The 72,089-nt window shown below is 37.5% G+C and overlaps 1 long non-coding RNA gene across 2 annotated transcripts; it reads left to right on the top strand.

Annotated features, from left to right (window-relative positions):
- The first annotated feature begins 20,044 nt into the window (after window positions 1-20,044).
- LOC146397807 (uncharacterized) lies at window positions 20,045-45,165 on the top strand. 2 transcript variants are annotated; one of them, XR_014823717.1, is made up of 4 exons: window positions 26,075-26,230; window positions 27,408-27,618; window positions 41,195-41,265; window positions 42,805-45,165. It is a non-coding gene; the product is annotated as an uncharacterized LOC146397807 (long non-coding RNA). The 2 variants fall into 2 exon arrangements; XR_014823716.1 differs by lacking the exons at window positions 41,195-41,265; window positions 42,805-45,165 and adding an exon at window positions 20,045-20,099 and having other exon boundaries at window positions 27,408-29,738.
- Window positions 45,166-72,089: the final 26,924 nt, after the last annotated feature.

The raw sequence follows: 72,089 nt of genomic DNA, 5'->3' as shown, positions 1-72,089 counted from the left end.
ATTCTTAAAAAAAAAAGTCTGGATTTTCTTACTTTCCTTCCCCACATTTTATCATTTTTATGTCCTTTTTTACATTTTCATGGTTATCCTTTTGCTCTTCCTTGTGTTTATCATTACTTTTACAATCTTTTTTTTCCATTTTAGATTTTTATACTGCCTTATTTAAGTGATTACTTTCCCATTGTGAGTTCTTACATCCTGTATCTTCTTACTTCTTTCCTATTTAGAGGAGACCTTTTAATATTTCTTTTAGAATGGTTTTAGTATTGCTGTATTATTTTAGTTTTTGTTTGTTGGAGACATTCTTTATTTCTCCTATTTTAAATTATATTCTTGATGGGTAGATTATTCTAGGTGGCAAATTTTTCTCTTTTAAAAATTTGAGTATATTTTGCCATTCTCTTCCAGCCTGTAGTTGAGTATATTTTGCCATTCTCTTCCAGCCTGTAGTGTTTCTGTAGAGAAAACAGTTGAGAGCCTTATGGAGGTTCCCTTATAATTAACTCTTTATTTCTCTCTTGCTTCCATTAGAATCCTCTCCTTATCTTTAACTTTGCCATTTTTATTATATTTTGGTGTAGATCTGTTTGATTTCAACATTTGTGTTGCCTTCTTTGCTTCCTGTATCTTAATATATTTATTCTTTATATTTGGAAAGTTTTCAGCTGTAATTTATTTAAACATATTTTCAATCACCTTTTATTTTCCTTCTCCTGGAATCCCTATTATGCCTAGATTGGCCCACTCTACTTTATCCCATAGATCTCTTATATTGCTTTCATGTTTTTCATTTGGTTTTTTGACTGCTGTTCTGACTGGGTGATTTCCATTATTCTCTCTTCCAAGTCACATATTCTCACATCTGCATTATTCATTCTGCTCTTCAGTGCATTAAACTCAGTGTATGTCTCTGCAATTGAATTTTCTTTCTTTCTTTCTTTCTTTCTTTGTTTCTTTCTTTCTTTGTTTCTTTCTTTGTTTCTTTCTTTCTTTCTTTCTTTCTTTCTTTCTTTGTTTCTTTCTTTGTTTCTTTCTTTGTTTCTTTCTTTGTTTCTTTCTTTCTTTCTTTCTTTCTTTCTTTCTTTCTTTCTTTCTTTCTTTCTTTCTTTCTTTCTTTCTTTCTTTCTTTCTTTCTTTCTTTCATTCTTTGTCTTTTTGTCTTTTCTAGGGCCGCTCCTGCAGCATATGGAGGTTCCCAGGCTAGGGGTCAAATTGGAGCTGTAGCTGCTGGCCTACACCAGAGCCACAGCAACATGGGATCTGAGCCGCATCTGCAACCTACACCACAGCTCATGGCAACGTTGGGTCCTCAACCCACTGAGCAAGGCCAGGGAGTGAACCCACAACTTCATGGTTCCTAGTCAGATTTGTTAACCACTGCGCCATGACAGGAACTCCTTGAATTTTCTTATTTCTTTCGGCTCCTCCTTATATTTTCTAGTTCTTTCCAAAGTGATCTGCATTACTGTTCATATTGGCTATTAATTCCTTCATATTCACTCTTAATTCCTTCAGTGTTTTCACTATCTCCTTTTTGAACTCCATCTTTTAGACTGCAGAGGTCTCTTTCATTGTTTGCTCCTTCAGGGGAATTCTCCTGTTCTTTTAACTGGGAATGGTTCCTGAGCTTCTTCACTTTACTTATATTTTTCTTATTCTGTGAGTTTAGTGAAAACAACTACTGTAGTCTTGGAGGGATATTTATATGCAAGAGCATCCCTGGGTATGTTGTGAGGGCTTCCTTTCTTTTCTTTTTTTTTGGGGTGGTGCTTGCTATCTCTTTACTCAGCATATTCAGGCTATTATCCCCTTGATAGAGAGTGTGCTGTTGTACTGGCCTGCATGTATTTCCAGGGAGACGAAGGCAATGGGCAGGGATAGTAGCCAGCGCCTGATTGCTGGGCCCTAGACAGTGGTGAAGACTTGTGGGAAGGTGGTGCCAGTTGCTCATGGTTTCAGGGCCCTGGGAAGTGGCAGTGACCCTCAGGGAGGTGTAGGCAGTACCCAGAGTGTTTGGCACTGGTAGCAGCAGGGCATGTGCATTCCCAGGGGAGCAAGGGCAATGGGTGGCACTTGGTTACAGTGCCCTCCTCTATAGCAACCCCTGAGGTGACTGGGGTTGCAAGTGGTGCCTATTAATGGACCCCTAGTGGTGGCAGGCTCTGGCCTCCTATGGAGTCTAAGATGGCTTCAACAGCTTGCCTCCACAACCTGTAGCCTGCACAAGAGGGAGCCCACCATGCATAGCCTGTGCAAGAGGTGCCCCACTGCCTGAGAGGCCATACATGTGCAAGAAAGATAGTCTGGTGGTGGTCGCCCCCTCTTCCTCTCACCATCCCCCAAAATGGCACCTTGCTTTTACTGTGGGCCCAGGCCTCCTCCTTGCCTCCCTCATCCTTGGCACTCCATTTATGAGTCCATGGTGTACTGTTCCCTAGCCCCACAGGCAGTCTCCACACAGCCACCCCTAGGCCTCTCTCTGGAACTGACCTCCAGAACCTGATTCTCAGTGCCCAACCTCTGCCTGAGCATCTCATGCTTTGGTGTTCAGGTGTGGTTTGGTACTACTGATGGTTTGTGTGGTTCTCTATGTTTTGCCCTCCTCAGTCTGGCTGCTGTGCCTTTCTCCAATCTTTGAGGTCCCTACATATCAGCTGATCTCTGCATCAGTTAGGTGGCTTCCCAGGGTACAGTTTCCTTTCCTCTTTCACAGCTCCTTCTCAGGAGTGTTGGTCCCATCCTGATTCCTTTTTTTTTTTTCCTCTTCTCTCTCTCTTTTTAAAATTTTGTTCTACCCAGTTATATGGAGGGTTTCTTGCCTTTTTGGAAGTTTAAGTTCTTCTGCCGGAGTCCAGTAGATGTTCTGTATGAAATGTTCTACATGTAGATTTTTTTTATATGCATTTGTGGGAGAAGGTGTGTATCATGTTTCACTCTGCCATCTTGATTCCCCATATCTTCTTTATCTAATCCTCTGTTGATGGATATTTCGATTGCTTCCATGTCTTGGCTATTTCAAATAGTGCTGTGATGAACATTGGGATGGATGTATCTTTTAGAATTATGGAATTCTCCAGTTATATACCCATGAGTGGGGTTGCTGAATCTTACTGTACTTCTATATTCAGTTTTTTTAAGAACCTCACTACTGTTCTTCATAGTGGCTGCAACATCATACATTCCCACCAACAGCTTAGGAGGATTCCCTTTTCTCCACACCCTCTCCAGTATTTATTGTTTGTAGGTTTTTTGATGATGGCCATTCTGACTAATGTGAGGTGGTATCTTTTTGTAGTTTTTATTTGCATTTCCCTGATAATTAGTGATGTTGAGTATCTTTTCATGTTCTTTTTGGCCATCTGTCTGAGGTGTTTTTTGGGGAAATGTCTGTTTAGGGTTTTTGACCATTTTTAATTGGATTGTTTGGTTTTTTGGTGGAAAGCTGTATGCAATGCTTGTATATTTTGGAGATTAGGCCCTTGTCTCTTTCTTTCTTTGCAGAGATTATTTCCCCATTCTTTAGCTAGTCTTTTAGGTTTGTTTATGGTTTTCTTTGCAGTGCAAGCTGTGCTGATAAGCTTAGTTAGGTCCCATTTGTTATTTTTATTTTTATTTTCATTACCCTAGGAGGTGGGTCAAAAAGATTTTGTTGTGATTTATGTCAAAGAGAGTTCTGCCTATGTTTTCATCTAAGAGTTTTAATGTATCCAGTCTTATGTTTAGGTCTTTAATCCATTTTGAGATTATTTTCATGTGTGGTCTTAGAGAGTGTCTTAATTTCATTCTTTACATGTGGCTGTCCAGTTTCCAAGCACCACTTAATAAGGAGACTGTATTTTCTCCATTGTATATTCATGCCTCCTTTGTTGTAGATTAATTGAGTACAAGTGAGTGGGTTTTTTCCCTGGGCTTTTTATGCTGTTCTGCTGATCTATAGTTCTGCTTTTGTGCCCATATCATACTGTGTTTTTTTTTGTTTTGTTTTTTGTTTTTTTTGCCATTTCTTGGGCCACTCTTGAAGCATAGGGAGGTTTCCAGGCTAGGGATCTATTGGAGCCATAGCTGCTGGCCTATGCCAGAGACACAGCAACACGAGATCTGAGCCACGTCTACAACCTACACCACAGCTCATGGCAATGCTGTATCCTTAACCCACTTAGTGAGGCCAGGGATCGAACCCGCAACCTCATGGTTCCTAGTCGGATTTGTTAACCACTGAGCCATGACGGGAACTCCCATATCATACTGTTTTGATGACTACAACTTTATAGTAATGTCTGAAATTGGCAAGCCTGATTCTTCTAGCTCTATTTTTCTTTCTCAAGATTGCTTTGTGTATTCAGCATCTTCTGTGTTTCCAAACAAATATAAAAATTTTTTGTTCTACTTCTTTGAAAAATGCTATTGGTAGTTTGATGGAATAGTGCTGAATCTATAGATTGTTTTGGATAGTGTAGTCATTTTGACAATATTGATTGTTCCAATCCAAGCTCATGGTATATCTTCCCATCTGATTGTGTCATCTTTTATTTCCTTCATCAATGTCTTACAGTTTTCATAGTACATGTTTTTTACCTCTTTAGGTAGGTTTATTCTTAGGTATTTTTTTTCTCTTGGATGAGATGGTAAATGTGATTTTTTTCCCTTAATTTCTCTTTCTGATATTTCATTTTAGTGTATGGGAATATGAGAGATTTCTGTGTATTAATTTTAAATCCTGCAACTTTACCAAATTCTTTGATGAGCTCTGGTAGTATCTTTAGGATGTTCTATGTATATTATCATTTTGTCTGCAAACATGACAGTTTTACTTCTTTTACAATATAGATCATTTTATTTCTTTTCCTTCTCTGATTGCCTTGGCTAGAATTTCCAAAACTCTGCTGAATACAAGTGGTGAGAGTGGACATCTTTGTCTTTTTCTGCTCTTATTGAGAAATTTTTCAACTTTTCACCATTGAGAATGATGTTAGCTTTGGGCTTGTCATATACAGCCTTTATTATGTTGACGCAGGTTCCCTTATGCCCACTTTCTGAAGTATTTTTATCAGAAATGGGTGTTGGATTTTGTCAAAGGCTTTTTCTGTATCTCATGAGAAGATCATATGGTTTTTATTCTTTAGTTTGTTAATATGGTTTATGAAAATGATTTATTTGCATATGTTTAAGAATACTTACATCTCTGGGATATATCCCACTTGATCATGGTGTATGATCCTTTTAATGTATTGTTGGGTTTGATTTACTAATATTTTGTTGAGGATTTTTGCATCTATACTCATCAATTATATTGGTCTCTAATTTTTTTTTTTTTGTGGTGTCTTTGTCTAGCTTTGGTATCAGGGCATATATATATGGGTAGACGGCATATATATATGGGTCCTATTTTTATATCTATTCAACCAGCCTGTGTCTTTTGGTTGGAGCATTTAATCCATTTATATTCAAGGTAGCTATCGATATATATGTACTTATTGCTGTTTTTTTTTAATTGCTTTGGATTTATTATTGTTGGGCTTTTTCCTTCCCTCTCTCTTTTGTTCTCTTGTGATTTGATGACTATCTTTAGTGTTGTATTTGAACTGCTTTTTCTTTTTTTAATGAATGTGTCTGTGGTAGTTTTAGTTTGTTGTTCCCATGAGTTTTTGATATAGCATTCTATGTATATACAAAATTGTTTTAAGTTGTTGGTCTCATAATTTAAAATGTGTATTCAATAGTCTGTATTCATCCTCTTTCCATTATTCTTCTGTCGATATATATTTTGCTGGATGATTTCCTACTTTTATTTTATGTTTTCCTTTACTCATTTGTAATTTCTTGTTTCTAGTTTTGCCCTCCCCCCCCCCCCCCCGCACCCTGACCCCAATCTACAGAAGTTCCTTTAGCATTTGTTGAAGAGCTGGCTTTGTAGTGCTGAATTCTTTCAGCTGTTGCTTGTCTTTAAAATTTTTGATTTTCCCTTTTAATCTGAATGAGAACCTTGCTGGGTAGAGTATTCTTGGTTGAAGTTTTTTTCCTTTCACACCCTTAAATATATCTTGCTACTCCCTTCTGACTTGTAAAGATTCTGTTGAAAAATCAGCTGATAATCTTAAGGGGATTCCCTTGTATGTTATGTGTTGCTTTTCCCTTGTGACTTTTAATATTTTTTCTTTGTATTTAACTTTTGTCAGTTTAATTAATATGTGTCTTCATGTGTTTCTCCTTGAGTTTATCCTGTATGATACTCTTTGTCCTTCCTCTACTTGATCTTGTGTTTCCTTTCCTGTATTAGAGAAGCTTTCAGCTATAATCTCTTCAAATATTTTCTCAGGCCCTTTCTCTCTCTTCTCTTTCTAGAATCCTTAAGATTCAAATGTTGGTATGTTTGAGGTCTCTGAGACTTTCCTCATTTCTTTTTATTCTTTTTTCTTTATTCTTTTTCATGGCAGTGATTTCCACTATTCTGTCTTCCACATCACTAATTTATTGTTCTGCTTCAGTTATTATGCTTTTGATTCCTTCTATTGTATTTTCAATTTCAGATATTGTGTTATTCATCTTTGTTTTGTTTGCTTTTTAAATCTTCCAGCTCTTTGTTAAACATTTCTTGTAACTTCTCCATCTATGTATACATTCTTTTATTCTGAGATCTTGGTTCATCCTTACTATTATTACTCTGAATTCTTTTTCAGGTAGATTGGCTAGCTACTCTACATTTGGTGGTTTTTGTGTGTTTTTATCTTGCTCCTTTTTCCAAAACATATTTCTATGTTATTTCATTTTGTCTTTCTATTTTTGTGATCTCCTTTCTGCAGGCTGCACTATTTTAGTTCTCTTTGTTTCTGGTGTCTGCTCTCTGCTGGGTGATGTTGGTTTAGAGATTTGTGCACACTTCCTGGTTGGAGTGACAGGTGTCTTCCCACTGGTGGCTGTAGCTGGGTCTTGTCTCTCTGGTGGCCAGGGCCATGTCAAAGGATGTGTTTACAGGTGGCTGTCAGCTCAGTATGACTTTAGGCAGCATATCCGAGATTAATATTTTTTTGTGCAAGGGCTATTTTTTAGTTTGGATGCCTTCCACCTCTTTTCTCAGTGTATGCTAGAAGTTATTCCTTATAGGAGATGTGCTGATGCTATGGTGATCAGTGCCTGCAATGGATATTGAGTAGGGCCTCCTATTTTCTCTGTGGTTGTCACAGTCCTGTAAGGTGCAGGGTTTCTTCATAGTTGTTGTAGGAGAAGCCCCCAAATCTGTTTCTGAGCTGTTTCTGATCTGTGGTGTTAGGTAGTAGAGATTGCAGCACTCCCACTGCGAGAGGATCCACTGAATATTCTTCCACTGGATCTGTCTACCTCTGAGCGTGCCCTGTTGTGTCACTTTTCATTCACTGTTGGGGCTCACAAAGTACACTGTTGTTTGTACTGCTCATCTTAACCATTGGTATGTTTATTGTTTGTACTGCCCATCTTAACCATTGGTATGTTTGTTATTGGCAGCAGTGTCTCTCAGATGTTGTTTTCACTTGGTTACCAGTCTTGATCCACTAAAGTCAGGACACAGGGCTGCAATACTCATGCTCCTGGGCCCACTGTGGGAGCTATGGAGTAATCTCAGACTCTAGTCTAGTCCATATCTTGTGTGTACCCACCCACAAAGCCCACAGATACTACAGCCAGGCCCCTTTCAGCTACAGGAACACTTGTCATTCAGATATTTCACCAGCACTGACTTTATATAAGTTCAGCGATGGAGGTGTAAATCTGTGGTTTTCATAGCTCAGAGAAGAGCTTTCAGCTCTTCCTCCTTAGTGGCAGGATCTCTGGCACTCAGCTGTGGCTTCAGCTCCACCTCTATGTGTGAACAGCCCACCAGTGATTGCTCCCAAGGCAGCAAATGCACATGGGCCAGGTTGCCTGTGACTGCTTTGGAGGTAGCAGGAGGACAGGGGTTGGAGTGGTGATGGATGTGTGTAGGGAGATTGGGCAGTGTTGAGATCAAGGTATACAAGGTCCTGCTCCTGGCAGGAGAGGGGTGGGGCTGTGATGGGGAGCAGAGTCTAGCTCAGGCAGGGGCCTGTGTGGGAAAGTAGTTTGTAATGGTGGCCCTGTCCCTTGTAGACCACATAACAACATGTTTAGCCTCCATGGTGGCCAGGCAACATCTCCAAATATTCCCAGTTATGGTGATCTGCCCTCTCCTGCACCCCAGTCCAGGCTGTCTCACACAGCCAACAGCCATCCTAACCCTGGTATTATTCTCTAACTCTCACGCTCTAGCACTCAGCTCCCACTCTTATCTACAGACTCATGTCTTAGCTTGGAGACACAAAGCAGTTGCACAAACCCTCTGTGTATGTCCTATTTTGTCCTTCCTATCACAGACTGGCTGTTGTGCTTTCCTCAGAGCATCTGAATCTTTTTTCCTGACACAGCTGGTCTCCCCACTGGTGAGGGGACTCCTCCAGGTGCAACAGTTTCTCCTTTCCTTAAGCTCACTCCCCTCTTATCCATTTCCTCCTTTTTTTTTTCCCTCTTAAGTCCTACTCAGTTACATGGAGATCCCTCTTGTCCTTTCTAATGTTTGAGTTTTTTCTGCTATTGTTTAGTAGATGTCCTGTGAGGATTGTTCCATTTATAGATGTATTTGTGGGAAGATGTGAACCCCATGTCCTCCTATTCCACCATCTTGCTTCTCCCCTGTTTATTCCTTGTTCCTTTCTTATTCTTTTTGTGGTTTGATGATTTCCTTTTATTTTATATTTGTGTTCTCTTCTTTTTGGTTTTTAAGAATCTATTGTATGTTTTTGATTTGTTGTTACCCTATTTTTCAAGTATGTTAACCCCTTCCTATATCTGCTTGATTTAGACTGATAGTCATATTGGCTCAAAAACATTCCGAAAAAAAAAATCTACATTTTATTAATCTCCTTCCCCAAATTTTATGATTTTGATGATCTTTTTTACATCTTCGTGTTTATCCTTTTGCTGTTCCCTGTGTTTATGATTGTTTTCACAAATAGTTTTTGTTTTTCCCTTGATCTATTATATACTGGATAATTTACGTGATTTACGTTTCAACTATTATTTCCTTCGTTCTATAACTTGTTGGTTCTTTTCTATTTAAAGAAGAACTTTCAATATTTCTTTCAGGATAGGTTTAGTATTCCTGTCTTCTTTTATTTTACTTCTCTTCCTATTCTAAGTGCTAGTACTTCTGGGCTATTCTAGGTTGCAGATTTTTCCTTTTAGGACTTTGAATATATTTTGCCATTTCCATCTGGCGTGTAGCCTTTCTGTAGAGAAATCATCTGGTAGTTCCATGAGGATTTCCTTGTAATTGACTCTTTGTTTTTCTTTTACTGCCTTTTGAATCCTCTCTTTAACTTTTGCCAATTTTATTATAATATGTCTTAGTGTAGGTCTGTTTGGGTTCATCTGGTTTGGGACAGTATGTGCTTCCTGTATTTGGATATCTGTTTCCTTCTTTAGCTTTTGGAAATTTCCAGCCATAATGTCTTTCTTTCTTTCTTTCTTTCTTTCTTTCTTTCTTTCTTTCTTTCTTTCTTTCTTTCTTTCTTTCTTTCTTTCTTTCTTTCTTCCTTCCTTCCTTCCTTCCTTCCTTCCTTCCTTTCTTTCTTTCTTCCTTCCTTCCTTCCTTCCTTCCTTCCTTCCTTCCTTCCTTCCTTTTAAATTTATTAGGATTTAATAGAAAGTATGATTTTTTTTTTTGTCTTTTTAGGGCTGTACCTGTGGTATATGGATGTTCCCACACTAGGGGTCAAATTGGAGCTACAGCTGCTGGCCTATGCCAACAGCCATAGCAACTCCATATCTGAGCTATGTCTGTGATCTACACCACAGCTCACAGCAAAGCCAGATCCTTCACCCACTGAGCAAGGCCAGGGATTGAATCCAAGTCATCATGGATACTAGTCAGAGTCATTACCACTGAGCTACAATGAGAGCTCCTAGAAAGTCTGAATTTAAGTTCTAAAACTCAATAGTATAAATTTAAAATGGGGTTTTGTTTTCTTCTCTGTTTACAAAAGAAGCCTAAGTGCAGCCAAAAAAAGATTAAGCAAATAATCTTTATGCAGCAGATCTGAATGTCTGTCACCTAACTCAGATTGCAAGAAATGTCTATTTATGTTCTATGTCTCAGTTTAACTCCTAACTTGGAGACCTCAATCCACCAAACAGGCAGAGAAGTTAATTTCATTCTTTCTTAAAGATTCTTTACCACACCAGGAAGGTTTAGGAACTTTATCCAGTGTTGAGACATGGAGAATAGGGTGACCTCACCTGTCCCCTCTCAATTAACAGCAGAGCCTTCATTGACCCATCAGGGCCATCAGGGTTTTTTCTAAGGTAGGGAACTCTCTGTCTGAGCTCTCCTTGTTTTCCACCTCCCTGGCTTTGCTGCCAGGAAGCAACAGATGACCCCCACTACTCAGGAACCCATAGGCCTCTTTCTCCTGCTCCCTCCCTCTCTCTATCCTTTTTAGTCTCAGGAAATCCTAACCCAAGAGGCACTTTCTTTTTTCTCCTTAGAAAATCTCCTTGGCCCTTACATTACCTTTATAAACATTCTAAGTTCTACTGTGGGCTTAAGCTTTGAGAAACAAAATCCAGAAGTCGACATACATTGCTTCTACTTTCTACCTTAATATATACCTCCCCTGAGGCATGAGGGGAGTACAAGCTATTTGCTTGAATTGGAGTAAAGAACCTGGGAAAATAAAAAAATAAACAAATTAATAGTTTGAAATATGCAGCCATAAAGATAATGGGACACTATTACATGGCATTAAGAGAAACTATATGGACCAGCCATACTTTCTTCAAATACATTTTCAATCCCCTTTTGTCTTTCTTCTCCTTCTGGAATCCCTATTATGCATATATTTGCATGCTCTATAATATCCCATAGGTCTACTATATTGTTTTAATTTGGTTTTCTGTCTGCTGTTTTGATTGGGCAATTTATATTATTCCATCTTTCAGATCACTTATACTTTCTTCTTCAATATTCATTCTGTTATTGCATGCTTTTAGCTCAACTTTTGTCTGGACAGATGCATTTTCCAATTTTTCTTGATTTCTCCTTATAGTTTCTAGTTTCTTTTACAGTATAATCTACATTTCTGTTGATAGCCTTTCTTAATTCCTTCAGTATTTTCATTATCTCCTTTTTGAACTTGGTGTTTATTAGACTGAAGAGGTCTGTTTCATTGTTCCTTCAGGGTACTTCTCTTCATCTCTTAACTGGGAGTGGTTCCTCTGCTTCTTCATTTTGCTTGTATTTCTCCTACTCTGTGAGTTTAGAAGTAATTGTCTATTGCAGTGTTAGAGGGCTATTTATATGGGAAAGAATCACTGCATCGCTTGTGTGGATTTTACATATATATATATATTTTTGGCTTGAGAGCTGCTTTTGGTTTGGATGTTTGCTGTCTCTTTCCTTAGTGTGTCCTGGCCATTATCCCCTTGATAGGGGCTGTGAAGGTGTGAGACCACATGTGTTTGTGGAAAGAGGGAGAGAGAGTTTGGTGCCTGGTCATGGGACTCTCAGCAGTGGCTGCTAGTGGCCATGTGTACCCCAGGAATGTGGACGTAGCAGTTGGCACCTGGCCATGTGGTTGTGGATCTCTTGGTGGTGGCAGTGGTGGACTGCCTTTGCTTCCAGGGAGGCAAGTTGCCCAACTCACTAGCAGTGGCATTGGGCAGGGAGGTGGGGATGGAGGTTGTTGCCTGGTCACGGGATCCTCAGTGGTGGTGGTGTCAGTGGAAGTGGGTCATGTGTGCTCCCAGGGAGGTGAGGGCAATGACTGTTGCCTGTTCATGAGACGCTAGTAGAGGCAGTTGTTTGGGCCACCTCTAAAGACTCAGATGGCAATGGTAGCTCTCACTGACCCTGGAGTTCAAGCAAGTAGGGCCCACCACCTGACAACCTGCACATGGAGAAAGAACTTCCTATGGCAGTCCCACTCCTCCCCTCTCACATCCCCCCAATAATGGCTCCCAATATCTTTGGCAGGCCCAGGCTTCTTCCTACACTCCCGTGGTTGTGGTACACCACACCCCACTCCCCTCAGGTTGTTTCCATGCAGCAAACCTCAGTCCTTTCCCCAGATCTGACCTCCAAAGCCTGAGCCTCAGTACACAGCTCTCACCCACTCCAGTAGACAGGTGTCTTAGGCTGGGGCATGCCAGGCAGGCAGCACCAACCTTCTGTACAGGTCTTTCTTTAATTTGCCCTCTTCAAACCAGTTGCTGTACTCTCCTTCAGGGCTCTGAAGTTCCCTCTCTGTCCTGGCTGGTCTCTTTGCCAATGAAGGGCCTTCCAGTTTGCAGAAACCTTTCCTCTTTCATAACTCCCTCCCAGGGGTGCTAGTCCTATCTGGGTCTGGATTTCTTTCCTTCCTTCCTTCCTTCCTTCCTTCCTTCCTTCCTTCCCTCCCTCTTTCTTTCTTTCTTTCTTTCTTTCTTTCTTTCTTTCTTTCTTTCTTTCTTTCTTTCTTTCTTTCTTTCTTTCTTTCTTTCTTCTCTCTCTTTCTTTCTCTCTTTCTTTCTCTCTCTCTTTCTCTCTTTCTTTCTTTCTTCTTTCTTTTGTCTTACCCAGTTACATGGAGATTTTCTTGCACTTTTGAAAGTCTGAGGTCTTCTGCCAGCTTTCAGTAGATATTTCCATTACAGTCGTTTCACATGTAAATGTATTTTTGATGTATTTGTGAAAGAGGGGAGCTCATGTCCTCCTCTTCTGCCATCTTGCCAGACCCCCCTAAACTGTTTATATATTGTTTAGATGGTGACTTCGTTAAGGCTATAGGACCAATTAATTGGTTGGGTAATGAATGAATGTATCCCTTACTCATTCTTTCTTTTGTGATAGACCTAGAAAGCAGTTGAGCATGAGACTAAATCAGGTGAACTGCATAAATTCTTCAAAGTATTTGTGTGTGTATGTGAAGACAATGAGAAGAAAATTTGAAGAATTTTATGTTTTCCACCTTTTCCAGTTGTAGCTCCTTCCCTTTTGTAACTGTACGTGCGCTGTTAGAAAACTGATTGTTATTAAAATGAAGAATACCGAGTTCTACCAATGAATATTCTAATTTTGTAACATGGGTTGGGCCTGAAAATGCACATTTTTTAACATTTATTTTTATTTTTAAAATTTGTATTTTTTAAAAAATGTTGGGTCATTTTTAATAGATGATGTACTAGAGGCATCTAGATCAGAAAATCAACTAGGTAGTTGTATATATAATTCTTCATGGAGGTAAAATCTGGGTTTATAAGCACAGAGTTATTCATTAAAGCCTTGGAAATGGATTAGATTGCCCAGAGGTTATTATTATTAATATAATAATTTTTTAAAAACATAGAGATAAAAGAAACAAGCTCACAGTTAAGCTATGATGTACTTTAAATTTTAACATCCAAGCAGATGAGACTATGTTGGCAAATGGTGATGTAGAGGGTTGGAGGGGTAGCCACAGAGAGAAGGAAAACAAGGAGAAGATCCTAGTGTCACAAGCCCAGAAGAAGAGGGTCTTCAGAAATAAGACCCTCCCCCTGCCCCTCCACCCATGCCCACCTACCAGACAGGCAGTGGCATCCCCACCCTTCAACCTCCAGGCCCAACTTGGGCTCAGGGTGGACGGTAGATCATTGGGCCCCTGACTGTGCAAGCCTGGGCTCCCAAAGCCTTTGGCTTCTTCCTGCATAGCAGGAACCCCTGGCACTTCACATGTGTACCCCAAGTCCAAACCCTGGTGGCCAGGCCCATGACCCACATTTAAAATAAGCATTTTCTGAGAATTGTCACACTTTTTCTATTAAGGACTCTATAGTAAATATTTTAGGCTTTTCATTTTAGAAGGTCTATATTATCATTTCTCAACTGCAAAAGTAGCTATAGACAGTAAATAAAATAGGTGTGGTATTATTGGTATTATGCCAATTAAACTTTTTTTTTTTTAACAAAACTAAGTGGCAGAGTGAATTTGGCCCATGGGCATGAGTTTTTTTCTATCGAGAGTCTTTTTAAATGGGTTTAGAAGACATTTTGAGGACATGCACATTTATATACAATATTTTAATTTAATGCAACTCTCACAATTGTTTTGAAAAATTCAGGGCAGGAGTTCCTGTCATGGCTTGGTGGTTAATGAATTTGACTAGGAACCATGAGGTTGTGGGTTCAATCCCTGGCCTCAGTGGGTTAAAGATCTGGTGTTGCCATGAACTGTGGTGTAGGTGTCAGACGCGACTCATATTCCGCGTTGCTGTGGCTCTGGTGTAGGCCGGTGGCTACAGTTTCGATTTGACCCCTAGCCTGGGAACCTCCATATGCTGTGGGCGCAGCCCTACAAAAAGATAAAAAAGACCGAAAAAAAAAAAAAAAAAAAAAAAACTCAGGGCAGAGAGATGTAAAAGGTGCTTTCCCTCCATTAACAAGGATAGCTTTACATCAGGAACTGGAAAGCTTAATTGTATGTGTAAGAACATAATTAAGGGGTTTAGTATACTAACTGTCAACACTGAGCTATTACCACTATAGCCTATGGTTTCGATGAAATGTCAGTGGTGGAGTACTGAATGACGAAACGTCCCTGGTAACGTTGATGACAAAATGTCAGTGATAAGATGCTGCATGGAGAGATGTTCCTACAATGAAATGTTGCCTAACAAGATGTCCTTATGATGAAATGGTCAACAAAATGTCACCATGACAAAGGAATACACACACACACATAGCACACTAAGAATGACATGGTAACTTGGCTGCATAATTATTTTCAAACTAATTTAAATTGTTAGAAATCCTTTTTACTTTTTAAATCAGAGACTTCTAGCACATTTAAACACCAAAAAGTTTTTTTTCCTGGTTTTTTTTTTCCCCCTGGGACATGGCAGGTGGTCCCTTTCATCTCTGTGCTTCTTACTCTGCAGAATGTTGCTGAGCAGGTGATCCTGGCATCTCTGAGTCAAGAGAGCTAGTTCAATCGCCTGCTTTGCGTTACCCACCTCCCCCACCTCCTTCCCAGTTGGAACAGTAAGTTCTCTGTGAAAGCTTCTGCAAATGATGACAAGAAGGAGAGTTCTCAGGGAAAGCAACAGAGCTTTAATGTGAGTAAAACTGTTCCAAATGTAAAACACATTTGAAAATCTAAATGTGTGCCCCCGAAACCACATCAATAGAACCTTTAATGATCTTCAGAACCAGGCTTTTCTCTTCCAGTCAGTGGGAAGATTGTTTCAAATCTGTTTGTGCCTGAAGCACTTTTGATTGTGACAGTCTTCTCATTCATGGGCTAAACATGGCGTCCCACTGGAAGTGCCATCCAGGTTCACAGCAATACAGTATGATATGAAAGTATAAACAGAAGTCGGAACTGCATTTCTCCTCTGAGATAACAAGTGCAACTAGATTTTCAGACCACCTATTATGCCATAAAAAAATAAAAGGGAAAGGAAAATAAGACTAACTTTATGTCAGCTGCCTGTTTGTGGGAATGAAACTTATCAGGTTAATATGGAGCCCTTTAAATGGCATCTATAGACAGTATCTTGATCCTTACTTTTGGCCAATTGTTAAAATTTTTCATAAGATAAAAGCAGAGATAGTAACACCAATCTAAATGTTCCACTTTTTGTGGGTTGGGTAATCACAATTGATTAAAAAATGAATTGTTTCACAACTTGCCTTACTTTTTCCCTTTTGCTTCGAGTCCCAGACTAAAAATAAAGGCTCAGCCATACCTCATGTTTGGGCTTCCCAACATACAGATTAAGATTTAAGATTCTTGTAACGCTGTTTTTCACAGTAACGAGCTGACTGGATAAAATAACACTGGATTTCTGTATAGATAGATATACTCTACCCTCATTATAGAACTATTTCAAAAGCCAAGGATATTGAAAGTTATAACAGTAATGTCAGCCCTCATGATTAAATCATGAGGCACATGAGTTTTTCGTTTAAATTTGATGTTCTCATGATCTCAATATTTTTCATGCAAATCTTGTTATTTCTGCATCCTTTCACACTCCAGCTTAAATTGCTTGTCAATCGCCGTGCTTTTCTTGAGTGCAGCACTTCTGAGCTTCTCCAATACGATTTTATACATCTATTTATATCTACTTCTTTAGTATATTTTCCCTTAAAGAAGACATTGGTATAGCATTCCGAATCACATTTAATGAAGTCTTTTGAATTGGGAGCAGTGATTTTTGGAGGCCAAAAGAGATGAGGCAAGAGGATTGGTTTGGCTAGGGAATGGGGAGGGGGAGGAGGAACTCTAGGTTAAGAGAGGAAGAAGCCTTTTTATATTTCAACATTTATAACATTTTTAAACATCATAACTAGAGTGCTTACACTAGGGATTGATTAGAGCAAGGGCAAAACTGCAGCCTAACAAAGAGAAAACTATTAATTGGAAAAAGTTAGGTAACAAAAAAGGACACTTGAAAAAGCCCCCATAAATTAACCCTTGAAATCACAAATCTTTCAAGGGAACCCACTTTTTCAGAACTTGTAAGCCCTCAAGTTTTAATTTTTGAGTCAAATTTTTCGTGAATATTACTTCTGATTTCCATAATACTTCCTGGTATCATCATTCCCTTTGACCTTAGAAATCTAAGGGCCAGAGAAAAATATGTTTCTACCAGGTCAGTGCTCTTTCTCTTTCCAAATTTATAAGACTTACACTGTAGATACCTACAATTGCATAGACAAGTTTCAGTCCCCTGTTACCAACCCCTCTAGTGTTCCATCTTATTTTTTCATACAGATGAACCCATTGCCATGTATCTTGTAAAATCAGCTAATGTGCTTGCACAGAGCTGGAATGTCACTGGTATAACAAGACACAATAATGTTCACTCATGTAGTCGAGGACACTTCTAATTGATTATACATTTATTTGCCATACCACTATTTTCCTTGGAATATTGCTTAAGAAAAAAAAAGTTTGAATAATCTCATACTGTTTTAGGGCTTCCCAATGTTTATTAATGAACACAATACAGAGCTTTATATTTCAAATGTGTTCTCAAATGTGTAACCTACTTATTACTTTTCCCATGCATTTTTATATTCCAGAGGATTGTCCAGTGACAGAACATTTTCAATCATTACTTCTCTTTGGTGGAATCAATTACCTCCTGATAGATTCCCTTTCCAAGTTTAAAATTGCATTTAAAAACTCATCTCTTTTCTGAATTCTAATTGGATGTACTTTGAACTCTAGATTCTTTTAGTGAATATTGTTTATAAAGCTTTCTAAGACTTAAAAGTCTTGTTAACACATTTATGGGCTGAGTGTAATAATCAACATATAATATGTGATTCTTTTGGGAATTTAAATTTATTAAACAAAGGTTTTATTTACTCACAAGGAAAAGACCTAAAACATAATACTGACAAATAAAAATTGAGAGGTAATGTTATATTTTAAACATATTTTGTTCTGCCTACGTGATTTGTTTAAGGGCATATTTAAAGATATTGAAAATAGAATTGCCTATAAGTGTCTCCCTCATGCACACGGAATCATACATAGTGGCATATTTATATGCCTTTTATTACAAAGCAACCCATCAACTTTTCAGTAATTATTTTGCAAACATACAATCTGCAGTATAACCAAGAGGTAAGAAAGTAAGTAAAACACACCTTTAAATAAATATCCTACAGTGTATGAATTTTCATTGACAGCTGTCATGTACAAAGCATTTTATTTATTTGTATTACAATATTTGTTTTTTACAATAACCTGATGAAATGAGTTTTAGGCCTATTTTTCAGATTAGGACTATAGGAATGGAGCTAAAATTACCTGTTGGAATTTACGTAATTAGTTAGCAGCAAAGTTGGGATCTGAACCTAGATATAACTCACTCCAAAGCTATGCACATTGGTTTTAATATGGCAACCTATCTCTCAAAGTAGACGGCAGAAGATTCTTGATTTAAAATGTGCTTAATTTTATCTATAGAAAAATTATTTGGGCTTTCCTTAGAGCTACTTTTTTGCTATTTTTTTTTTAAATCAAAAAACAAATTTTACTGCTTAACCTTTTTTGGGGGGGTCTCTAATATGATATACTGTATAAAATGTGGATAGAGAAGACATTAATAGTGCAGATCTGGCAACCTCTCTAATCTTGAGATTACTTGGAAGACACAAGGGACATGCAATGGAAATAACGCAAATCTTTTTTGCAACCTTAGCACTCTAGAGGATTTAGCATTATTCCGATAGTGGCAAAATTCAACCGCAGAAGTCAAACATTAGAAAATCTATCTTAGCTCCTTCTGACTTGAGGTGAGTGTAAGACTAGTCTTTTAGGTCAATGTCACAAAGCTTCAGCCCTTGTTCTTTTTTTTTTCTTTATTTGTCTGACTAGTGTCTTTAAAAATATAAATTTGAATGCCTTCAAATTTTCAAATATTTGCTTTAAATTACAGGCCCTTATCACACACTACCCTCCTACCCCAGACCTACTTGAGTTACTTATATCAGCATTTTGACCACAAAGATATTTGAGTTTGCAACTCTTAACCTGAGTGTCAGGTAAAGATAAGCTTCTTTTTCTACTTTAATTTTACCCATGGTTCTTCTGAAGTACCCAGAAGGGTTGGGATTAGACTGAGATGATTTAACCTTGGGCAGAACATTTTAGATGGCACCAAAAACCTCAGCAATAAGATAAAGAAAGTTTTAATAAAATCTTTTAAAAAATAAAAATTAACTCCCCAAAATTATGAAAATCAGAATAAAGGCATCCCCTTATCCTCATTCTGGTATCCAAACTTCCTCTAGAGACTATTATGTTTTTATACTAATAGCCTCAATTCCAAGGCCCTCATTCTTGGTTAGGCTCTGCTTCTTCTGCCTCATCTCCTAGTCTGAAAATAAGCAGAGTAGCAACCAATCCTGATTAGATGAAAACTCAAACAGCAAACACTTACGGCTCTATCCAGAATAGGAGACCACACACAGTATGCTTTGAAGAAATCCTCTGTATATTTAATAATTTTAAAACAACAATAGCTAAGAGTTATTGAGCACTTCTGTGGAAGCCCTGAGCTAGACACTTTATTTGAATTATTTTAATAACTTCTGACAACTATCGTTATGTGATAGACATTGCTGTTATCCCCAATTTTCATATGAGTCTCAGTCATTTGCCAAATTAATACGTGGTAGTGTAAGAGATTAAAGTAGGATATCATGATCATAGAATATACATTTTTAAGGAAATAACTAAAACTGACTCTGAGTCATAAAAATAAGGCTAAATGATTTTATCTTAAAAAGCAGGAAGGTACTATACTAAGAGAGCTTGTTATTTAAAACTGGTTGTTATCATGGGATAATTGGAGATTTTTTGCAGATTTCCTTTCTTTCTTACATCATCATCATCATCATCATCATCACAATCATCATTTTTTTAATAATTACATTTCAGATCTTCACTGGAACACAATATATATATGTGATTAAAAGCAGGAATTTTTATTTCCAAAAGCTTGGCTTAAAATATCAAGAGCCACAGTATAGAGCACTCAGATCTGGCTGAAGCATAAATTAGAGTGAGGAGAACTCCAGGATGAGGTAAGAGTTCTCAAGGAGTTTACGACCTTGATCACCAGGATTGAGAAAGAAATTTGGAGAAGATGTGATTGGAGTTAGGAGTGCTGAATTTCTGTATGTAGGAAAATAGCAAGCATTGTGAAAAACCCCACACTCAACATGCTGCCTGAGAGGTAAAGCAGTGAGAGTAGAGCCACATGGTTTGGTGTTATGCCTCTGCAGTGCACAGGGGAAACAACCATGACTACTGAAGTGAATGTATTTGGAATGAAAAGATGCAGAGTGAGTGTATCTCAAAAGTGGAGGCCATGGCAGGACCTCAGATATCCTCAGTGGATAAATAGGGATGAGGCCCACTAGCAGAGGCCATAGAGGATGCAGAGGACCACAAACTTATTGCTGCAATCCTCCATTTCTTCCTCTTGCCCTTACTCTGCCTCTGTTCTGTGCTGTTAGGTCAACCTTCCCGGGAGCCAGAGCCATCCAAGGAGAAGGGAAGGTGAAGAGAGAGGTAGGAAATACTGTATTGATTGCGTAGTGGTCTCAAAGAGATTGAGATTTAAATAGGAATTGTGTCTACGCTTCAATTTGCAAGAATGAAAATTTCTCTATCTTCAGAAATGGGTAACAGTGAAAATAAGGTTACTCACAGAGGAAAAACGGGAAGATATTGCATATCTGTGTTGTAATTGTCAATTTATAGCTCCTACAGGAAAATAAATTTAACAATATTATGGTACATCATTTATCTAGAAAATTAACCTTTGTGGAATGTACTCTCTCACTATGATAGAAAGTCAGAGCATCATTTTATGTGCAAAATATCAATTAAATTTTGTTATCCATCCAACAAAAGAATCAGAAATACACATTTTAAAATTCTAAAGATTTTAATATAATAATCATGTGTATTTTATGACTGCCTACAGATATCAGATTCTACCAAAATCCATTTAAAAAAAAGAGTAGGATTTTTTTTTGTGATTAGACATCAGCATTGATCTGCCATTTTCTCCAGTACTTCTCAGTTTATCAAATTAGGTTTGATGATTTTTGCTCATAAGTTCAGATTCATCTTCTATATTAAAAAAAAATATTGTGGTGCACGTTTAAGGGGTTTAATATATTTCTCATTGTAATATCAGTCCATATTGAAACTGTTAGTAGAACAATGCAAATCAGCAGAGGGAAAATGGAGAAATCGAAGTAAAGAGGGTTTGGTAGAAAAAAGTCACCCTTACTGGTTTTTCTTCCAAACCTTAAACAATTATGAAAGTTACAACCCCAGACTCTCAGCTGCTTTGCTATAAACTTCTTTTAGCTGCTTGCTCAGAGTGAGGAAGAGTTTCATTTGTACAAGTGTATGTGCTTCTAAGAGTCATGAAATCCACTAGAAAAATATCACATTCTGATAAATCACAGAAAGAAATGTGAAAATTTCAAGAAGCCCTAAAAATTGAAATTTAAGGAAAAGGCTAAGAGATTTGGCAAAGAGATTTCAGATATTAAGACTAAATTTTTGTCTATTGGGATCATTTTTTTTCTCCACTATGTTGAAGGAAAGTGAAGTCTAGTGATACTATAAGCAAATAGCAAATATTAGGAATCAGGAAAAACTTTCTCTTTTCTGAAATTAAGGTAAGCTACTTTAGCATACTTTAGGTACCTTAAAGTAAAGATCCTCCTAACTCACATATTTCTTTTAGTAATTATTTGATAATTTAAAAAAGTTAAATTATATAATTTCTTACTTTGAATTAACCAATGTATAATTTCAACTCAGAGTAATAAAAGGAAAACATCCCTCCTCTACTATACATTTGGAAACATCACCTGTTATCTGATAGAATAATTATTGTTATTTTGGTTTCTAGATTAAAAGCAAACGGCAGATAGAATGCAAGTAGGATTGCTGGGAAGAAGGCCAGAGGAAATTAGAGTCAGAAATGTAAAATGTGTGCAAGAGTTTGTCTAAGGAAAAGCAAAGTCACTCTGTTTGGAAAAGGTTGAAATCTCATTATTTTGCAAGAGGTACATTAACAACTGCAAAAGCTTCAGGAATTCCAGGTAATCAAGAGTCTTAGAAGCTCACTGAGCCAGCATGCTTCTTCCCACGAATGCTGCCTCTATAAAGCAGATTTTTCATTTTAACATTAATAGCATGGTTGAGAAGCTCTTGATAGAGTAGCTTCTGGGGGAATGGAATTTTTCTGAAGAAGAAATAAGCCTGGAAAAGCCAGAGCAGCCATAACTAAAGGCTGAAATTTACTTCCCGACTAGGCCTTCTTTTTGGGGTAGGTCGGGGGAAACTGTTTCTGAAATCAAGCTATGTTTCTGACAATGTAGGATTCCTAAAATTATTGGCAATCAGAAAGAAAAAGATCTTTAAACACCTCTTGTGAGGAGGTTTTATTTCTTTAATTAAATAAAATATTTAAAGAGACAGAAAAAAGATGCCTGATGTCTCCCTGGATTTCACTGAGCAGTTGTATTCAGGATAAATCTGTAGTGCCTTTCCTCCCTGTCTTCTATTACTCAGTTGCTGACTGTAGCCCGAGGTAAAGTGATCGCTGTTCCCTGTCTCTTCATTTCCACCTCCTAACTGTGCTCCTTGATCACCGCTCTCCTACCTTCGCACATTTTCTCCCTGATGTCCTCATTTCTTCATAGCACCATTTCAAGTGTAGATTTCCCTGGTGGAGAAATATAGCATGGTCTGAAAACAAAACAGAACAGAATTCTATATTGATGTAGATAGCTCAGACAATGCAGTGAGATTTTTTTTTTTAAATGAAAAACCAAAACCCAAAAAGGAAAACAGAAAAAGCAAGTAAATAGGAAAGAAAGCAAAGGCCTCGAATCAAGGTCAGACTTACAACTCATTATAGCTCGGAACAATTTACTCCATAAATACGAAAAGGAAGGTTTGTATTTAGAGGAATGTTTTGTTTTACAGGGCTAAGACATTTCCCTGGAGTACTGGGAAATGCTCAGTTTGATTATGTGCCTTTCCTTACCTCATTTGATACACTGTGTTGAGGTAAGAACAAAAAGTCACCTCTGGCTTTAGAGCTCCCAATACTAAAGCTTTAATATATTATTTAAATTTTATAATATTTGCATAAACAAAATACTGTATATACTATTTTGTAGTTTTCTTATTTTTAAGAATTTAAAGTAATGCATTTACTTTAATACCAGTTAAACAGAAATGCTGTTAAAATCTTATTTCTAACAAAATGAATTTCTCTGCTTTGCCCTTCCGTATTTTCTGCCTAGCTCTCTACTAGAGTCATTCTCAACTTTTTAAAAAAACATTTTCTCCTGTGTATTTGTGTTCATATTCTAAATAATATAATAATACTGCTAATTCTTGATTTGTATAGTTAAGGTCTCCTATGCTGACCTCCTACCTGGCAGATGAGGAGTTAGCCCTCTGGCTCTCTCTCTGTTTCTCCTCCATTATTCCAATATCGTCTTGTCTCAATTTGAGGTTAAAGTTATATTTAGTTTTTATCTTAATTCTGAATAAACACCTTTCACTGTAGAGCCAAGGAGCATATTGTTTCCTTTCCTGCCTCATTTTTTCTTTTTTTCTTAGAGTCAATAATTTCCTAAATATTCTCCAACAACCTTCAGTACAGTTTTCTGCATGATCAAATATATCAGATTAGTTTTCCTCTACATTTTTTTTCCCTCCAACAGATTCCCCCCAGAACAGTCTTATCTTACTGCTCCAGTGTTGACTCCTAATTTTCTAGGCCTGCAATGAAGCTGTGGTCCTAGAAATTCCCCTCACTTGACATCTGTTGCTGGAACTCTATTTCTTGATTTCATGTCTTCTTTATCGGTTACCTTTGCATGTTAAAAAAAAATGCCAACTGAATGAGAATTTTATTCATTTGTTTTCAGATGAATTTATTGAAAATGTTGATGGTATTATTCTACTGCATTGTGTTTTCGAAACAAGACTATCTTAATGCTATAGGTACACAGAATAATAACTGACCCTTGAGTTTCCTCTAGTGTTATTAACCTAGTCAGGTGCTTTCATAAGGTGCTCAATAAAGAAAATAATAATCTGGAAATGTAAATATATTGTATTTCTATAACACTCTTTATATTAGTGGGAAAACATATGGTTGGATATACCTGATATGAGAAATAAAAGCATTAAAGCATTAAATTTTACAAATAAACTTGAAGATTTTTTATGAGGATGCCACTGATAGGAAGTTACACTACATATATGTGGTTTTCCAGTGACTAAGTGTAAGACCAATTATCAGTCAAAAGTGATGAGTGATTTTTGATGATATCTTGGACATGTGTACTATACTGTGAAACGCAAGGTCATACTTAAATCTTATGTTTGAGCAGTGATACAATGCCAGTGGGAAAGAGGGGTGAGGGCACTAGGCCACCTCATTTTTTGCCAAGTGGGAGTACATCCTAGGTACTCCTCTGCTGGCATCGAAAGGGGAGTGCCTGCTTATTGCTGGATGGGGCTAAGGACAGGCTTCCTGGTAGGCCTATGCTGATCCCACCAGGGCTGAGAAGGGGAGGGTCTCCTTATTACTACTCCCCAGGTAGCCTGCATGAACACCATAGGGTGGTGGGAGAGACCTGTTACTTTCTGGAAAATGAGGAAAATCTAGGCTTCTTAAGAGGTCTCCTCTGATAGCACTTTGGTAGGAAAAAGGAGGGATCACCTCATTACTGCTGGTTGGGAATGAGAGTCCTTGACCACCCGAGTTCTCCACTGGCCCCCCAAAAAGTGAAGAGGCTTTTTATGGCCAGTCTGGCATGTACATTTAGCTCCAACACCACTGTGGCAGTGATGGGCACGGAATCGCTACCAGGTGAAGATCTAAGTTTAAGCTCTCCATTTGGCCTTTTTTGATCATTGGGAGTGGGCCACGGTTTTTTCTTTTCTTTTCTTTTTTTCAGTTTTGGTGAGATATAATTGACACAATAATATTACATAAGTTTAAGGTGTACAATGTGATGATTTGATATATGTATATGTTGTGAAATGATTAACATAATGAGGTGAATTAACATATCCATCACCTCAAATCATTACCATTGTGTGTGTGTGTTTGTGCGGGTGTGTGTGTGATAAGAACATTTAAGACTTACTCTCTTAGCAAATTTCAAGCATACAGTATGGCATTGTTAGTCATAGTCACAATACTCGACGTTAGATGCCCAGAACTTATTTATCTTATAGCACAAACTTTGTACCCTTGGTCAACATCACCCCATTTCCTTCACCTCCCTGCGTTTTTTTCCATGATGTTTGACTGGGGTAGAGTAATTATTATTTAAAAGTTTTCTTGTTATGCTGCCCTTGACTAGCCCTTTGTCAAGAGAGAGTAGGCTTTTGTTGGGACTTTTTAGTCTGCACCCACGGGCATTTCTAGGTTTGCTGCTTTCCCACCATCCAGTCTGGAATATATGATGCCAAAAGAAAACCCAGTGAACCCTCTGCTATGTTTTTCCTCAAGTCCCAAGATCCCCAGCTGGTCTGGGCCTTTTTCTCTCTTCCTCTTACAGTCTTAAGTTCATTTTACATAAAATGTCCAGAGGTGTATTATTTCTGAATAGGAACAACAGAGAGAAATGCATCTACCCCATATCAGATGAGATATCTAGAACTGGAAGTCCTGACCTGACTTTCAAGTCCTATGCTTTTCATTGAATTCAATAATGAAACTGGGACATTTTGCTCAGAGAATTGTATGAAAACATGAACATGGAATCTGTTCTTAGATATATACTGTTACTTCTGAACCTCATACAGTACATTTCATTTCTTTGTGAACCTAAGTGTGGGAGAAAATGGGGAATAGAATGTTTAGAGGGATGAGACTGTTGAGCTGTGGTGTGGTCCCTTGATAAGTAGCATTAACTCACCTGGAGATGTGTTAGGACTGCAAATATCCATCTTCACCTAAGTAATTAAAGAGCTTTGGGAGTGGGGGATGCAGCAATCTGTTTTTAAACAAGCTATCAGGTGATTTGGATGTGAGTTAAAACTTGAAGAACTGCTGAACCATAGGAATACCTAAGATGCCTGCAATTTAGTAAGGTCTACTGGTGGAAGAGTGAGTACTCCAGAGCCCAGACATTAATATACTGTGCTTTACTTGTGTGGCTTTGTCCTGGAGGCTTCTTCTGCACCATTTTCTTCCTCTTTCTTAATTGTGAGTAAACAAGGGAAAAGAAAGTAGGAATACTCAATGCTGAAGCTACAATTTGCCTATGTGGTCTTGGAGTGGATGGATAGCCATATCTACTTATCTCCACATAAGAAAGAACAATATATTAAGAGCCTGGCTTACATTTAACTCTCAGAAAAAGAGAATGTTAAGAGATCCATGTGTAAAACATAAACTTCCACTTCTGAAATTATTTGAAGAAATTGGTATCTTCCAAAAGGAAGACATAATATATAAGGCTGTCTTGTCTTTTGTAACAAAGGAGAAATAAATGGAAAACTAATAGACTCTAAGCCTCTGTTTGACGGAGATCAAGTATGTGCCAAGAGGCCATAATGAGCGGAGATGCTGATGCGGACTTTAGTGGGTGTGTGCCACAACAAACTTGGCTACCCTGAGAGTTGATGGAGGACTGGCGGTAAGTGGGATCATTGTATTGCGATGCCCTGGATGCCTGTCTATAATGGTTGATTCTGGCTGAGTTGGTTATTTTCATCCTTTATTACTCACAGCGCTTATGGAATTTAGCAAAAATTCTGTGACTTAGTAAGCAGAGGAGCATCTAGCCATGAAGTAAGACTGTTTTTTTCTGTGTTAAGGCTAAGTTTAAACAGTGCATGGGAAGGGACATTCTCTAACTCAGTAAGCATTATCTTTATCATTACTGTTACTTCTTGAGGATCTCCTAATTCCAGGTTGTCTTGCAACATTGTAGTTCATCATCATCTGCCTTAAGGATTCTGTAATATTTAAAATCTCTTGACCCACTGGGGCAGATAGAATCACATTTCACTTGCTCCCCTAAAAGGCACAAAATCAAATTACACCAAAAGGCTCCTTAGAGTACAGCTCTTTGCCAATTACTTGAATTATTTTCAGCCACTTTGGCACATTTCCCCTCCAGATGAAATGAAAACCTTTTCGTCTGCACCAGTGAAGGATTTCATATTTCTTAGTGCTTCCACATATACAGTATAATGAGAATAAAAGCTTCTCTGCCTCACAGATCTTTCCTACAGTGCCATAATGCAGGAAAAATAACATCCATTTCTAACACATGAAGCCCACATATTTTCTAAAGATGAAGAGAAAGACATTAACATTACACAGGAAAACTATTTGCTCTTTGCTTTAAATTTCCAAATTTGAGCACACCAGAGATTCCAGACTTCAAAACTACATACATCTGTGCTGAGATGTGGACCCTCTAAGGTGCTTCATTATTGGCACTGAAAGCTGGTTTCAGGAAACACCTGTTCTGAGTAAGCAATGTGATCAGAGAGTGTCAGCAGGGCAGACAGATTTTAAGTGAAAGATTGTTACTTACCCAAAAGCCATTTGGAAGCTAAAAACTGCAATATCAGCAAACTGGCAACAATAACTTAAATATCCCCAAGTACATTATTAACACTTAAATCCTCTAAAAATCAGGTGACTTCTTTTTAAAAGTTTTTTTGTCTCAAGATAGCAAATTGTTTCTCCACATTTATCATTTTATAAAACCATTTTTTTGCATTGATAGCCTTACTTATCTTTTATTATTCCCAGTGGCCCTTTATTTTTCTTTCTGATTTGTGTTATTTCTTTTCCACCAGTGCCTACAGCAGCACTCACTGAAATCACTACCCATTGCTCAGTATTCTTCCCTGCTCTCAATAGCACAGCCTTTAGGATTGAATCCCTTGCCTAGAGCATTAAGAACTGAGGAGAAAAAATCGCTACTCATTGCTTTGCTTGCAGTTCTCATTTGGACTAGTGCTTGCAGAAATTGAACTGAACTTTCTTCACTGTTACTGCATCTGTAAGGTAATTGCCTAAACTTGTTGAGCCAATCGGAATTGCTGTTCTTGAGTTTTGCAAACGTGAAGAATCCGATGAAGCAATTTGTAAGCCATATGTGGTACATCCCTCTTTTCCCACTCAAAGTCATATTGCTCTCTATAGGATTGTGTATGACCCTTCTGAAAAATTACACTCCAGAATTCTATTTAAAAGCTTCGAACATCAGTGTTTAGAAAGATCATTCCTATTTATGGGATCATTTTTGTTGCACAATTTTTATATTAAATGAAAGGGGCTTGAAACTCTTTAGCACTTTCTCTAGTGTTTTGGGTAACTCAAAGAAATAGCATTTAATAAGAGAGAGAACACACACACAAATGGTCCTGTAAAATAAAAGAAGGGATAATATGTCACGTGCTTATGACATCATTTTATCCTCTACAAAATTTGTGTTCAAGACAGAGACATTTCAAAATGCCTCAGTACTTGTGCTTCTTGAATTGGGAAAATAGAATATTTTATATATGTGTATATATGTATGTATATGTGTGTATATATATATATATATATATATATACATACAATATCTTTAGAGAGAATCTTTAAATGGAATGTTTTATCTATCAATCTAGAGAGAAAAAGAGAAAGCAATAGTTTAGTGTTTTTAGAAAAAGCTCAGGAAATTTAAGAGCTTATCTATTTGTAGTTTAGAGGCAGAGTGAATAAATAAGTTATGTATTTCTGGAACCATGTTCCTATCCCTACCGGTAAAATTTAAAATACTTCCCTTCATAAGGAAAGTATTTTTTCTGACCCAATTGAATCCTTAATTAATGCCAAACTAGTTAAATTATCCTCTTCAATTTGATGTCATGCAGGTCATCATCTCTTAAAAGGGAGAATTACTGAAAACTAGTCCAATTTTTAAAAATTTTAAAACATTTTTCTCTCTTGTAGACCAGTCATTGAAAAGATAGAATAATCACTTAAAGTAGCCATAATTCTGCAGATCTTATTATGCATATTTACCCTAGAGTCTCATTCTTTTTCTTAAAAGATCATGTTATTCACAAATCTTAGATTAATGTACTGACTTGGCTGAGAGAAGCACTGTGGTGAGACACGAGGCAAAGGTTTAAGAAATTTTGGTTAACTTAAGACAGTGTAAAAGATTACATTTTCAAGCAGTACAGGGTATGTTGTTATGAAAAGGCTATACATTTAAGAAACTTGAGAGGTCACATGAATGAAAGAAGGGTGGTGGATGGATGGAGGTTATTTCAGTGCTATCCACAGGAAGCAGTTGAACCATTTCAGTGCAATATGGCAATTATAATGATTATTATTAAATTCATAAATGGTAGTGGAATACTGTATTTATGTGGATGCGCTACATAATAATGACTGATAGGACAATATTCCTGAGCCATCTGAAGGGAGTCAAAATTGGGATTTCTATAGGAGCTGTGCACTTGGCAGGAGGATATAAAGATTGTATATAAAATAGGGGGAGTTAACCATGGAAATTCATGAGCTTAAATTAATTGTTATGATCATTAATACCTACTTCAGATGTGGCATTTTTCTGGGTTCTAAGATGATTGACACAATACCAGTATTATATAATATAGCCTTATATAATGAACATCAGACCATAATAAAGTTATAGTCCATTTATCAACTATTTACTGATGAAAAATATCTGTATACATATGTTAAATATAATTAATTAAAATACTTTGAGGCACATAAGCAGACATGCTGGTGAAATGGGTACCATTGGAATATGAAACTGAGTAAGAATTCAGTGAAAGTTTTCAGTAAGCGATAAAAAATTGTTTCCAAATATGATAGACAGGACAGGGGCTACTTTGAGAATATAGAACATTTTGAGAAAAATCTTAGAAGACTCAACAGAGAAAATTGGATGAGGAACTCATATAAGAACTGAGTTGTTTTATGGAGGGTAGAAGAATTTGATAAAGGATTTGAAAATCTGGCCAGAAATTCTGATGTCAAAATTCAAAAAATTGAAAGCTTTTCAGACATTTGAAGAAAAAGGTATGCAAGCATGGTGACAGAGGATAAAGCTGCCAATCAGAATGCCCTGAATATGAATGCCAAAATTCAAAAAGTAAATAAAAGTTTTAAAAAATTGATATAGATTTCTTGTACAAAATCACTTAATCTATAGTTGGAATATTCTCAGTCTTAGATAACTAAAGAGATTTTAACACTAATTAGATTGTTGCAGTGACAAGATCTTATTTTTTCACATAAACATACTTTCTCCTTCATTGCCTACAAAAATATTTTCCTTTCACTTTATCACAGTAGCTTATTTTGATTACGCTCAGACCTCAGTGCATCACCTACACCTACCCAGCTAATCTGAGTAATTAAAGAAAAATGATGCATGATGCATTTATAGTTAAGTGAAATGAGTATAAATCTCACACAACAGCTGGATTCCTATACTTGGCAACACGGTACAGTTTGAGGAAAGCAATCATCTTCCTTTCCTGTTGGCAAAACACTTCACTGGTCTCTCCAATTTGAGTCCTCTTCAGTATTTAGTGTCTGCTCACTTTGTAATGCACAGAATGCTACTTCCAGATGGACAGGCTTGTCATATGCTATTTTTATGCTGCACTTTATAATTTTAAAGTGGGAGCAGTTATTCACCAAACATGGAATGTATCACTTATTGTATACATTGGAACAGCTTTTCAAGTCAGCATGCTCAACCAGCTGCTAATAAGCTTAATACACTCAGATGAATGAAAGCATATGTCAGTCAGTCAGCATACATTTAAAAGTTCTTATCTTGTGTGGCGCTGATAGGGATTGAGGACAACTCCTAAGAAGGGAAGGCAAGATTCCTACCCTTGAAGAGTTTCCAATCGTGCATGGAGGCTAAAACCAAATATACGCAATTGACAAGAATTTGAAGGCAGAAAACATCCTGGAAAATATAATATGAATATATAGGTGAGAAAGAAACAGAGAAAAACAGTAATATCAACATTGGATTAATATACAGCAGAAGGCCTCCTGAAGCAGATAAGATTTAACCAACTATTGAAGGAGAGTGTATATCTAAATTTCTTTTTTTTAAATTTACTCATGCATTTATTTATTTATTTTTTTCCCACTGTACAGCAAGGGGATCAAGTTATCCTTACATGTATACATTACAATTACTTTTTTTTCCCCCACCCTTTGTTCTGTTGCAATATGAGTATCTAGACAAAGTTCTCAATTTTACTCAGCAGGATCTCCTTGTAAATCTATTCTAAGTTGTGTCTGATAAGCCCAAGCTCCCGATCCCTCCCACTCCCTCCCTCTCCCATCAGGCAGCCACAAGTCTCTTCTCCAAGTCCATGATTTTCTTTTCTGAGGAGATGAGATGTTCATTGGTGCTGGATATTAGATTCCAGTTATAAGTGATATCATATGGTATTTGTCTTTGTCTTTCTGGCTCATTTCACTCAGTATGAGATTCTCTAGTTCCATCCATGTTGCTGCAAATGGCATTATGTCATTCTTTTTTATGGCTGAGTAGTATTCCAACGTGTATATATACCACATCTTCCGAATCCAATCATCTGTCGATGGACATTTGGGTTGTTTCCATGTCCTGGCTATTGTGAATATTGCTGCAATGAGCATGCGGGTGCATGTGTCTCTTTTAAGTAGAGTTTTGTCCGGATAGATGCCCAAGAGTGGGATTGCGGGGTCATATGGAAGTTCTTTGTATAGATTTCTAAGGTATTTCCAAACTGTTCTCCATAGTGGCTGTACCAGTTTACATTCCCACCAACAGGGCAGGAGGGTTCCCTTTTCTCCCAGCCCCTCCAGCACTTGTTATTTGTGGATTTATTAATGATGGCCATTCTGACTGGTGTGAGGTGATATCTCATGGTAGTTTTGATTTGCATTTCTCTTACAATCAGCGATGTTGAGCATTTTTTCATGTGTTTGTTGGCCATCTGTATATCTTCCTTGGAGAAATGTCTATTCAGGTCTTTTGCCCATTTTTCCATTGATTGATTGGTTTTTTTGCTGTTGGGTTGTATAAGTTGTTTATATATTCTAGAGATTAAGCGCTTGTCGGTTGCATCATTTGAAACTGTTTTCTCCCATTCTGTAAGTTGTCTTTTTGTTTTCTTTTGGGTTTTCTTTGCTGTGCAAAAGCTTTTCAGTTTGATGAGGTCCCATGGGTTTATTTTTGCTCTAATTTCTATTGCTTTGGGAGACTGACCTGAGAAAACATTCATGATGTTGATATAAGAGAGTGATTTGCCTATGTTTTCTTCTAGGATTTTGATGGTGTCCTGCCGTATATTTAAGTCTTTCAGCCATTTGGAGTTTATTTTGGTGCATGGTGTGAGGGTGTGTTCTAGTTCATTGCTTTGCATGCTGCTGTCCAGGTTTCCCAGCAATGCTTGCTGAATAGACTTTCTTTTTCCCATTTGATGTTCTTGCCCCCCCTTGTCAAAGATTAATTGACCATAGGTGTCAGGGTTTATTTCCGGGTTTTCTCTTCTGTTCCATTGGTCTGTCTGTCTGTTTTGACACCAGTACCACACTGTTTTGATGACTGTGGCTTTGTAGTATTTCTTGAAGTCTGGGAGAGTGATGCCTCCTGCTTGGTTTTTGTTTCTCAGGATTGCTTTGGCGATTCTGGGTCTTTTGTTGTTCCATATAAATGTTTGGATTATTTGTTCTAGTTCTGTGAAAAATGTCATGGGTAATTTGATAGGGATTGCATTGAATCTGTAGATTGCTTTGGGTAGTATGGCCATTTTTACAATATTGATTTTCCCAATCCTGGAACATGGAATATCTTTCCATTTCTTTCCATCTTCTTTGATTTCTTTGATTAAAGTTTTATAGTTCTCGGCATATAAGTCCTTTACCTCCTTGGTCAGGTGTATTTCGAGGTATTTGATTTTGTGAGGTGCAATTTTAAAAGGTATCATATTTTTGTATTCCTTTTCTAATGTTTCATTGCTGGTATACAGAAATGCAACTGACTTCTGAATGTTAATCTTATATCCTGCCACTTTGCTGAATTTATGAATCAGTTCAAGTAGTTTTGGGGTTGAGTCCTTAGGGTTTTCTATGTATAGTATCATGTCATCTGCATACAGTGACAGTTTTATCTCTTCTCTTCCCATATGGATGCCTTTTATTTCTTTTGTTTGTCTAATTGCTGTGGCTAGGACTTCCAAAACGATGTTGAAGAGCAGTGGTGAGAGTGGGCATCCCTGTCGTGTTCCAGATTTGAGTGAGAAGGCTTTCAGTTTTTCCCCATTGAGGATTATATTTGCTGTGGGTTTATCATAAATGGCTTTGATTATGTTCAGGAATGTTCCCTCTATACCCACTTTGGTGAGGGTCTTGATCATGAATGGATGTTGGACTTTGTCAAATGCTTTTTCTGCGTCTATTGAGATGATCATATGATTTTTGACTTTTTTTTTTGTTAATGCGGTATATGATGTTGATTGATTTGCATATATTGAACCATCCTTGTGAACCTGGGATGAACTCAACCTGGTCATGGTGTATAATTTTTTTGGTATGTTGTTGGATTCGGTTGGCTAAGATTTTGTTGAGAATTTTTGCATCTATATTCATCAATGATATTGGGCGATAGTTTTCTTTTTTGGTGGTATCTCTGGTATTGGAATGATGGTGATGGTGGCCTCATAGAATGTCTTTGGGAGTATTCCTTCTTCTTCAACCTTTTGAAAGAGTTTAAGGAGGATGGGCACCAATTCCTCTTTATGTGTTTGATAGAATTCGCCTGCGAAGCCATCTGGTCCTGGACTTTTATTTGTAGGGAGTGTTTTTATGACATCTTTAATTTCATTTCTAGTGATGGGTCTGTTCAGTTGGTCTGTTTCTTCTTGATTCAGTTTTGACAGGCTGTAAGATTCTAGAAAATTGTCCATTTCTTCCAGATTGTCAAACTTGTTGCCGTATTTTTGTTCATAGTATTCTCTTATGGTTTTTTTGTATTTCTGCAGTATCTGTTGTGATTTCTCCTTTTTCATTTATAATTTTGGTTATTTGGGTTCTTTCTCTCCTCTTTTTAGTGAGTCTGGCCATGGGTTTGTCAATTTTGTTTACCTTTTCAAAGAACCAGCTCTTGGTTTTATTAATTTTCTCTATTGTTTTTTGAGTCTCTATTTTATTGATTTCTTCTTTGATCTTTATAATTTCCTTCCTTCTGCTAACTTTAGGACTTTTTTGTTCTTCTTTTTCTAATTCGTTTAGGTGGAGGGTTAAGTTGTCAATTTGGGATCTTTCTTCTTTTTTGAGAAAGGCCTGGATTGCTATAAATTTCCCTCTGAGCACTGCTTTCGCAGCATCCCATAGATTTTGAGAGGTTGTGTCTTCATTATCATTTGTTTCAAGGTATTTTTTTTATTTCCTTCTTGATTTCCTCATTGACCCATTGGTTTTTTAGTAGCATGTTGTTTAGTCTCCATGGTTGATTTCTAATTTCATGGCATTGTGGTCAGAGAAGATACTTGAGATAATTTCTATGCTCCTAAATTTATTGAGGTTAGCTTTGTGTCCCAATATGTGGTCGATTCTTGAGAATGTTCCATGAGCATTAGAGCAGAATGTGTATTCTGCTTTTTTTGGATGTAGTGTCCTGAAGATATCAATTAAGTCTAACTTTTCTATTGTTTCCTTTAGGATCTCTGTTGTTTTATTGGTTTTCTGTCTAGAGGATCTGTCCATTGATGTGAGGGGGGTATTAAGGTCTCCTACTATGATTGTATTCTCATCAATATCTCCCTTTATGTCTGTTAATATTTGTTGTATGTATCTGGGTGCTCCTATATTTGGGGCATATATGTTGATGATAGTAACATCCTCTCCTTGGATGGATCCCTTAATCATTAAGTAGTGTCCTTCTTTGTCTTTCTTTATATCTTTTGTTTTAAAGTCGATTTTGTCTGATATGAGTGTTGCAACCCCTGCTTTTCTGTTATGTCTATTGGCATGAAATATTTTTCCCCACCCTTTCACTTTCAATCTATATGTATCCTTTGTCCTAAGGTGAGTTTCTTGTAGGCAGCATATTGAAGGTTTTTGCCTTTTTATCCACTCAGCCACTCTGTGTCTTTTGATTGGGGCATTCAGTCCATTGACATTTAAGGTGATAATTGATAGATGATTATTTATTGCCATTTTGAACCTCGTGTTCCAGTTGATTCTATGGTGGTTCTCCATTCTTCCTTTCTTTTTTTTTTTTTAGTTGGATGGTTTCCTGTTATTATCTGCTTGAGTGTTTTTTTTTTTTTTTCATTTTTTGCAAATGCAATATTTGGTTTTGGCTTGTGGTTGCCCTGTTTTTTAAGTATGCGAACCCCTTCCTATAATTGTGTGTTTTAGCCTGATGGTCCTGTAGGTTCAAACACTTCATTACTATATTAAAATTCAGAAGAGAAATATACAAACAAACAAACAAAAAGGGTTATTTATTTCCTAACGTCCCTTGCCCACATTTTATGATTTTGATGACTCTTTTTTATTTTTTTCTTTTTAATTTTATTTTGTATGAAGAATGTTCATGATTAAATCTGTATGCTGGCTTATTTGAGTGACTGCTCTCTGATTGCAGTTTCCTCAGTCCTAGTTCTTCCTCTTCTTTTTTTTTTTCTTTTCTTTTTTCTTCCCTTTCCTTCCTTTCTTTTTGGTTTAGAGAAGCCCTTTCAGTATTTCTTTTAGCCTGGGTTTTGTGTTGCTGTATTCTTTTAGTTTTTGTTTGTTGGAAAAAAATTTTATTTCCCCTTCTATTTTAAATGATATTCTTGCTGGATAGTGTATTCTAGGTTGCATATTTTTTCCTTTTAGCACTTTAAATATCTCTTTCCATTCCCTCCTGGCCTGTAGTGTTTCTGTAGAGAAATCAGCTGATATTCTTATGGGGGTTCCCTTGTAGGTAACATTCTGCTTTTCTCTTGCTGCCTTTAGGGTCCTCTCTTTATCACTAACTTTTGCCATTTTTATTATGATGTGTCTTGGTGTGGGTGTATTTGGGTTCAATTTGTTTGGGGCCCTCTGTGCTTCCTGTATCTTGAACCCAGTATCCTTTAGATTTGGGAAGTTTCCAGTAATAATGTCTTCAAATATATTTTCCATTCCCTTATCTTTTTCTACTCCTTCTGGAATTCCTATTATGTGTAGATTGGCTCACTTTATATTATTCCATAGGTCTCTTATATTGCTTTCCTGTTTTTTGATTTGGTTTTCTGTCTGCTGACCTGATTAGGTGATTCCCATTATTCCATCTTCCATATCACTGATTTGTTCTTTTGCATTATTCATTTTGGTTTTTACTGCCCTTAGTTCAATTTGTATCTCTGCAAATGAATGTTCTAGTTTTTCTTGGCTCCTCCTTATATTTTCTAGTTCCTTTCTGAGGGTATCTGCATGACTGTTCATGTCTTCTCTTAATTCCTTCAGTATTTTCACTATTTCTCTTTTGAACTCCAGGTCTGTCAGACTGCAGAGATCTGTTTCATTGTTGACTGTTTTAGGTGAGTTCTCCTATTGGCTTGACTAGGGGTGGTTTCTCAGCTTCTTCATCTTGCTTGTTGTTTTCTTTTTCCTGAGGGAGTTGTACTCTACGTGACTGGGCTGTGTTTGCCTTGTCACTGCCGTGGAATGTTTCTTGAGGGCTGGCATTGTTGGTCAGTCTTTTTTGAGGCAGTGTGGCTTTTCTGGAGTGTTGATGGGGCTAACAGTGTTTCTTTGAAGCAAAGGAGGACTTCCTGAGGGCAGACAGGACTGGGAGGTCCACACCATGATGGTAGCAGATTTCACTCGGTCAGGCAGCTTGCTCTGGTGTTTTTAGGCTGTGGGGTTCTTGCAGGGGGTTGGCAGTGTTGGGCAGCTGTTCCTCAGAGTGTAGCACCCCCTGAGGGCTGTAGCAGCTATCTGGGTCAATGAGAACCTAAGAGGCTCTTCCCTAGTGCAGCCCAACTCAGAAGGACAGCCTGAGAATGTAGGCAGATCTTTTCACAGTCTGGCCAAGCTTTTCTTGGCTGCAGGAGGTCCTGTAGAGAGCTGGCAGTCCTTTGCAGTTGTTCTGCAAGAGTGCAACTCCCCATGAGGGCTGGAGCAGCTAGCTGGGCTGTTGAAATCCTAAGAGACTCTTCCCCAGGGCATCCCAACTTGGAAGGACTGTCCGAGAATTAGGCAGATCTTTTCACGGACTGGCCAGGCTTGCTGTAGCTTTTCTGGGCTGCAGGGGGTCCTGCCTGGCGCTGGCAGTCCTATGCAGCTGATCTGCAAGAGCTCGGCACTCCCTGAGGGCTTGGCCAGCTAGCTGTGCCACTGCAAAGCCAGGAGGCACCTCCCCAGGGCAGCCCGACTCAGAAAGACTGTCCGAGAATTAGGCAGATCTTTTCACGGCCCGGCCAGGCTTGTTGTAGCTTTTCTGGGCTTCAGGGGGTCCTGCCTGGAGCTGGCAGTCCTATGCAGCTGATCCACGAGAGCTCGGCACCCCCTGAGGGCTTTGGAGGCTAGCTGGGCCACTGCCAACCCAAGAGGCTCTTCCTCAGGGCAGGCTGACTCGAAAAGACTGTCTGAGATTAGGCAGATCTTTTCACAGCCTGGCTAGGCTTGTTCTAGCTTTTCTGGGCTGCAGGCCTTTTCTCGGGGGCTGGTGGTATTTGGTGCTGCTCTGCGGGGGTGTAGCCCCTCCAAAGGGCAAGCAGGCCTGTGCAGGGACAGCCCCTGCAGTGGTAGGCTTCAGGCAATTGTTGAGGCCAGCCCTCCTGGATGGCAGGCAGCCCCAGGTCCGACGAGTGGGTAGGGGGTGGCAGGGGTGGGGGGAGGGGATACACTGGGAAGCACAGCTTTCTGCTAGCTAGTGGGCCAGTAAGCTTGCTGTGGCATGGGGAGTATTCTATGGGGACCCACCCCTTCTTCTCTCCCCTCCCCAGCACAGACACAGACCAGGCTCTTCTCCCAGGTTCCCTCTGATGTGGCTTTCCACTTCCCCGCCCCTAGAGTATTGCTCCCTTCCTCTGTGACAGCTTTGTTTTCTAGTCTCCCAGGCAGTCTCTGCCCCATCAAACTTGACAGACCAGTTTCTAGACCTCCCAAGCAGTCTCTGCTCCGCCCTGCCCCCCCAGCCCTTTCCCAGGGACTAACCTCAGGAGCAGAGGTCTTGGTGCCCAGCCCCCACCCAGGCATCTCAATTTTTGGTGACTGTGCCTGTAGTTCAGATGGTCCGTTCGGTTCTCAATCTGCTTTTCAGAACTCCAACTTACTGCTACACTCTTCTCTGCATCTGGAGATTCCTCCAGTTCATTTGATCTTTCCCCCAAGTAGGTGACTTTCCAGGTTGCAGGATCCCTTTCTCCTCCTCAGTTCCCTTTCAGGAGCACCTGTCCAGCTCGGATTCACCTTCTCTCACTCTCTTCTTTTCTCTTGTTTTACCTAGTAATGTCACAAACTTATTGCTGTTATTGGAGTTTTAGGTTCTTCTGCCAGCAATTGGTTGCTGTTCTGTGTGAGTCATTTATCCTGTAGATGTGCTTTTTTTTGTTGTGTTTGTGGGAGACGGCGAGCATGTCCCCCTACTCTTCCGCCATCTTGTCTCCTCGTATATCTAAATTTCAACAGGAAAACTTCTATCTATAGCATAGAAAAAGATTAACAGAAAAAATGCAAATACTATCTAGCAGCTATATAATTGATTTGGTTGGAGTTTAAAATGATATACAAAGATGAGAAACGACAGAGAAATGAATCAAGGATTAGGTGTTTGGATTTGGTATAGGAAGATAATAGGGAGATATTAGAGATGACAGAAGTCATGATAATTGCATTTAAAGAAGACTAGTTTGGTAACGTCTTATATGGTCAGAGATACCAAACAATCAGCTGAATAATTCAAGCATTAAAGGGGTAAGAGACTAATCTATAGAAATGGGTAGGAGGTGGTAACTACCCCCATCAAATCTTTTTTTTTTGGTTTTGTTTTAAATTTCATTTAATGAATTACTGTGTTTTACTTAACCAATTCCCAACTGATGTGCATTTAAATTTTGTCAATATTTTTACGTGGTTAATGAAAAACATCTTTGTAAATGAATTTTTATAAAAATATCTAAATGTGTGTTCCTAGAATTTTATTATTATTATTAGTTATTTCCCAATTTTTTTTCTACTGTACCTCATGGTGACCCAGTTACACATACATGTACACATTCTATTTTCACACATTATCATGCTCCATCATAAGTGGCTAGACATAGTTCCCAGTGCTACAAAGCAGGATCTCATTGCTAATCCATTCCAAAGGCAATCGTTCATATCTATTAACCCCAAGCACCCCAACCAGCCCACCCCCTCCCCTCCCCCTGGCAACCACAAGTCTATTCTCCATGTCCATGATTTGCTTTTCTGCGGAAAGGTTCATTTGTGCTTTATATTAGATTCCAGTTATAAGTGATATCATATGGTATTTGTCTTTGTCTTTCTGACTTACTTCACTTGGCATGAGAGTCTCTAGTTCCATCCAAGTTACTTCAAATGGCATTATTTCATTCTTTTTTATGGCTGAGTAGTATTCCATCGTGTATATGTACCACAACTTCCTAATCCAATCGTCTGTCAATGGACATTTGGGTTGTTTGTATGTCTTGCCTATTGTGAATAGAGCTACAATGAACATGTGGGTGCATGTGTCTTTTTTAAGGAAAGTTTTGTCTGGATATATGCCCAAGAGTAGGGTTGCTGGTTCATATGGTAGTTCTATGTATAGATTTCTAAGGTATCTCCATACTGATCTCCATAGTTACCCCATCAAATCTTAATTGTCCATATAATTTTTTGATAAATTTAGTATATCAGTGCCTTATGAAGTCAATAAGAGATATTGCCACCTCTTTAAGCAAGGCTATAGGATGTAGAAATGCATGTTATATGGGGTTAGAGGAAATGTCAATTTTAAAGAAGGATCTCTATTAAAAAGAAATCTCCTTATTCCTTTCTATGCACCGTGCACTATGAATCACAATCAAGTGGTATCAACATGTAAATCAGATGGACACACCATGAACAGAAAGGAAAGGAGACCCTACTCCAGTATGATCTTATATTAATTAATTACATCTGCAACGACCCTGTTTCCAAATAAGTTTATATACTGAGATATAGGAGTTAAGACTTTGGGAGAACATGATTCAATCTATAACAAAGCCCTTGCAACATATCTTCATATAGTAATGTTCAAAGGGTGAAAGAATAAATGCTTCCTTCTTATTTTATTTTTGAAGTGTATACTTTTCCATGTGCTCCCATGTCACACACGAAAGACTTCCTCAAGCATCTCATTGACAAGAAAAGAATCATCTGCCTTTATTTAAACCAATGACAGCAAGGGAAATAAAACTGCTATGACTGACTTAGACTAGAGATTGGCAAACTTTGGTTTTTAAGAATCAGGTGATATTTTAGGCTTTGTATGAAGTACGGTTTCTATTGCATCTACTCATTGTGGCCCCAAAGCATTCATAGATACTAATGGATGGGTATGGCTTTATCCCAATGAAACTTTTTAACTTTTTTACAAAAATAGTCAGAGTTTACCCAAGTGCCATAGTTTGCCAGCCCCTGACTTAGACTAATATAAATAAAATTATATATACAGCATATCTATCTAGGTTAGTGACTGACCTATACTCCCAGACTTCTGGCCAAGTTAAACTTGAACCATTTTCCCCCTTTTTTTTAACAAAGGAAGAAGATTGATATTTGTTGGAAGGTGACATATGGTCAACATAAGTATAGCACTCAGCCTTTCTAATCTTGAGTCATTTATGGCACAGCATGTCAGGACTGCTCACTTGGAAATGGTGCCTTGAAAGACAGGTTTGGAGGGTAAGGGCACAACATGAGAATCAGGATGCCTGTGTTCAAATCTTTGCTTTGCAGCTAGTCAGTTGAATGACCTTAAGAAGTTAACTAGCATTTCTGTGTCTCATATTCGCATAAGTGAAATGATGGTGATGATAATAGCACATCCCTTTTATCTAATATATTATAGGGTTGTACTGTGGATTCAGTAATAAACTAGTAATGAACCACTCATTTACTTGAGACTTTTGTAAGTTGTATTTGGAATATGAGACCTATTTCTACATTGTGGAGGAATTAGAATTTGAGGTAAAAGCTTAATGCAAATTTGCTATTCACAATAGTATTCTTCTTTCTTACCATTCTTTAACATTCCCTTCATGACTAATGAATTAATTCATACAATGACATACAAAGATGAGCTATAGTACAAGAAGTGATTAAGACCACAGAATTTAATTAATGATATTTATGGCCACAGCTGGAGAAAAACGAGCCATAGAACAATAGGTTCAGCCTATGGATTTGGATTCTATTGGCCTCTACAATCAATACAGATCACTCCAGAGTGGAAAGAACAGTAGCGATCCATATTGATGATGATATCTGGCTGAGGCAACCCATAAGGTTTGTGCCTGTGCTGCTCTGGTTGCTTGTATATAGATGGATTTTAGCTGATGCTTATGTCTTATCCCATCAGCACTGCTTGCCCCATCCTTACTGGGTTCACAGAACTACTGTTTCTACAGGGGAAGAGGAGCCCTTAGAAAGGTAAACTTGTCTTTTACGTCTTTTCTTCTTTCTAGGACTTCTGTTAATGATTCCTTTCTACAGAAGACTAATTTAACTACTAATCATTTCTCTTTCTCAGGATGCCATTAAAATCTGCTAGGGATGATGTTATTAAATAAACATTTAGAATGAATAAGCAATGAGGTCCTACTATATAGCATAGGAAACTATATCCAAGCTCTTGTGATAGAACATGATGGAAGATATGAGAAAAAGAATGTATATGTATATGTATGATTATGTTGTACAGCAGAATTTGATACTACATTGTGAATTAACTATAATTAAAAAAAATTTAAAAATCTTATTTCTAGAGTACCCATTGTGGCTCAATGTGTAGGAACCTGACATAGTGTCCATGAGGATGTGGGTTTGATCCCTGGCCTCTCACTCAGTGGGTCAAGGATCTGGCATTGCTGCAAGCTGTGGCAGATGTGGCTCAGATCTGATGTTGCCATGGCTGTGACTTAGGCTCTGATTAGACCCCTAGCTAGGAATTCCCATATGCTGCCATGGTCTGTTAAAAGAAAAAAATCTTATTTCAGCTAAACCTAGGCTGGCCTTATTCCCATTTACACGTTTTACATCTAAATCAATATGAGACTGCTAATTATCTTTACCTTCCATTACTCTCTCAAAGGTGTTCCAATTTGGACAGTGGTCATCTATACATACATTACTAACTGCCCCTTCCAACCCCCTGATACTGGGGGGGGGGGAGGTTGGAAGCAAATCCCAGATTTCCTATCATCTCATCTTGAAATATTTTTTGTATAAATATCTTTCTTAAGAAGAATTCTTAGCTTGCCAAATGTCCATTTTCTCCAAAGTCATATTACAAATTCTAATCAATAATAAAATATTTAAAGGGCAAAACGCTAGATCCATGCTAGATAGTCTCTTCTTCTTCATTCTCCTTTTTTTGTACTGTGTTTTTATGCTCCAGATGGACCGTTTTGACTAAATTGACTGATCACTGTCAACCTGCACAACCCATTATTTGACTTCAGGGACTTAGTTAATGGTTTGGCCAAACTCACTGGTAGCTTTGGCACCTGCAGTTGTACTTCAGTTGCTAAATATATGATATATGGGATGTTGCTTAGGGCTATGGTAAGGCAAAAATTAGGTCTAACAGATATTCCTTCTGTATGACTTACTAATTGTGAAATTAAATATGTAGGAAAAAGTCCTTCAACTTTGAACATTTCAAAAACCTTTAGTGATTGTCATTTTTTTCTACCACTGAATAAAATATTTATGGAAAAAACCTGTATGGATCTGAAAAGTAATTGAAACACTAGAGGTTTATGTCAGCTACATCAAGGCTTTCATATAATGTGCTATCTTAGAGTTGGGAAAGGGATTTGCTTATTTTTGGCACAGTATTTTGTGTTAGATATTGATTTAAATAGCCCAATTGCTATCTTTTTCTTATGTTTTAAAATGACTATTACAGTAGTGAAACTAGAACAGAAGAACTAACATCATTAACTCCTAGTTAATAATTACTTTTAGGAAAAGCAGATGGTACCTTTCTTCCTCTATCACATTATACTACAACACTTTCTCTGCTCTTGGAATGTGCTTCCCAAGAATTCCAGTTTGAGTCACTGCAAAACTACAATCACATGGGAATATTTCGTTTAGTACAAACCAATAGTTTTCAAGTAAACTTCCAACTGAGACATTTTGAACAAGTTGTATGTCACTTTTGTGTGTGTTAACAAAAGTTTCAAGACCTTTTGACAAATTCTGAAGATTTCAGTTCATTTGAAAAGGACAAAATGAAGACAACCAGTCATGTGCATGTATGTTGTGATATACTTATGTATTGCTATATGGAGAAACTTTGTCTTTAGATTTTGCTATAATCCAGTATACAAAAAAAAAAAAAAAGTCATTTATTCCTGATGAATGCATTGCATCAAGAGAACAGTGGTCAATATAAAGTTTTCTCTATGAAAACCCAGGATTCCTATTCATCACCTCTGTCACTAAAACATAACATTCAATTTAAGCACAAGCATCAGTGATCTTAGAATTGAAGGTGCTGGGATTGGTACCCAGTCTTGATCCATTTCCTGATTACTTTCTCTAGTTTTCTTCCTCCGTTTCTTTTATCGTTCTTGGTTTCTCTTGAGGTCTCATTGCCTTTGGGATATAACAGCTATAAAAGTCTGTGTTAGAAGTTACAACGCAATTCACTTTGCTTGGCCCTGTGTTTATGACATGATTGGTATCTGTGAGCAGGTGGGGAATTGGAAAAATGTTCCATCTGACTCTGAATGTGGCATAGTCTGATTACAGCACAGACGATGAGGCAGATTTCTTTCCTCTGATCCTAGGAACATCCTATTGCTCTTGTTCTGACACCAGGAATAGTTCTGTCTTTTTAACCTTTTCCAAAGATCAGATTATTCTGGGTTCTGGGCCTTGATGATAACTCCAGTGTGTTATCAGTTGTCAAGGAGTGCTCTCTACAACCTTAATACATCCTGACAATCACTATCCTGAATGACTCTCTGCCCTAAACTCTAAGAAATGCCCCATCCTTGGCAAATATTGCAAAAATTTGCAAGTACATATGCAACTAATGAAAAGAGGTTAAGCCCAAAGCTTTTAGCTTAATTGTGCATGCAGTAAAGGTAGAAGAGTCAGAATACTTCATCTTCCTACTGCAGTAACTCGCCATTTTCTTACAGTTAAGCCTCAAACCTTTCTAGGCTGGCATGCATAAATAAAAAGATAAGGAAATTGAACTTGTGTCCTGAAAATGGAACTCTAAATACATAGAAAAGAACCTTCTTTAAGAGTGGGTAGAAATCTGTTCATCTTCCCTGAGCCTAAAGAACGAGGCAAAGGTCTACTAGCTATAAAAAGATGGAGATAAGAACAGCTGGAAAAAGCTTAAATAGCACTTTTTTTCTCATTTACATCCTCTTCATGGTTCTGATTTCCCTCTAAGGAACCATTTCAGAAAGCAAATGAAGAAATGTACCTGGGAATTCATAATATGCTGAAAGAACTACAGAGTGAAGATATTTTGAAAGGGAGGACAAATCTTTGTAGGTACCACGTTGCTTTTTAATGGTCACTCTCCCTTAACTGATATTCTACAGTTAGGCCTAATGTAAATTTTGGAAGGGATGTTTTAAAATATCTGAACATTTGTTTTGGCAACGTCAGAGTGTCTTTTGGATGGGAAATACCATTGTTAGTTTCAGAGAATTGAACAGAGTTTTACATGCAAAATGACTTTCTGGAGAAACAAGCATTTCATTAGGCAGCTGCCTGGAAATGTTAAGAGATGCTAATTGCTTGGCAGACTTATAAGAGCAGGGAGCACAGAGGGACACTCTTGTTACCCCAATTCATGGAAAGCAAAAAGTGATACAAACTGAATCTAAGAAATGTATTTTTGTTTGTAATACTACTTTCTTGTAAGTTTAAATGTTTTATATATTTTAAATATATGTATTAAATAATACAGCAGATAAAATTCAATACCAAGTAAAACAATACTTTAAAGTTATGAAGAGTCTCAAACACAGTAATTGTGCTTGAAGAACTAGGTGTTTCTCCCAAGAGGCTATGATTCTTACAATGAAAAAAATCCTCAAATATCATTAACCAAATACTGGACAAATAATATCATACTTGGAGGTAGAGTTAATTAATAATCACTATGAGTCCTATGAAACCAGTAAAATAAGCATCTGTCTAGCTAGTATGGCTAGAGAACTGCTAGCAAGTCTTTAATGAAAACAAATAAAAGCTTCATTTATTGAATATTTCTGCATTAAGCATCCAAGTGTTTAACGAAGACATTGCACCCTCCCACCCCCTCTGCTGAAGAAATAAAGCTTAGCTTCCAAATATGTCTTCTAATTATTAAGTAAATAAGTTTTTGATTTTTCAGAGTATTATGATAAGTTCAAGTTATTTAGGTCTTAAAAAGAAACATGGCGTCTTCAATAGTTGTTATGCCTTATATAGAAACCAAAGCATGTTTATTGAGTGCTAGCTGGCATCAGGCACTCTTTTAGTGTTTAACATATATTACCTAACTCAATCCTTAAAACAATCATATCTAATAGGTGCCATTATTACCATTATCTCCTTTTACAAAAAGAAAATAGGCTTAGAACTCATGTAACTTACCCAGAGCTGTAGAATCAAGAAGTAGAACAAGAATTGAACCCAGCTTAGTCTGGATTCAGCCCCTACATCATCAACACTATACCAGAGGTTTTCATACTTTAGTTTACACCAGAATCACTGGAAACTTGTTAAAATACAGAGTGCTGGACTGTAGTCCCAAAGTTCTTGATTCAGTTGGTATGAAAAAAAGCCACAAGTTTTTCATTTTAACAAGTTCCCAGGTTAAGGCCAATTTTCCTGGTCAGGGGTCTACACTTGGAAAACCTGTATGCTGTCCCATAGTAGTATTTAATTTACTGAGAATTATGATCTCTTCCACTGGACAGATTGTTTTCTCTTTGAGATCAGAGAATGTGTGTTGTATTTGTTTTTCAGTTTTCTCCAGCTGATGTTTAGAAGTAGCAAGTAAGTACTCAATATGTTTGTTCAAAGTATGAATGAATGAATGAATGAATGAATCTCCAAAACCCTCTTATAAAGTATGAAAGACCCTAGGAGTGATCTTTAATTAAGTTTTCATCTTACAAATAATTGGATATGAATTCATTTATTAGGAATTAACAAGTTAACCTCCTAAAAAGTCCTGGAGGGATTTATGGCAGGATTCTCTGATGCAAATTATGAAATATGGTTGGGAACAAGCCAAGTGGCAATGCTTGAGGACAGTCCTGGGTGTCATACTGCATTGTAGGGCCCAGGAACAGAAATGTGAGTCTCGGGTGGGTGAGGGGACCCAAAAGCTGGGAAGTGACACTGAAAAGAGATAAGAATGTTCCTTTGGTCAGGAAAAAAAAAAAAGAACTGCTAGGAAAATAAGATGTTTTTGGATGGCTGGAAAGACTGCAGAATGTGGTATAAATAGCCAAGTCTTTAGAAGCAGGCAGATATGGCTTCAAAAGCCTGGTTCTATTACTTACTAGCTGTATGCCAATGAGTAAAATATAATTTGACCTTTACTTTTTCATCATTAAAATCACTTGACTCAGGAGTTCCCACTGTGGTGCAGTGGGTAAAGGATCTGGGGTTTCCTCCGTGGTGGCACAGTTTCAATCTCCTGCCTGGCACAGTGGGTTAAAAATCCTTTGTTGCCACAGCTGTGATGTAGGTCACAACTGTGGCTCAGATTCAATCCCTGCCCTGGAAACTTCCAATAAACTGTGGTGTGGCATAAAAAGAATCACTTGATTCATAACATTAATATGAAGTTAAAGCAACCTAACATATATAAATCGTATTGGTACTCACCAAAATTCATTTTCTTCTGTCCTTAACACTTCTGATTCATGCTACAAATTAAAACACCACACATTCCACTTTGGGGGAAGTTCATAATAAAAGAATGAATATGTACATTTCTCTCTACTTATGACATAGAATAGACTCAGACTTGGGCTATTTCTGAAATTTGCTTATATTGTTGTAGTGACTTTTATGTGTGTCTAAGCTGAAAGGTCCAAGATTGACCTCTTTAATTGTTAGATTTTTTTGTTATTCTCTTGGACTAGCTATCAAGAGTAATTTATTTTGTCTATGCCTGGTTATCAAGATCAATAATACGTAAAATATCAGTGCTGTAACCTTTGTCCTTTTTGTGTATCCTCATATTACTCTTAGAAAAGCTTTATTTTCCTTACCTTTAAAATAGAGATGCTAAAGCTTAAATGTGAAATGAAATTAGTTAGGGGAAAAAGTCATTTGCTGTTAGAGTTTAGCTTTTTTAATGCCCACTTCAGTGCTTCCAGTTAGGTGTTGCTGCTTCATTGAATTACAAACAATAGAACTGACATTTCCCATGTATTTTATATTAATCACACTAAAAGTTTTGTTATTATAATACTATAAGAAGGTTTTCAGATTAGAAATCATCTACTCATCATATGCTTTAAGAAGACCATTTGATGCAACCCTAATTTAAAACTGTTTCTTTTTTTTAAAACATTTCATTTAGCACTTCCGCTCCCCTTGTCCCTTGGTAGTTAGGTTTTGGCAGGTTTTGAGGAGGTTTCTAGATGCTCATATAGGTCTGTGATCATACTTATTCTACTTGGATAAGTATACATGTTATGATTGTTCTTGTGTGATTTTATGTTTTTTGAAACAATTTTTCAAGCACATTTCTAAGATTTAGTGCATTTTAAACCAAGATCTTTTGCTTTTGAAGGAGATCAGAATGTGCCACCCCAAAATATGCCATTTTGGCATATTAATAATTTTGAAATAAAGTTACTTAAGAAGCAGCCAGTGCAAGAAGGACACTTTGACTGTCCTTTGTCCCTGGGAAAGCAGGAGATAAATCTCCCATGTGAAAGGTACCCTCCCTGTACCAAGAGGGTTGAAGGCATCCTTATCACCAGAGAGAGGAAATTCAGGGCTGAGAAGGCTGTATAAACAAGCCTTGCTACTTCTTCACTAATTTACTACCCTGAGCTCAAATTTCTTTGTCTTGTCAACTCTTCACATATTTATTGTTTTGTTATCTAATAGGTATAAAAGCTGCCTGCTTTGGTTACTTATTTGAGTCGTAGTTTTTTTAATAAGCTCCTACAGTTATAAACATTTCTTTTTCCTGTTAATCTGTCTTATGTCAATGTAACTGTTACACCAGTGAAATTCTACCCAGTTTTACAGATAATGCCCCAATGTCTTCTATGGATACAATGTCTTCTATGGATGCAATGTCTCACTTTTCTTGAAAACATTTGCCCCCCCCCCCCACCCATGGACTCTTACAGAGAGTGGTGCTGACAGGTGTTTTAAGAACACTGGAAATCATTGCTGCCACAGGTGTGGTTGCACATCCTTGTAGTGACAGATTTGTTAGGAATTCATATACACATACTTTTTCATTTAAAATGATTAAAATAAACTCTGCGAGGCTTTATATTTTTAATGGTGCTTTCTTCAAAGCTCTGCAGCCTTATAAAATATCTTTTATAATAAGACCCATTTTTTTTCCATGTCAACATATAGGCTTGTAAATATGCTAAGTTACTTGATAATAGGCAATGAAAAATTTCATCTTTAAGTTATTAGCTATGCATTAGCTTCGGTTAAGAACAATGGATTATTTATTGAATATCAATAAAATAATTGTATCTTTCTGAAGCAAGAGCTTAATGACTGACAAAAAGAGTTGAAATAGATACTCTTTTGTCCTCAGTGACTGCCGGTCTCTACCACAGCTTCTGAAACTTCATTCAGTTCTAATAGCTCTGAGGCCTATGGCATGATTCCATTTGGAACACAGCTTCCCTACAAAGCATTGTGAGGAACTCGGTGGTATCTGAAGTTGAAACTAATTAATTGATTGGGCCAGTCATTTAATAGGTATTGAGTACCTACAATGGCCTAAGCATGGTTGAAGGCTGGTAATAAAGCAGTGAATGAAACAAATCACCACCCTCATGGAGCTCATATTCCAATGAAGGGAGAGAGACAATACAGAAAAAAAACAGGATATAATTTCAAGTAGTAATACACATTGTGAAGCAAAGTAAAGTGGGATAAGGGAATAAGGAGTAATGGGAAGAGGATCCAGTTTAGATGAAAAGAGTGTATAGTTTTAGAATATGTGATAAATAATATTCTTAAGATATCCTTGGTAATACCAATATAAATAGTAGACACAAAAATTATTTGTTGAGGAGTTCCTGTTGTGCCTTAGCAGATTAATATCCTGACTTATATCCACGAGGATGTGTGTTCAATCCCCGCCCTCACTCAGTGGGTTAAGGATCCAGCACTACTGCAAGCTGTGGCATAGGTCACAGATGACTAGGATCCTGAGTTGCTGTGGCTGTGGCATAGGCTGGAAGCTGCAGCTTGGATTTGATCCCTAGCCTGGGAACTTCCATTTGCCGCAGATGCAGCCCTAAAAAACCCCAATATTTGTTGAATAAATGAAACACTATTTTTTCTACAATCTCCAATAATTATTATTCTAATAGGCCTGCTATAAATTTCGGCACAATGGGATCAGTGATATCTTTGGAACCCTGGGACACAGGTACAATACCTGGCCCAACACGGTGGGTTAAGGTTCTGGTGTTGCTGCAGCTGCAGCTGCAGCTCAGTTCTGATCCCTGGCCCAGAAACTGCATATGCTGCAGGGCAGCCAAAAAAGAAAATAGAAAGTATACATTAAGCATCTATATACATACATAGGGATAATAATGTGCCCTAAGTAATATTTTTTAGTTAAAAAAATGAAAAAAATTATTGAAGTATATTTGATTTACCATGTATTAGTTTCAGGTGTACAGCAAAGTGATTCTGTTACATATATATATGTATCCATTCTTTTTCAGATTCTTTTTCCATATGGGTTATTACAGAATATTGAGTAGAGTTCCCTGTGCTATACAGTATGTCCTTGTTGGTTATCTGTTTTATATATAGTGGTGTGTATATGTTAATCCCAAACTCCTAACTTATCCCCACCCCCACATTTCCTCTTTGGTAACCAGAAATTTGTCTTTGAAATCTGTGAGTCTGTTTCCAGTTTGTAAATAGATTCATTTGTATCATTTCAATTAGATTCCACATTTAAGTGATATGATATTTGTATTTCTATTTCTGACTTAGTATGATAATCTCTAGGTCCACTCATGTTGCTGCAAATGGCATGGTTTTGTTCTTTTTTATGGTTGAGTAATATTTCATTGTATATATGTACCACATCTTTATTCATTCCTCTGCTGATGGACATTTAGGTTGCTTCCATGTCTTGGCTATTGTAAATAGAGCAGCAATGAATATCGGGGTGCATGTATCCCTTTGAATAATTGTTTTGTCTGGGTATATGCCCAGGAGTGAGATTGCTGGATCATATGGTAGTTCTATATTTAGTTTTCTGAGGAAACTCTACACTGTTCTCTCTAGTACTTCCACTAACAGTGTAGGAGGGTTCCCTTTACTCTACACCATCTCTAACATTTTTGTTTGTAGATTTTTTGATGATGGACATTTTGACTGGTGTGAGGTTATTACTCATTGCAGTTTTGATTTGCATTTCTCTAATAATTAGACCTAAGTAATATCAGTAGTCCTTGTACAGCAAGCGCTTGAGTTCCATGACATCTGACATCAGTGTAAGTGATCATAAGGAGGAAAGAATTACAGAAAGAGTATTCCTTAAATTAATAAATCAAAGCATTTTCTATTGTGTTGGGTAACAATGAGTTAGGTAAGGAATGAGTAGGTCTTACAAAGTTCGTTTTTTATTGCTTAAAGTATTTTTGAAAAAAACATGTCCTAAGTCACTTTAGTATATAAACTAGGAATATACAAAGAGCCAGAAGACTACTGTAACTTTCTACCACATGGTCTCTACAAAGATAATGGGCTGCTATTTATAAAGTATTTGATTCTTTGAAAATCTTTGTCTTCCAACTAGAATCCCCATTATATGCTACAGGAAATGTTCTCAAAGGCATTCCATGGCCTGAGTTCCTCTTCAGAAATATAAATATTGAATTGGAAATGCCTCATAACTTAATATTTTACCCCTCATAGGTGAGTTGGTTTTATTTTTTTTTTAAATTTGAGGATTAAACCCTCAAAGGAAAGGCAGGAAGCTTCTTGACAGGGCTGTTTATGGGATTCAAGGTATCAGGCAGATTAGGAGATCTTTTGAGGAGATTCTTAACATGTTACTAGTCATTTCACTTAAGAGTAGTGCTGAGGTATTCTGATTACATGAACAAGCAGAAAAATTCACCTTTTTACTAACTTTATTCAAGGTCAAATTTGTTTTTAAACTTCCCTCTATGTATCTATTATGCACTCACTACTCACAGTGAAATCTTTATACCTCACTTATAAAACAAATTAAAAAACAGGAGTCAGGGGAGGGAGAGAGTGAGGGGTGAGGAGAATACAACAGAGATATCACAAAAACCTGAGTCTTGTTCAGTATTCACTTATTTTACATTTAGTGTGTATTAAGTTTTTAGCATTTCACTATTTTCTCCTCTTTTGTAAGCTTCACTCCAGTAGTAACTCAGAGTACTACAGCTTATAAAAAGGGACTTTTATCCATAAAAGAGCTTTTCTATTGAATGAATCAGAAGATAAAACCAAGGCACTTTAAAATATATCTCTATCATTTTTTTTCTCAGCTTGTTGCTGTAGACCTTGAGTTTAAACTAGTTTAGAATCAATCAACTCAACTCAGAAATAGAATGAAAAACTTCTCAGAAGAAAGTGAGAACAGAGGAACATATATATGTACATATATATATATATATTCTAAATCACCGATTATCCCTTGTATCTCAGAATTTATCAATGTTTCACACAAGATCAGAGCATGTGACAAAGCACTTGTAGGGCAGATACACGGGTCAAGCTGCCAACACTGTCACATAAATTGCAAGGTGGGTTGAGAGTCATTAGATAAGATAGTAGAACAAGGGGAAAAAAAAGTGGTTATTTCATAAAGATCAAATCTACTTTTCATTAGTTCTTATCTAGACTATAACTGTAGTTGAAAACAAATCTGGGTTGGCCTAGAGAAGCAGTCAATTTACAGCTTCAGAATACTATTAAATAAGATTGAAGCTCTTTGAGGTAGAAAGGAGGCTTTCTGCTTTCTTTTGGAACACCTATAGAATTATATTCATGCAAGTGGCTTGTGAATTTTTAGGAATGAATTATTTTATTTTTGAAAATTCATTTAATCAGAAATTATAAGACTACGGATTCTCAAGCTTAATGTTTTTATTTATTTGGTTTTGGCTTGAAAGGCATGCAGAAGTTTCTGTGCCAGGGATTGAATTTATACTACGGCAGCACCCCAAGCCACTTCAGTGATAATGCCAGATACTTAACCCACTGAGCTACACAGGAACTCCTCAAGTTTAGTGTTTTTAATACAGATCTTCCTTGACTTAATGATGAGGTTATATCCTGATAAACTCATTATAAATTAAAAATGTCATAAGTTGAAAATGCCTCTAATGTGCCTAACCTACTGAACATCATAGCTTAGCTTCATCTACCTTAAATGTGCTCGGAACACTTATAATGACCTACAGTTGGGCAACAGTATCTAACACAAAGCCTATTTTATAATAAAGTATAGAATATCTCATGTAATGTATTGAATAATGTACTACAAGTAAAAAAAGAATGGTTGTCTAGGTACAGAACAGCTGTAAGTGTATCTGTTGTTTGTCTTGGTGGTCATATGGCTGACTGGGAGATGGGGCTCAGTTGCTATTGTCCAGCATCTTGAGAGAGTATCTTACTGCATATTACTGGCTGGGAAAAGATCAAATTTTCATCAAGTCAAAAATCACATGTAAAACCATCCTAAGTCAAGGACATCTGTATTTAGTATTATATCTAATAGAGATGTAGTGACAACCTGGAAACATGTTGGTTATGCCCAAGAGGAGTAAATGCATCTTCTAACTTAGAATATGAATATGAAATAAAGGAATTAAGAAAGGATTCCCAGGAGACCAAGCCTAACTATGTACTGTGTAGATGGACAGGTAAAGGCCTTGGGGTAAAGGATTAACAATGCCTGTGTTCCTGCTGTGTCGGGATCATCAGTTAACAAGCAGTCTATCATGCCTAAGCAATCACAATGACAAAAGGAGAGCCTTGGCTTTGTAGAAAAGGAAATTGATGGGAGACATATATTACTATCAACTCAGGTAGAACAGAACTCCTTTTCTCCCAGTTTCTCTTTCCTGACTAGCCATCCTTAATTTTTTTTTTTCTCTTTCGTAAACCTCATTTTTACAGGTGTTCTGAAAATATTGGTTATTGATTTTACAGTTATCATGAAATTGATAAATGCTCAAAGTCTTTGCCATTTGCCTTTTAAAATAACATTGTGAAAAGAAGAAAAGCTATTAAAAGAAAGCAGTGATGCCCATGAATGTTGGTTTCTAATATATTTATACCATACTAGTATATCTAATCTGCTATTGAAGGTCCTTAACGCATTCATTAGTTCATCCATTCATAAACTTAAATTGAGAACTTTTGTGTGCCAGGCACTGTGCATGAGGCCAGTGATTAAAAAGATGAATAATACCTGTTCTCAAGGAGTTTTCTATTCTCTGGGGACACTAGTTAAAGACCAAGTGATGATGAAACTTGGTTAAAAATGTTATGCTACAGGTTTGCACATACTATTATGGTTGGGGGGCAGAGAAGGGTGAGGTATATCCTAAGGCAAAAGCTGCATCTAACTTGAATCTTGCATTCCTACTGGAATAAGCTTGGTAGAGGAGAGTGTACCAAGCTGATCACACAGTGGCTCTAAGTCACAGTACACAGACAATGGGCAAGCCCATCTAGTGTTGTGCCTGGGAGGCCCTTTGTAAATAGTAGTTGGAGGAGGAAATCTACATACATAGACTAGAAATGTTACAAAGACATATTATTTTTATAGGGCTGAGATAATAACTTCTTAGGGGGACTATTCAATTATTTCTGCTTTTAGTGTAACAAAGATTCTCTCATTATCCAAACTCTATTCAGGCCCCTCTAAGCTCTTTTTCATCTGGGCCTGACTTTTGGACTTCTGTGCTTGTCTCTGCCTTGTCCATTTTAGGAAGAAACCTGCTAATCCCCTTTAACAGAATCCTCCACCCTCTGTATCTGATCAGCCTCTATATATCTAATCAAGTCCATTATCCTACACCATTTCCCAGGTAATATCACTCTGGCTTGCCTTTAGTAAACCCCTTGTTAGGTTGGTTTAACCAGTATCCCCTCACCTCTGATGTTCTTGCTCAGTGCTTTTTCACCTACTGATCTCCATCCTGCTCCTTGGCTGTAAATTCCCATGCTCTACTTGAAGTTGAGTCCAATCTCTTTCCCTCAATGTAAGATTCCATTGTGGGAGGGAGTCCTTGCACCTGCCTCCATGGCCTCCTTTGCTGTTATTGCTGGCGTGCTTTCCTCTTTCGTGTCTTTTCAGGAATAACAGCAATATGGTGCTCTTGCAGCAATGAGGAAGAAAATTACAGAGCTAAAGAGACAGCAGTAATTCTAAAACCATAAGTACTTTAAAAAATGACTAATGATTCATAAGCATATTTTTGAAGCTTCAATAATAGTGAAAAGTAGTTTTGTAATTAATCCATGGAAACTTAGTGGAAGGCAATAAAAACGAATGTTCAATCCACATTATTGTTTGTGTGACATGAATCCTTCAAATCAAAACTAAATATCTTTACTTAAGCAGCCAGTTGAATTTTTTCACACCACATTTTCTGGTAAAACTTACAGGGCTAGGCTAATGTGAATAGTGGATCATTCCTAATATCTACTAAGCATTGCAAAAGTGCTTTCTTTTTTAAACAAAAGTGCTTTCTTAAAGGAAAATCAAACCTCAGTGTGAGTATGGGAGATACTTTACAGAATTTTTTTTTAACCCTTTTCTTATTTTTGTAAGAAGAAGAGGTAAAGTTTATCTTCTGTGTTTTGATTTAGTATTTTGAGATAAGTTGTTTTTCCTGCTTGAACAGAAGTGGTCATGCTTTAATTCCATACACTGTCATAAAAATAATAAAAAATATAGATGAACCAATAATGACTATCCTTCTCCATCCTCACTCGCAACTCTTTCCTTTTCCAACTGAGTCTTAGATATAAATATATAATAAACTTCTGTTTAATAGCCTTGGGAGCTGTGGCCTAGTAGCTTGCTTTGCTTCAGATGGACAGACAGACATCTCTTCTTTAATTATCTAACAAAATGCTTGGTGTTGCTGAGGGAACAATTTGATTGGGCTAGATGGTTGGTTAGGGGGTGGTTTTTAATAAACTCATTTCTCTTTGCTTTAATCCAAGAAGCTTTCAAGAATCAGTGCATTATGTGCACAAGACTCCAGACTACAAGTTTTCTATAAATATTTAATCTAATTCCCATAAAAATTCTGTGAGAAAAGTACATATACTTCATTTGGCAAATGTGGAAATTGAGGTTTATAATTAAGTAGCTTTACAGGAACACAAAGGTAACAAGTGGTAGAACAGAGATTTAAATTCAGATCTAATTTTTTAATTCCAAATCCAATGGCCTATTATGTTATATTAAAGTAAACTGATTTTTATTATTTACATCCTGGTAACATTATTTATGTGTAGAGGAAAACATCATTGAAGACATACCCTAGCAGGTGGATGAATTTTTATCTACACATATAATTCTATGTAAGTCTAAACTACTGCCACAGACAATGACCTCATTGCTGAAATTCTTTTTAATGTGGTTTGATTCTTATACATCTACATTTCTTAACTGGGTTTCAGCAAAAAATGTATTTAGTTGGGTCTGAAAGAAATCTAATACTTTACCTGTGACTTTCAGGGAAAGATGTGTGCACACAGTGTAAAAACCTCCTAAATTAAATTTGCAAAATAAACTCATCATTTCTAGTTGTCTCTGTTGTGCATAAAGCACAAGGAGTGCTATTGCTGTTGCTCTCAGAGGGCTTTTTATGCACTGTGACAGGTTGAAGAACTGCTGTAGGAAAGAATTTGGAACAGCAGAGGCTGGGCATACAAGTCACCTCTTGTCTTGCCTAGTTAGTATCAGTAGAGTTTAAGAAGGTCCGACACCTGTATGTGATTCAGGGAATTAGGATCAAAGAGATTCTTCCATGATCTGACGTTGGTTTGCACTCCCAAGTGTATCTTTCTTTTTCAAATCTATTTTTCATTTTCACCATCTGAATTGAAGCCTTCTGTTTAACTAGAGGCAGTAAAACATGGATGTAGAATCAATGAGTCATAAATTAGCTACTCAAAGATTCATTAAGTGTAAGCTAGATAGGATACCTATTTAGGGCATGGTGTTATTGGAAGTGGTCCATGGTTGTGTTCATAGATTTAGTTGTCTCCACTACTCATGTTATGAGAAATAAACATATCCATTAAGAGAGTTACCCTGGTAATGCTTGCAAAAACACTGCATTTAACACAGAGATGACAATTCTCTTTAAGATACAGAACTTTAGTAAAATGACTACTCTTTGTTACAGGTAGTGTATGGCTGCTTGCCAAATAGTTCTAACTTACTGAATGACGTCTGAGGAGACTAGGGAGAGTTTTGCTTGTACACGAAAGAAATCAAATGACTGAGGTGGAATTCTAGGAAAGGAAAGTCATTAGTAGAAATATTATAAGGCGTATAGAGAATGCTTTGTTTATAAATGCTTTATAATAATTTTTCCTTTGATTCATGCAGGATTTCAGCAGCAGTATCAGTTCTGTGATATTGTTCTCTCACACATTTAGGCTGAATATTTTTGGTTTAATATGTTAAAGAATCTTGCTCACATCAACCTGCCTTTAAGACAGAGACATCAAAATGCTCAGAAAGGTCACACTAAAATTTTTAGACATAACCTCTGAGTTTGAAAGACTAAAACCAATTTTTATTTAAATTTTTTTCATTCATTCACTGAAGGTTTTTGTGCTAGTATTCTTCCCATTTTAGAGATTAATGAAATGAAGCTGATATCATTCTCATTTTATATGTTAATACAATTAATGACTTGATTAAAATGAATACACCAGTTATAAATAGAGATGAGGATTTAGCTTCAAATTAGTTTCATTGGTGGACTTGCTTTATGGTTGTGAGTAGTGAATACCCATTCCTAGTTATATTCATGTGGTTTAGATCATATGGACAATGAAAAATAAGATTTCCTTACTTTAAATTTTAAAGTTACATTACCTAAGTATTATTGAATATATGAAAAATTTGAAAATTACTATAAATAATTCAGAAATAACTCACAGATTTTCAGAAACCCTATAGATGTGGATTTTGAATAATATGTTCAACAAAATGCCATTAAGGTTATATTTCAGCATGCATGTGGAATTTTAAATAGTCCATATCAAGGGTGAATGGGCTAAATTCTGCCTATCACATTTTGTAAATAAAGTTTTAATAGAGCAGAGCCATTCCCATTTACTTATGTATTATTTTTATTTATGTATTGATTTGGTGCTACAATAGCAGAGTTGATTAGTCGTGACAGAGATTGTATGGCCTATAAGCCTAGAATATTTACTAGCTGGGCTTTAAAAAGAAAAGAAGTGCTGACCACTATACTATATGATGCAAGCAGGAAACCTAGTCCTCATTTATTATAATAAAATATATAAGGGTTTACACATATAAATTTATATGAGGTCATGCAAATAACATTTATTGAACTTATATTATGTACCAGACAGAGTGTTTAAATGGCTGTATTATAGAGATTAAAATTTAAGATTAAGTATACTATCAAAATTTTCTCATCTCCCAACTTTTTATTGCTATGTTTAGAGCAACCTAGAAAGTTGCCAACAAGCCAACATAGGAAGTGGAGAAGTATTAACTCACTAGAGATGGATTCAATTCCATTTCATTCCATTTCAATTATACATAGTCGGCTGGCCATTTCATTTGCACATAAGCCAACCTAAGATATTTAAAGTAAGACATATATATTACTCTTCTCAGAATTCATTTATCAACCAACTTATAGCAATCAAAGAGGATTAAGGGAGGGAAATACTCTTACTTATGTGATGTTATGCAATGTTTCAAATCAAGGGAAAAGTAGCTAAAATTCCATGGTTCTAAAATTATGCAGATCCCAAATCATTTTTCAAAGAATTCTCGTGAACATAACACTATGTATTTCATAAGTAGCACACAGAAAATTGCCTCTGAACTGCTAGGAAAATTTAGAAAGTTCAGAGTTCAAAAAGCCAAGAATAACTAGAGATGGGATTAAAATGGCAGAATAGAAGGACTGGAGCTCAGCTTCTCTCATAAAAACAACAAAATTACAACCACATGCTGAACAATGTTCAACCAACTGGACTGGAAACTTTCAAAAAGATATCCTACTATAGAAGACAAAGAGGAGGCCACATCAAGAGGTAGCAGGGGCAATTATGTGATATAAGCAACTCCATACCTGCTGAGTGGGAAGCTTACAGACTAGAAAGTAACTATCACAGAGACTCATCTACAGGAGTGAAAGTTCTGAGCCCCATGTCAAGCCCCCATGCCTTGGGATCTGGCATTGGGAGAAAGAGCCCCCAGAGCATCTGGCATTGAAGGCCAGTGGGGCTTGTGTGTACACAGGAGCTCGAAGGGACTGGGAGGAATGGAGACCCCATTCTTGAAAGTCACACACAGGATTTCATGTGCCCTGTGTCCCAGGGCAGAGGGGAGGCTCCATAGGAATCTGGGCCTGCCTGCAGTTTTTGGAGGATCTCTTGGGAAAACAGGGGGTGACTATGGCTCATTGTGGGGGAAAGACATTGGAGGTAAAGCTCTCAGGAATAACAATCAGTATGTGTTTCTCTGGAGGTGGCCATTTTGGGAAAATCTGGCCCCACCCACCAGTGCTGAGAAGCCCCAGGCCAAACAATATTTTGGGTGAGATCTCAGCCCCACCCGTCAGTAAACAGGCTGCCTAAAGTCCACCCTAGACACACAGCCACCTCTAATCTCATCTAGAGACAAAGCAGCACTGCCAGAGGGATAGGAATCAGCCCCACCTACCAGTTGGCAGGCACCAGTCCCTCCCATCAGGAAGCCTACAGCAAGCCCCCATACAAAGTTCAGCCACAAGGAGGGCAGACATCATAAGGAAGATAGGCTACAACTCTATTGTCTGCAAAAACAACACCACACCAAAAACCTATAAAAATGAAAAGGCAGAGAACTATAACTCAGATAAGAGAGCAAGAAAAACCAGGTTATCAGCCTCCAGGAAAAAGATTTTAGATTGATGATGCTGAAGATGATGCAAGACATTGGAAATAAACTGGAGGCAAAGATTGATGATATACAGTAAACACTGAGCAAAGATATTAAAGATTTAAAACTTAAGCAAGCAGAGATGCAAAACACAATAACTGAAATAAAAAATTCATTAGAAGCAACCAACAGCAGAATATAGGAGGCAGTTGAACGAATAAGCAAGGTGGAGGATAGACTAGTGGAAATCACTGATGCAGAACAGAAAGGAGAGAAATTATTGAAAAGAAAATCTGAGACAATGTTAAATGCACCAACATCCATATTACAGGGGTGCCAGAAGGAGAAGAGAGAATGGGACAGAAAAAATATTTGAAGAGATAATAGAGGAAAACTTCCCTAACATGGGAAAGGAATGACTCACTCAAATCCAGGAACCACAATGAGTACCATACAAAATAAACCCAAGGAGGAACACCCCAAGACACATATTATTCAAACTCACCAAAATTAAAGACAAAGAGAAAATATTGAAAGCAGCTAGGGAAACTAAACAAATAACACACAAGGAAACACCAATAAGGTTATCAGCAGATTGTTCAGCAGAACCTCTTCAGGACAGAAGGTAGTGGCACCATATATTTAGAGTGATGAAAGGGGAAAAACCTCCAACCAAGATTACTTTACCTAGCAAGGCTCTCATTCAGATTTGAAGGAGAAATCAAGAGCTTTACAGATAAGCAAAAGCTAAGAGAATTCAGCAACAGTAAACCAGCTTTACAACAAATACTAAAAGAACTTCTCTAGGCAGAAAAGAAAAAGGCCACAACTAGAAACAAAAATACCATAAATGACAAGGCTCATCATAAAGGCATATATGTGTATATATATATATATATATATATATATATATATATATATATATATATATGTAGTAAAGATAGGAAATCATCCATGCACAAATATGCTACCAAAATCAGAAATCATGAGAAGAGGAGGGTACAAATGCAGGACACTGGAGATGCAATTACATTTAAGAGACCAACAACTGAAAACAATCTCATATGTATAGAGACTCCTCTATCAAAACTTTAGGGTAACTATAAACCAAAAATCTACAATTGATACACAAACAAATAAGAAAAATCTACTCAAGTACAACATTAAAAATAGTAAAACCACAAGAGGAGAGAATAAGAGAAGGGAAGAAAAAAGAGCAGCAAAACAAATCCAAAACAGCTAATAAAATGGCAATAAGAAAATGCAGATCAATAATTATCTTAAATGTAAATGGACTAAATGCCCCAATCAAAATACATAGACTGGCTGAATGGATACCAAAATGAGATCCATATATATGCTGTCATCAAGAGACCCACTTCATTTCTAGGGGCACATACATTTTGAAAGTGAGAGGATGGAAGAAAATATTCCTTGAAAATGAGAAGCAAAAGAAAGCTGAAGTAGCAATATTTGTATGAGAAAAAATAGACCTTAAAATTAAGAACATTATAAGAGACAAGGAAGGACATTACATAGTGGTCAAAGGATCAATCCAAGAAAAAGATATAACAATTGTAAATATATATGCACCCAACATAGGATCACCACAATCTATAAGGCAACTGCTAACAACCTTAAAAGGAGAAATTTATAATAACACAATAATAGTGGGGGATTTTTATCACCCCACTTATAGCAGTGGACAGATCATCCAGAGAGAAAATCAGCAAGGAAAAATAGGCCCTGAATAAAGCATTAGAATAGTTGGGCTTAAGAGATATTTATAGGACATTCCATCCAAAAGCAGCAGAATACACATTCTTCTGAAGTGCACATGGAAGAGTCTCAAGGATTGATCACATTCTGGGAAACAAATCAAGGCTTGGTAACTTTAAGAAAATTGAAATCTGGAGAGGGAGGCCAAATGGTGGAAGAGTAAGAGGATGAGCTCACCATCTCCCACAAACACATCAAAAAATCACATCTACATGTAAAATGACATGCACAGAACATCAACTGAATGCTGGCAGAAGAAGTTAAACCTACAAAAAGGACAATAAACTCTTGGCATAACAGGGTAGAACAAAAGAAAAAGAGAGAGAGAGAAAAGGAATCACGACAGGACTAGCATTCCTGAGAGGGAGCTGTGAAGGAGGAAGGGAACCCACACCCTGAGAAGCCACCTAAAGTGATGGAAAGGTCAGCCAAGTTGGAGGGACCTCCAATATGCCAAGAAAAGCACAGCAGCAGGTGTGAGAACTGAAAAGCAGAGTGAGAGCACAGATCATCTGAACTACTGGCACAGACACCACAGCCTGAGACACTTGGGTGGGGGCTAGGCACTGAGATTTAGGCTCTGGAGGTCATTCCTCAGGAGCAGACTGGGGTTGGTGGTGTGGAGACAGCCTAGGGGGCTAGGGAGAGGTGTGCCCTGGCTTGGGGGAGTGGTACACTAAGGGCTGGGGAGTGGAAAGCCATGGCAGAGTGAATCTGGGAGAAGGTCCTGACCTGCAGGAGAGGCAAGGTGCCATTGTTGGGTAGGGGACTGGGGGAAGGGCAGGCTGCTATAGGAAACTCCTTACATTCCAGCATGCATGCATGCCTGCCAGCTTGCACAGGGTGGAGCATGCTGGGGCAGCTGGCCTGTTGTGGACCATGCCTCCCCTCCCATGGGAAGCCACTCCCTGGCCCACCATGGACCAGGCCTCCCTTGGACTGAGCATCTCAGGAGAAGCCCCCCACAGCCAGAAGAGCTTGTTATCCCACCATGGACCTGGTGTCTACAGCAGTGGGAAGCCACTTGCTAGCCCGTGGCAGACCAGACCTACAGATGGCAGGACCAAACCACCTTAGTTATCCCTGAGTCCAGAGGTGGGTGTGGCCCACTGCTGCTGGGGATATCTGAACAAAAATCACTTTCAGCCCCAACCACGTCAGAGGGCTTCACAGAGAAGTACTCTATGATGGAACATCACCTGATGTTGCTCTCACTTCCTTGAGAGTACACCTGCCCTGCAACTACCACTGCCAAATATTCTGGGCAGTGCCCAGATGCTTGATCACTGTCCCATCCCAGGAACCCACAACTAAGAGTGCCTTGTGCAGCACATCCTGTGGGGGCTAAGCAGGACCAGGTGCTTCTTGCATGATTTACAGGTGATGGGGGCAAACCACCGCAGTTATCTCTGGCTCCATTATCTTTACTAGGGGTCAGTAAACAGGCACTACTTGCAGTCCCAAATCAGCTTATGGGCTTCACAGAGGAAGGCATTGTGACCAAATCAACTGTTGGTGCTTGGAAACACACCATCCCTGCTGCTGCCACTGCTGAATGTTCAGGGCAGTACCTATAAGCCAGATCTCTGTCACTTCCCAGGACATTGCCACTAGGAACAGCCTGTGCAGCAACTCCTATGTGGGCTAAGTAAGACAGATGGCTTCATGTATGGTCTAGAGGGGGTGGAGGCAAACCACTGCAGTTATCACTGATGCTAGAGATGTTCATGGCCATTCCCACTAGGGGTCCCTGAACAGGCACCACCTGCAGTTCCAGTCACCTCAGAGGAGGGCATTGCAATCAAACACAAGCTGTGTTGCTCTCACCCCCATGGGAAGTCACACACCCTGCTGCTGCTACGGCCAAATTCTCTGGCCACCTTGCATATCCTTCTAGAGCTCATTGCCACTTCCCAGGGACCTGCAAATAGGAGTAATCTGTGCCATCTTCCTACAGGTCTTTGCTTCTGTTGAGAGGCCAATGACCAGGCACTGACTGCTGGCCCTACCACTGCCGCCTTCTCCCTGAAAACACACTGAGCATCCTGGGGATAACAGCCTGATCGCATTGAAGAAAGAGATAGCAAAGATTCAAATTCCCACACCAAAAATAAATAGTAACCCCCCCCAAAAAAAACACAAAGGGTATTATTGCATAGAAATAGACTTACAAGACTACAGTTGGTCTTCCCCATATTCACAGAAAAAAAAAAAAAAAAAAAAAAAAAAAAAAACACGAGCAAGATGAAGCTCAGAAACCATTCCCAGTTAAAGCAACAGGAGAATTCACCTAAAGCAGTCAACAATGAAATAGACCTCTGCAGTCTGACAGATTTTGAGTTCAAAAGGGAGATAGTGAAAACACTGAAGGAATTAAGAGAGGATATGAACAGTATCACAGACTCTCTCAGAAAGGAGCTAGAAAATATAAGGAGGAGCCAAGAAAGACTAGAAAATTCATTTGCAGAGATACAAACTGAGCTAAAGGCAATAAAAACCAGAATGAATCATGCAGAGGAACGAAGTAGTGACTTGGAAGATAAAATAATGGAAATCACCCAATCAGGGCAGCAGAAATAAATTCAAATGAAAAAACATGAAAGCAATATAAGAGACCTATGGAATAATATAAAGTGGGCCAATCTATGCATAGTAGGAATTCCAGAAGGAGAAGAAGAAAAGGGGGATTGAAAATATATTTGAAGAAATTATGGCTCAAAACTTTCCAAATCTAAAGGATACTGATATCAAGATACAGGAAGCACAGAGAGCCCCAAACAAGTTGAACCCAAACAGACCCACACCAAGACATGCAATAAAAATGGCAAAAGTTAAAGAGGATTCTAAGGCCATCAAGAGAAAAGCCAAGCTTTAATTCTAAGGGAACCCCAATAAGGCTATCAGCTGATTTCTCTACAGAAATACTACAGGCCAGGAGGGAGTGGAAAGATATATTTAAACTGCTGAAAGGAAAAAAATTTGCAACCTAGAATACTCTATCCAGCAAGAATATCATTTAAAATAGAAGGGGAAATAAAGAATTTCTCCAACAAACAAAAGCTTAAAAGAGTACAGCAATATGAAACCCATTCTAAAAGAAACACTGAAACACCTTCTCTAAATTAAAAAAAAAAATTAAGAAGAATTAGGATGGAGGAAACCATAATTGGAAAGCAGTCATTTAAATAAGCCAGCATACATATCCAGACACAAAGACGTTAAAGAAAAAAATACATCCAAATCATACAACGTGGGCAAGGGAAGTAAGAAAAAGAGATTCTTTTTTTATTTTAATGATGTGTTTGAGCCTGTATGACTATCAGGCTAAAGCAAGCAGATATAGGAAGTGATTAACATACTTAAAAAAGAGGGCAACCACAAATCAAAACTGAACAACATACTCACAAAAACTGAAAAGAAAAGCACTCAAGCATAAAATAAATGGAAACCATCCAACCCAAAAAAGAAAAAATAAAAGAGAAACAGAATCAATTGGAAAACAAGGTTTAAAATGGCAATAAAAGCACATCTATCAATAATCACCTTAAGTATCAAAGGACTGAATGCTCCAATCAAAAGACACAGAGTGGCAGATTGGATAAAAAAGCAAAAACATTCAATGTGCTGTCTATAAGAAACTCACCTTAGGGCACAGGACACATATAGATTGAAAGTGAGGGAATGGGAAAAGATATTTCATGCCAATGGACAAGACAGGAAAGCAGGTGTTGCAATACTCATATCAGACAAAATAGACTTTAAAACACAGGCCATAAAGACAAAGAAGGACACTATTTAATGGTGAAAGGATCCATTCAAGAAAAGAATATTACAATCATCAATATATATATCTTTAATATAGGAGCACCCAGATACCTCCAACAAATACTAACAGACATAAAAGGAGAAATTGATGGGAATACAATCACAGTAGGAGACTTTAACATCCCACTCACATCAGTGAACAGAACCTCTAGACAGAAAATCAATAAAGCAACAGAGATCCTAAAGGCAACAATAGAGAATTTAGACTTAGTTGACATTTTCAGGACATTACATCCAAAAAAATCAGAATACACATTCTTCTCAAGTGCACATGGAACATTCTCAAAAATTGATAACATATTGGGGCACAAAGCTATATATAGAAAACCCTAAGGACCTAACCCCAAAACTACTTGAACTGATCAACAGATTCAACAAAGTAGCAGGATATAAGGTTAACATTCAGAAATCAGTAGCATTTCTGTATACTAACAATAAAATATTAGAAAAGGAATACAAAAATCCAAAATTGCACCCCCCAAAATCAAATACCTGGGTATATACCTGACCAAGGATGTGAAAGAGTTACATAATGAGAACTATAAAACATTAATCAAAGTAAATTAAAGAAGATGGAAAGAAATGGAAAGATATTCCATGCTCCTGGGTTGGAAGAATTAACATTGTAACATGGCCATACTACCCAAAGGAATCTACAGATTCAATGCAATCCCTATCAAATTAACCATGATATTTTTCACTGAACTAGAACAAACAATCCAAAAATTTATGAGGAACCACAAAAGATCCAGAATTGTCAAAACAATACTGAGGAACAAGATCCAAGCAGGAGGGATAACTCTCCCAGACTTCAAGCTCTATTACAAAGCCACGATCATCAAGAGAGTGTGGTACTGGTATTAAAACAGACATACAGACCAATGGAACAGAATAGAGAACCCAGAAATTGACACCTATGGTCAATTAATCTTTGACAAAGGAAGCAGGAATATAAAATGGGAAAAAGGCAGCCTTTTCATCAAGTATTGCTGGGAAACCTGGAAGTGGCATGCAAATCAATGAACTAGAACACGTCCTCACACCACACACAAAAATAAACTCAAAATGGCTAAAAGACTTAAAAATAATACAAGACACCATCAAACTCCTGGAAGAGAACATAGGCAAAACATTCTCTGACATCAACCTTATGAATGTTTTCTCATGCCAATCTCCCAGAACAACAGAAATAAAAGCAAATATAAACCAATGGGACCTAGTCAAACTGAAAAGCTTTTGCACAGCAAAGGAAACCAAAAAGAAAACAAAAAGACAACTTACAAAATGGGAGAAAATAGTTTCAAATGATGCAACGGACAAGGGCCTAATCTCTAAAATATGCAAACAACTTATTCAACTCAACAGCAAAAAAGCCAACAACCCAGTTGAAAAATGGACAAAAGACCTGAATAGACATTTTTCCAAGGAAGATATACAGATGGCCAACAAGCACATGAAAAAATGCTCAACATCCATGATTATTAGAGAAATGCAAATCAAAACTACCATGAGATACCACCTCACAGCAGTCAGAATGGCCATCATTAATTAAGTCCACAAATAACAAATTTTGAAGGGGGTGTGGAGAAAAGGGAATGCTCCTGCACTGTTGGTGGGAATGTAAACTGATACAACCACTATGGAGAACAGTATGGCAGTACCTTAGAAAACTGCATAGAACTACCATATGACCTAGCAATCCCACTCTTGGACATATAGCCAGATAAAACTTTCTTTAAAAAAGACACATGCACCCACATGTTCATTGCAACATGATTCACAATAGCCAAGACATGGAAACAACCTAAATGTTCATCGACAGATGACTGTATTAGGAAGATGTGGTAAATATACACAATGGAATACTACTAAGCCACAAAAATAACAAAATAATGCCATTTGAAGCAACATGGATGGAAGCAGAGACTCATATTGAGTGAAGTAAGTCAGAAAAAGAAAGACAAATACCATATAATATTACTTATAACTGGATTCTAATGTACAGCACAGATGAACCTTTCTATAGAAAAGCAAATCATGGACTTGGATAATAGACTTGTGGTTGCCAAGGGGAAAGGGGAGGGAGTGGGATGGACTGGGAGCTTGTAGTTAATAGATGCAGACTATTGCCTTTGGAATGGATTAGCAATGATATCCTGCTGTGTAGCACTGGGAACTATGTCTAGTCACTTACGATGGAGCATGATGATGTGCCAAAATAGAAGTGTACATGTATGTGTAACTGGGTCACCATGCTGTACAGTAGAAAAAATAAGTAAATAGAAGGTAAAAAAGAAATTGAAATCCTGTCTAGTATGTTTTCTGACTACAATGCTACACAACTGGAAATCAACAACAAGGAAAAACAAAAAACTGCAAGAAACTCAAACACATGGAGACTAATCAAAATGCCACTAAACAACCAATGGATCACTGAAGAAATCAAAGAGAAGATTAAATAATACCTAGAAGCATGTGACAACAAAGATACAACACTACAAAACCTATGGGATGCAGCAAAAGCAGTTCTAAGAGGGAAGTCTATAGCAATACAAGCCTACGCCAGGAAACAAGAAAAAGCTCAAAAAAACAAAAACAAAAACAAAAACAAAAACCACCTAACTTTACATCTAAAGCAGCTGGGACAGAAGAACGGATATGACCTAAAATTAGCAGTAGGAAAGAAATCATAAAGTTCAGAGCAGAAATCAATGTGATAAAAATGAAGAAAACCATAAAAAGATGAGGGAAACTAAAAACTGGTTCTTTGAAAAGATCAAAAAAATTGATAAACCCATAGCCATACTTATCAAGAAAATGAGAGATGACTCAAATCAATAAAATTAGAAGTGAAAAAAGAACAATTACAATGGACATTACAGAAATACAATGGATCATATGGAACTCCTACAATTATATGCCAATAAAATGGAAAACCTAGAAAAAATGGACAAATACTTAGAAAAGTACAGTCTTACAAGACTAAACCAAGATGGAATGGAAAAGATGAATGGACCCATCACAAGTAATGAAATTGAAACTCTGATTAAAAAACTTCCAACAACCAAAGTTCCAGGACCAGATGGCTTCACAGGAGAATTCTATCAAACATTTAGAGAAAAGCTAACAACTATCCTTCTGAAGGTATTCCAAAGAATTTCAGAGGAAGGAACAATCCCACTCATTCTATGAGGCCACAATCGCCCTGATACCAAAACCAGACAAAGATACCACAAATAAAGAAAATTAAAGACCAACTTCACTGATGAACATAGATAAAAAAATCCTCAACAAAATACTAGTAAACCCAATCCAAAAGTACATTAAAAGGATTGTACATCATGATCAAGTGGGATTTATCCCAGAGATGCAAGGATTCTTCAATATCTGCAAATCAATCAGTGTGATACACTACATTAAGAAACTGAAGGATAAAGAACATATGATCCTCTCAATCCTCTCACTCCAGGCAGAAAAAGCCTTTGACAAAATCCAACACCCATTTTTGATAAAAATGCTTCAGAAAGTGGGCATAGAGGGAACCTACCTCAACATAATAAAGGCCATATATGACAAACTCAGAGCTAACCTCATTCTCAGTGGTGAAAAGCTGAAAGAATTCCCACTGAGATCAGGAACAAGTCAAAGACGTCCACTCTTGCCACTAATTTCAACATAGTTTTGAAACACAGCAATCAGAAAAATAAAAGAAATAAAAGGAATCCAAATTGAAAAGGAAGTAAAACTATTACTATTTTCAAATGACATATACTATACCTAAAGAATCCTAAAGACTCTACCAGAAAAATGTTAGAACTCATCAGTGAAGTTGGCAAAGTTGCAGGATACAAAATTAATACACAGAAATCAACTGCATTTCTATATACCAACAACAAAAGATCAGAAATAAAATTTAGGGAAACAATCCCATTTATCATCAAATTGAAAAGAATAAAATACTTAGGGATAAACTTACCTAAAGAGACAAAAGACCTGTGCTCTGAAAATTATAAGATGCTGATAAAAAAATTCAAAGATGACACAAACAGATGGAAAGACATACCATGATCTTGGATTGGAAGAGTCAATATCATTAAAAATGACTATCCTACCCAAGGCAATCTACAGATTCAATGTAATCCCTATCAAATTATCAAGGACACTTTTCACAGAACTCTAACGAAATATTTTGAAGTTTGTTTGGAAGCAGAAAAGATCCAGAATAGCCAAAGCCATCCTGAGAAAGAAAAATGGAGCTGGAGGAATCAGGTGCCCTGACTTCAGACTATACTACAAAGCTACAGTCATCAAAACCATATGGTACTGGCACAAAGACAGAAATATAGATCAGTGGAACAGGATAGAAAGCCCAGAATTAAACCCACACACCTGTAGTCAACTCATCTATGACAAAGGAGGCAAGAATATACAATGGAGAAAAGACAGCCCCTTCAATAAGTGGTGCTGAGAAAACTGGACAGCCACATGGAACACAATGAAATTAGAACACTCCCTAACACTGTACACAAAAATAAACTCAAAGTGGATTGAAGACCTAGATATAAGACCAGACACTATGAAACTCTTAAAGGAAAACATAGGCCCAACACTCTCAGACATAAACCACAGCAATATCTTCTCAGATCCACCTCTTAGAGAAATGACAAATAAAACCAAAAATAAACAAATGGGACCTCATTAAACCGAAAAGTTTCTGCACAGCAAAGGAAATCCTAAACAAAATGAAAAGACAACCCACAGAATGGGGAGAAAAGATCTGCAAATGAATCGACTGACAAGGGATGCATCTCCAAAATATATAAACACCTCTTGCAGCTTGATACCAAAAAAACAAACAACTCTATCAAAAAAATGGTCAGAAGATCTCAATAGACAATTATCCAAAGAAGACATACAGATGGCCCCAAAACACATGAAAAGATGTTCAACATAACTAATTATTAGAGAAATGCAAATCAAAACCACTCTGAGGTACCACCTTACACCAGCCAGAATGGCCGTCATCAAAAAGTCTACAAAAAATAAATGTTCGAGAGGCTGTGTAGAAAAGGGAACCCTATTACACTGTTGGTGGGAAATTAAATTGATGCAATCACTGTGGAAAACAGTATAGAGATTCCTCAGGAAATTAAAAGTAGAATTACCATTTGATCTAGCAGTCCCACTCCTGGGCATCTACACAGAGAAAACCATGACTAGAAAATACACATGTACTCCAATGTTCATTGCAGCACTATGTACAATAGCCAAAACATGGAAACAACCTAAATGTCCCTCGACAGAGGAGGAGATAAAGATGATGTGGTGCATATACACAATGAGTTATCACTCAGCCATTAAAAGGAAAGAAAGAATGGCATTTGCAGCAACATGGATGGACCTAGAAACTATCATGATCAGTCAGATGGTTAGACACCAACATTAAATGCTATCAGTTACGTGTGGAATCTAAAAAAAGAATACAATGAACTTCTTTGCAGAAGAGATACTGACTCACAGACTTTGAAAAACTTATGGTTTCCAAATGAGACAAGTTGGGGGATGGGGGGATGAGCTGACGGTTTGGGGTGAAAATGCTATAAAATTGAATGTGATGATCATTGTACAATGATAAATGTAATAAAACTCATTGAGTAATAAAAAAGTCATAAATAACTTTTGTATTAGTATGAGTATGAGCTAAGATTTTCAATGTAGTTGTCCTAATTTGGTAGGAACACAAAAATTAGTTATTACCTGTACTTTAATTTTGTTTTTGTTTGAATAATCCTTTTTAGCCAGAAAACTGGACCACTGATCAGGAGCATTTTTAAATAAAAAACTGCAAGAACAACTTATGATCATAATTCATTAGAAGGCTATTATTTTAACAAATGTGCTTCTTTTCCCAGCTTGCACATTCAACCATTTTGAATGCTCAATAGATTAATTCATAGCCAAGGGAAAGATTTTCTAGAATTTAAGGGTATTTATTAAGCACTGTGGCAAACACAAAATGATATAAATAAGTTTATCCTATATTCAACTCAATGAGCATAACATACTAAATTTTTTTAATGGCAAAATATTACACAAACTGCATAAGCTATGATATAGGTTACATTACAGGTACATTTGTCTTAACACTCTCCTGTAAAATTCTGCCAAACTTTCACTTTCTTTAGCCATAATTGTTATTATATAGAAAATAATGAACCTACATAAGCAAAATATAAAGGCATAAATTTATTTATTTTTTTCTTTCTACAGCTGCAGTGATCCTCAACCTACTGAATGAGGTCAGGGACTGAACCCACATCACCACTGACTGGCATCCTCATGGAGACTACTTTGGGGGTTCTTAACCCACTGGGCCACAATGGGAACTCCTTATTTTATGTTTTATAAGAATTTGTATTGTGGTGCAGTGGAAACAAGTCGGACTAGTATCCATGAGGCTGTGGGTTTGATCCCTGTCCTTGCTCAGTGGGTTCAGGAATCTAGAGTTGTCATGAGCTGTGGTATCTCTTGGCTGCAGGGTGGCAGACAAGGCTTGGATCCAGATCCCTGTTGTTGTGGCTGTGGTGTAGGCATGCAGCTATAGCTCAGATTTGACCCCCTAGCCTGGGAACTTCCTTAGGCTGACGCACATAGACCATGAGTGTGGCCCTAAAGAGAAAAAAAAAAGAAAAAAAAAAAGAATTTGTCTCCTGATTCTATTTGATTATCTGACTCTAATTTCTTTTAGTCTTGCAATCTTATGAATAGTCTTAGACAGTCAATTAAATTGAGGTGTGAGTAAATTAGGAAGTGTTCATTTTTCTCTACATAGCATCAACCATGGACATTCAGGAGGCAATGTATGTTCAAACAGATAGGATAATATCTTCTTCCATACAAATAATAATAAAAAAAACAACAAAAACCTGTTGTTTCAAAATGTATTCTCTCTCTCCATTACACCTTGAAAGATTCTTGCCCTGGTCTCCTTCCCTTCTAGTTTCCCTCCCCTTTCCCCTCCCCTCCCCTCCCCCTCTTCCCCATATCCCTTCTCCTCCCCTCCCCTCTTCTCATTCCCTCCTTCCATCTTTCCTTCCTTCCTCTCCTCCCCTCCCCTCTCCACTTTCTCCTCCCACTTCCATCAGCTTCCCTCTCCTCTCTTCCCATTCCCTCTTTTCCCCTCTCTTATGGTCTGCTCTTATCCTTTATCACTCTATATAATTCACTAATTTGTTATGTTTACTGTTCATTTTCTACCTCTACTGCTACACTGTAAAGCCTAAGAGGACAG

Source organism: Sus scrofa, chromosome 13, assembly GCF_054392235.1.
Source record: "Sus scrofa isolate SSC_HxYL_T2T_F1_AM1 chromosome 13, Sscrofa_HxYL_maternal_Yorkshire_Landrace_v2.0, whole genome shotgun sequence".
Classification (NCBI taxonomy): Eukaryota; Metazoa; Chordata; class Mammalia; order Artiodactyla; family Suidae; genus Sus; species Sus scrofa.
This window is presented reverse-complemented; position numbering and strand designations above follow the sequence as displayed.